At 45.7% G+C, this 69741-nt stretch overlaps 8 protein-coding genes across 10 annotated transcripts; all 8 read left to right on the forward strand.

The window, feature by feature from the left end:
* Positions 1 to 14442: 14442 nt before the first annotated feature.
* On the forward strand, positions 14443 to 15846 carry LOC113886718 (DDB1- and CUL4-associated factor 12-like protein 2). Its single transcript, XM_027533081.1, has one exon. It carries the CDS (start codon positions 14443 to 14445, stop codon positions 15844 to 15846), a length of 1404 nt encoding a protein of 467 aa, XP_027388882.1.
* A 1344-nt stretch (positions 15847 to 17190) lies between these two features.
* LOC113888196 (DDB1- and CUL4-associated factor 12-like protein 2) lies at positions 17191 to 20155 on the forward strand. The gene is made up of 3 exons (XM_027535479.1): positions 17191 to 17265; positions 17766 to 18014; positions 18203 to 20155. The coding sequence occupies exons 1-3, from the start codon at positions 17191 to 17193 to the stop codon at positions 20153 to 20155; spliced, it is 2277 nt and encodes a 758-aa protein (XP_027391280.1).
* A 14487-nt stretch (positions 20156 to 34642) lies between these two features.
* LOC113888197 (DDB1- and CUL4-associated factor 12-like protein 2) lies at positions 34643 to 36091 on the forward strand. The gene has a single exon (XM_027535480.1). The coding sequence runs from the start codon at positions 34643 to 34645 to the stop codon at positions 36089 to 36091; it is 1449 nt and encodes a 482-aa protein (XP_027391281.1).
* Positions 36092 to 38889: 2798 nt separating this feature from the next.
* LOC113888198 (DDB1- and CUL4-associated factor 12-like protein 2) lies at positions 38890 to 40404 on the forward strand. The gene has a single exon (XM_027535482.1). The coding sequence runs from the start codon at positions 38890 to 38892 to the stop codon at positions 40402 to 40404; it is 1515 nt and encodes a 504-aa protein (XP_027391283.1).
* Positions 40405 to 43271: 2867 nt separating this feature from the next.
* On the forward strand, positions 43272 to 44750 carry LOC113886702 (DDB1- and CUL4-associated factor 12-like protein 2). Of its 2 annotated transcripts, none has more exons than XM_027533043.1 (2): positions 43272 to 43347; positions 43432 to 44750. In XM_027533043.1, exons 1-2 carry the CDS (start codon positions 43272 to 43274, stop codon positions 44748 to 44750), a joined length of 1395 nt encoding a protein of 464 aa, XP_027388844.1. The 2 variants fall into 2 exon arrangements, with proteins under 2 accessions (XP_027388844.1, XP_027388846.1); XM_027533045.1 differs by having other exon boundaries at positions 43272 to 43332; positions 43423 to 44750.
* Positions 44751 to 47619: 2869 nt separating this feature from the next.
* On the forward strand, positions 47620 to 49098 carry LOC113886703 (DDB1- and CUL4-associated factor 12-like protein 2). 2 transcript variants are annotated; one of them, XM_027533046.1, is made up of 2 exons: positions 47620 to 47695; positions 47780 to 49098. In XM_027533046.1, exons 1-2 carry the CDS (start codon positions 47620 to 47622, stop codon positions 49096 to 49098), a joined length of 1395 nt encoding a protein of 464 aa, XP_027388847.1. The 2 variants fall into 2 exon arrangements, with proteins under 2 accessions (XP_027388847.1, XP_027388848.1); XM_027533047.1 differs by having other exon boundaries at positions 47620 to 47680; positions 47771 to 49098.
* Positions 49099 to 51955: 2857 nt separating this feature from the next.
* Positions 51956 to 53428, forward strand: LOC113886717 (DDB1- and CUL4-associated factor 12-like protein 2). Its single transcript, XM_027533080.1, has one exon. The coding sequence runs from the start codon at positions 51980 to 51982 to the stop codon at positions 53426 to 53428; it is 1449 nt and encodes a 482-aa protein (XP_027388881.1). The 5' UTR covers positions 51956 to 51979.
* A 2524-nt stretch (positions 53429 to 55952) lies between these two features.
* On the forward strand, positions 55953 to 57740 carry LOC113888199 (DDB1- and CUL4-associated factor 12-like protein 2). The gene has a single exon (XM_027535483.1). It carries the CDS (start codon positions 55953 to 55955, stop codon positions 57738 to 57740), a length of 1788 nt encoding a protein of 595 aa, XP_027391284.1.
* The last annotated feature ends 12001 nt before the right edge of the window (positions 57741 to 69741 follow it).

Raw genomic sequence — 69741 nt, forward strand, 5'->3', positions numbered from 1 at the left:
GTTATATTCACTTAGTTGTTTCTAGGTCTGTCATGACATTTAAAAATGGGGTTGTGGAAATTTATCTCACACTTTGAAGGCTTTAGTATGTCTTTTTTTAAAATTCATCACTTCCACTCTGAAACTTTGTGTTGAAGCTTTAGTAAAATGAATCTCTCTCAATTGATTTTTACATGTAGGTTTGTTTTAAAGAGTGAGCGCCCTCAACAAATTTCTTCAGCCATGTACATAAAAACTGTCATGTGTTGCAGTATAAGAATAGAGTCATGTAAATTGTGTACAGTGATCAGTTTTCTAGATTTTTTTTTCTTCTTTATTTTTTTAAATTTTATTTTATTTTTAAACTTTACATAATTGTATTAGTTTTGCCAAATATCAAAATGAATCCGCCACAGGTATACATGTGTTCCCCATCCTGAACCCTCCTCCCTCCTCCCTCCCCATACCATCCCTCTGGGTCGTCCCAGTGCACCAGCCCCAAGCATCCAGTATCGTGCATCGAACCTGGACTGGCGACTCGTTTCATATATGATATTATACATGTTTCAATGCCATTCTCCCAAATCATCCCACCCTCTCCCTCTCCCACAGAGTCCAAAAGACTGTTCTATACATCAGTGTCTCTTTTGCTGTCTCGTACACCGGGTTATTGTTACCATCTTTCTAAATTCCATATATATGCGTTAGTATACTGTATTTATGTTTTTCCTTCTGGCTTACTTCACCCTGTATAATAGGCTCCAGTTTCATCCACCTCATTAGAACTGATTCAAATGTATTCTTTTTAATGGCTGAGTAATACTATGAGTGAGATGGTTAATGTTTTGTGTCAACTTGAATCATACTAAGCTCAGATGTCTGTGGTTAGGCATTATTTCTGGGTATGTCTCTGAGGGTGTTTCCTGAAGAGATTAGTATTTGAATTTGTAGACTGTTTTTGCTTTGCTCTTCCCTATGTGGGTGCAGATTATGCAATCTTTTGTGGGTCTAAATAGAAGGAAAAGGAAAAGAAGGGGACACTATCTCCTTTCCTACCTGTGTGCTTGACCTAAAACAGTAGTCTTCTTCCTGCCTTTGTACTGGGATTTACACCATCAGCTCCCTGGATTCTCAGGTCTTTGGGCTCAGATCATAGTTACACCACTGGCTTTCCTGGGGTTCCAGTTTGCAGACGCCAGATAGCAGATCATGGGATTTCTCAGCCTCCAAAATCATATGAGCCAATTCCTTGGTAATAAATTCTTCTCTCTCTCTCCACACACATACACAAACACACACACACACACACACACACACAAACAATTGGTTCTGTTTCTCGGGAGAACCCTGAACAATACAATGAGGGAGCAGTATTTCAATTAATTATCTTTGCTTCATACAATACTCCTCATCTCTTATCACTGTCACTGTTATTATTTATCTATGCAAGATGCTGAATATTAAGCAAAAAAATTTAGGTATGATACATAATACAGTTTCATACTGTCCCTGACATTTGTCTTAGCTTTTTCTCATCTGCTGGCAGAACCACAAATGACAAGCAATTAAGCTTTCTGCTTTTTGTGTTTTCACACTTGCTATCCTTGTAATATGATGTGTTTTACGTAAATTCCCAAAACCTATGTCATAATCCTACCCAGGAAGAATGTTGGAAGACCAAAGCATGACTGACAGAAACTAATTATTTCCCAAACTGTGTCCTGTGGAAAAGAGTTTAATAAAAAACCAAGTTTGGAAAACTCAGATTAAAGTAAAGTAGATTTCCTTTGTGAAAGACTTGTCAGGGGCTTTACTTAGATCACATGCATTGTGAATGTCTCCAGATTGAATACTGTGTACATTTGCCAAATTTGTTTCACTGCAGGACACACATATAGACTATATGCAAAGCATCTCACAATAATTGTTTAAAATACACTTTAGAAATTCTTGCACAGAAAAATTTGAATGCTTTTTTTAGTGGACTGTTTGTTTCCCCCAAATTCATATTTTATAACCTTAATTCTTATATAATGGTACTAGGAGGTGAGACCTTTGTGAGGTAACTAGGTATAGATGAAATCTTGAGAATGGAGATCCCATGATGAAATTAGTGCCCTTTTAAGAAGAGAAAGAGGCAGGGGAGGTTCTTCATCACCCCATGTGATAACACAGAGAGAAAGCCACTGTCTGCAATCCAGGAAGACAGTCTGCACCAGAACCTGACTATTATGGTATCCTAAATTCAGACTTTAAACGACAAAAATTAAAAGATGAAATTAAAACGCATTTGCTCCTTGGAAGAAAAGCTATGGCAAACCTAGAGAGCATATTAAAAAGCAGAGACATTACTTTGTCCGTATAATCAAAGCTATGATCTTTCCAGTAGTCATGTATGGATGTGAGAATTGGACCATAAAGAAGGCTGAGTGCCAAAGAATTTATGCTTTTGAATTGCGGTGCTGGAGAAGACTCGTGAGAGTCCCTTGGACAACATGGAGCTCAAACCAATCAATCCTAAAAGAAATCAACCCTGAATATTCGAAGCTCCAATATTTTGGCTACCTAAGGCAAACAGCAAACTCATTGGAAAAGACCCTGATGCTGGGAAATATTAAGGGCAAAAGGAGAAAGGGGCAGCAGAGGATGAGATTGTTGGATGGCATCATAGACTCAATGGACATAAATTGTAGTAAACTCCAGGAGATAGTGGAGGCAGGGGAGCCTGGCGTGCTGCAGTCCATGGGGTCACAAAGAGTAAGACACAACTTAGTGACTGAACAACAACAACAAATCAAGCTTTTAGCCTCAAAAATGTGAGGAATAAATTTCTTTTGTTTAAGCCACCCAGGCTATGTGATTCTGGTATTTTGTTATGGCAGCCTGAACAACTGAGATAGTGCAGTTGAGGTAATTGGGATAAAACTAAATTTTCGGTTCATCTCTGACCCTTACTGGCAATCTAACACTATCTCTAAGTCTGTCACCTCATCTCTAGAGTAGGGACAGAAATATTCAGCCTTCAGGATTTTTGTGAAGACTGTATATACATAGCTTATATCAAGCGATCAATAAACGATAGCTACGATTATGATTATTCCCTGTTATTCTGGGTTTCTCTTACTCCAAGTCAAAGTTTAAAGAGAATTGAAAAATGTACAAATTTATGAATTAGGCTACTCAAACTGGAAAATTTTGTACAAAAGACTATATCCCCGTGGATCCTTTTAGAGAGGGCAATTACTCAAAATCTATTGCCGTAAAGTTGGATCCTGCATAGTTAACCTTGGAGCATCCAGGCTGGTAATAGATCAGCTGCAAGTATGATCAATACCTAGAGATAAGCCTAAGTGAGAGCTTACTCTCCTGAGCTTACTGCTTTTTCAACAAACATTGGCTGCTTACCAGGTCCAACTGGATCATGTGATGTGTTAGATGCATTAGGAAGGCATTCCACTGAGCTCTAACACTCCAAGAAAGCTTCTTGCACTGGACCCCCAAGGACCATTTCTGAGTGATGAAATATAATTTTTATACCCATAGTACTCCAGAAGAGCCTCACAATATCCTATTTCTGGTCCTAGTTGAAAATAATGCTCATAATTCATTTCTTTTTCCTGAAAAACTGTATTCACATTTGGTCAGTCCTTTTGTTTCGTGTTTTCAGATTTGGATAATTATGCCTCTTCGTATAATTGCTTTGTAAGGCCCACCTGACAATTCAGTCTAGTACCTTAACTGTAAAGAATAAATATATCAATGCCAATTTTTTGACATTAAATAAAGTGATAAAACCATGCTTGAAGCATTTATTCTACAACATACTTTTCTTCTAAAATATCATGTTTTAAAAACCTAATCTTATAAGGTAAAAGCATTTGTTCTAGGCATGGTTAGGAAAAAAAAAATAATGAGTAAATTGGGTCAGACTCTGTCTTTGGAGAACCTGTAATTTACTATTTTCATCTTTTCATATGCAGTCAACATAGCTATTGAAAGACAAAAGTATGTTGTGCTTGATGTATTATATTTTCCAGATTTACATGCATTCTCTCCTAACACCTTTTTGACTCATCATCTATATATGAAATTATGTGTGTATACATATGTGTATGTGTGTGCAGAAAGAAAAATAGCTACATAGATAGATAGCGAGATAGATTCCTGCTTCTTATTTTCAATTAATTTCTCCACAGTACAGCATTTTCTTATGACGGTGATTAGTTTCTCTTAAAACCACGAAGTTAATGTGAGAAAATACTACTGATAGGGTCTCTAATTTTTTCAGTGAAATAACAATGCTTAGAGGAGATTTAGACAAGTGATAATGGGAAAATGTACATGTATTTACAAGAAATTAACAGTGACTAAATTGAAACATATGCTAAATGTCAGTCTGCTCCTCCAAAATACATTAAAATAAAGAATTTGGAGATAAATGTACCAATTTTAGAAAAAAGTATAGTAACCAGAAGTCTTGTTGTTCATTTCCCAATCAGCATTTATTGCAGTACACTGCGGTGTTACTTAACTCTACTCACTGCCACTTTTTCCCACAAATCAGGGTTTTAAAAATTCCATTATGGACTAACTATAGTGAATGCATATTACGTTCATAGTAGTTAGTATGTATTACATAAAATTACTGAAGCTGAGAATCTCACTGTCCTAGCTTATTCTTTGACTCTAATACCTGTCTTTCCATGGACTGACTTACCTTTATCATTGTACTTTCACTTGGTCCAATCAGCTGAGACCAGGAGAACAAGGACATATGATAAAAAGCTATATCAGCAAAAGGCTTCTTCTAGAACAAGAGCTCTGGGTGAGGCAGGTTGCCATTAAAGGTACTGTGGGAAGGCAGGTGCCATGAACCATCTCTTACTCCTCTCTTCAGGATAATTTGTTGTTGTTCAGTTATTAAGTCATATCCAATTCTTTGTGACCCTATGAACTGCAGCACACCATGCTTCCCTGTCCTTCACTATCTCCTGGAATTTGCTCACATTCTTGTCAGTTGAGTCTGTGATGCCATCCAACCATCTCATCCTCTGATGCCCCCTTCTCCTCTTGCCCTCAATCTTTCCCAGCATCAGGGTCTTTTCCAACGAGTCAGTTCTTCACATCAGGTGACCAAAGTATTGGAGCTTCAACTCTGCTGATGTGTATGGCACTATAATTCTATAAAGTAGGAATTAGGGAAAGTCCAGTAGTCCCCCCCCACCCCTTATCCACTGTTTCACTTTAGTCTCAGTTGCCCATGGTCAATTGTGGTCTGAAAATATTAAATGGAATATTCCAGAAATATTCATAAATTTTAAATTACATACCATTCTGAATAATGTAATGAAATCTTGTGCTACCCATCCCCATCCTGCCCAAGACATGAATCATCCTTTTGTCCAGCTTATCCCATCTGTTAGTTGCTTAGTGGCCATCTAGCTTACCAGATCACCTGTCACAGTAGTGCAGTGCAGCAACCCTTATTTTATTTAGTAATGACCCCAAATCACAAAAGTAGTAATGCTGGCAGGTCGGATATTCTCTTATTGTGCTTAATTTATAAAGTAAACTTTATCATAGGTATGTTTGTGTAGAAAAACGTAGTATATATAGAGTTTGGTACTATCTGCAGTTTCAGGCACTGGGGGTGTTGGAATGTATGCCCTCTGCCTAAGGGGAGACTGTTGTATATGGAAAATAATACTGAAATATTACATATTACTTTTTGCTTCTTACTATTTGAAACTGTTAATTGTGCTGTCTTTTAGATTTTTGAAATGACCAAGACTGACTTGACATGTCTAAAAAACTCTCAGCAAGGGGAATCAGATAGTTTGATAAGAATTCAATATATTTTAACTTTATCCTAACAGTTCTCAGTACATGATATAAGTTTTTTGGATGAGTTGTACATTTAGATTATGTTCTACCTTAAAAATAAGAGAAGTATTTCTTAATCTTCAAAGAAATAAGACAAACCCTCACTATATCACTTGCTTTTATAAGCAAAAGTTCAATAGAGAATACATACTATAGCCTGTGCATGGTCATGAAAAACAAGCCAAGATACATGTCAGTCAAGGCTCTTTCACCTACTAGCTATATGAATTTGATGAGTTATCTTAAATTTACTATACTTCCATTTCTAATGCTTCCATTCCTAATACAATTGCACTCATCTCACACACTACTAAAGTAATGCTTAAACTTCTCCAAACCAGGCTTCAGCAAGTTCACTTCTGTGAACTTCCAGATGTTCAAGCTAGTTTTAGAAAAGGCAGAGGAACCAGAGATCAAATTGCCAACATCCGCTGCATCATGGAAAAAGCAAGAGAGTTCCAGAAAAACATCTATTTCTGCTTTATTGACTATGCCAAAGCCTTTGACTATGTGGATCACAATAAACTCTGGAAAATTCTGAAAGAGATGGGAATACCAGACCACCTGACCTGCCTCCTGAGAAATCTGTATGCAGATCAGGAAGCAACAGTTAGAACTGGACATGGAACAACAGATTGGTTCCAAATAGGAAAAGGAGTACATCAAGACTGTATATTGTCACCCTACTTATTTAACTTATATGCAGAGTACATCATGAGAAATGCTGGGCTGGAGGAAGCACAGGCTGGAATCAAGATTGCCAGGAGAAATATCAATAACCTCAGATACGCAAATGACACCACCCTTATGGCAGAAAGTGAAGAGGAACTAAAGAGCCTCTTGATGAAAGAGAAAGAGGAGAGTGAAAAAGTTGTCTTAAAGCTCAACATTCAGAAAACGAAGATCATGGCATCCACTCCCATCACTTCATGGTGAACAGATGGGGAAACAGTGGGAACAGTGGCTGACTTTATTTTTCTAGGCTCGAAAATCACTGTGGATGGTGATTGCAGCCATGAAATTAAAAGACACTTACTCATTGGAAGGAAAGTTATGACCAACCTAGACAGCATAATAAAAAGCAAAAACATTGCTTTGCCAACAAAGATCCGTCTAGGTAAGGCTATGATTTTTCCAGTGGTCATGTATGGATATGAGAGTTGGACTATAAAGAAAGCTGAGTGCAGAAGAATTGATAATTTTGAAGTGTGGTGTTGGAGAAGACTCCTGAGAGTCCCTTGGACTGCAAGGAGATCCAACCAGTCCATTCTAAAGGAGATCAGTCCTGGGTGTTCATTGGAAGGACTGATGCTGAAGCTGAAACTCCAATAATTTGGCCACCTCATGCAAAGAACTGACTCATTGGAAAAGACCCTGATGCTGGGAAAGATTGAGGTCAGGAGGAGTAGGGGACAACAGAAGATGAGACAGTTGGATGGCATCACTGACTCGATGGCCATGGGTTTGTGTGGACTCTGGGAGTTGGTGATGGACAGGGAGGCCTGGCATGCTGCAGTTCATGGGGTCGCAAAGAGTCGGACACGACTGAGCGACTGAACTGAACTGAACTGAACATCCCTAATATGTTCAATGGGAGAGATAATCCAGGGCTCCAGTTGTTGTGGTAGGTATTAAATGAAATAATTTAGGTAAAGCACTTAGCATAGTACCTGTCTTACTAATACATTCAGTAAATAACAGTCCACTAGACGACATCTCTAAGCAGTGAGTACAAGACTATAAATTGAGGTACCAAAGGAAATATAAAACAGTAAATTTGTCTATTATTTAAAAATTATGTTTATACACACTGATATGCAATTTTAAATAAATGTAAATATGTAATCATATCATATATGTTGTGTTTGGAGGGTATTTATGTCTTTCCTTTTTGCTTGCCCCATCCCTATCTCTTTCTCTCTCCTTCCCCCATATCATCTCCCTTTCATATTATTATCATCATATCATCATCCACCACACACAAGTAAACTCCAGGTACCTCATGCTAAAATACTAGTATACATCTGCATTGCATTAATCCATTAAATCTCTTTTACGTCTCCTCAAGAAAGTATAAAATATATGGGCATAGTATTTTGTGTATATCATATTTAAGTAAGCAGACAAATATCAAGGATGCCTTCTTGGATTTTTTTTTTAATTGTGGGAAGTCCTTTGCCTACTACTGGAAGTCCTGGGAGGGGGTGAAAGCACTCTTTTAAACACTTCATTTGGACCTACTAAAGAAGCAGCTGGTCAGTATATTAACCTCAATCATCTAACCTGCACAGTTAGAAGGAAGATTGACCATTCTCAGAAAGAATCCTGATTCCAGGACCTCACTGAGGTTGTTAGGTTGCAGCCTCCTTAGGTACATTTATGGGGGGAGGGGGGGTCTGCAATGCTAAATGTTTTCTTTCTGCTCAATTCTATTAGGTGCCTGACAGTTGTGCACAGTGAGGTGAGAGCTGCCCAGGAGAAAGAGTGGCACTTGACTATGTTTTCCCCTGCCCTAGCCCCCACATGTTCTAAAGGCCTCTGTCAAGTCAAGAGGCCAGGCTGCACAGTTGTAAGCAGAGTCCAATGTGTCAGTGTTAGTTGTTGTTCAGTTGGTCAGTTGTGTTTGGCTCTTTGTGACCCCATGGACTGCAGCACACCAGGCTGCCCTGTCCTTCACTATCTCCTGAAGTTTGTTCACACCCATGTCCATTGAGTCAGTGATGCTGTCCAACCATCTCATCCTCTGTTGTCCCTTCTCTTCCTGCCCTCAGTCTTCCCCAGCATCAGGGTCTTTTCCAGTGATTTGGCTCTTCGCATCACATAGCCAAAATATTGGAGCTTCAGCTTCACCATCAGTCCTACCAATGACTATTCAGGGTTGATTTCTTTAGGATTGACTGCTTTGATCTCCTTGCTGACCAAGGGCCTCTGAAGAGCCTTTTCCAGAACCACAGTTCAAGAGCATCAGTTCTTTGGCACTCAGCCTTCTTTATGGTCCAACTCTCACATCTGTACATGACTACTGGAAAAACCATAGCTTTGACTATAGGTCAGTGTTAGACCTATTGACAAAGGAGTGCTGATAGTTTCTTTTAAAATTTTTCTATCTTAACAAATTTTATTTGTTCCATGATTTATTTTCTCATGATTTTTAAATTTTTATTTTGAGATAATTTTAGATTCACATGTAATGGTAAGAAATAACACAGAGATTCAGTCTATACTTTACCCAGTTTGCTCCCATGAGAAACTCTAGTAGCATATCGGTACCAGAATATTGGCATGGACAGCGATGATTTAGAACATTTCCATCACTACAGAGATACCTACTGCAGCCCTGTTATGGACACAGCCACTTCACTCCCAACTCCCACTTCATTTAACGCTTGGTAACTAATTTGTCTATTTCTATAAATTGGTCATTTCAAAAATGTTATGTAAATGGAGCCATACAGTTTTTAACCTTTTGACATTTGTTTTCTTCATTCAACATAATTTCCTCAAGATTCTTCCTTTACATGTATATGTATGGCTGAGTTCTTCACTGTCTGGCTGAAACTATCAGAACACTGCTAATCAGCTATACTCCAATACAAAATAAAAAGTTAAAAAACTAAACCTTTTCCACCAAAACATTGTTCATTGTTCCCTTATTCTGAACCACATAAAAATATCTAAAATTTTTTTCAATATAAAATTCAACTTCAAAAAATGATTCATTCAAGTTAGAGCATGTATCAGTAGTCTATTCTTTCTGTACTGCTGAGTCATTATCGATGATATAGATGGACTACAGTTTGTTTAACCATCCGTCTCATGAAGGGCAATATCTAATCCATGTTGTTTCCAGACTTTGGCTATTATAACTAGAGCCAAAGTCTGGAAACAACATGGATTAAAATGTTTGGTGTGTGTATTTCTATGTTCTTTGTTCTGTTTGCTATGTCTATAGCTCTGCTAATATCATACTATCTTAATTACTGTAAATATGTAGAGTGATTCCTCTTACGTTTCTCTTGTATTCAAGATTGTTTTATAGGGACTGTGCCTTTCCATATAGATTTTAGAACAAGTTTAGTTATGTCTCCAAAATACCTTGCTGAGATTTTGATAGAAATTGCATTAAAACTACAGATACGTTTCTGGAGTATTGACATCTGTACTATGTTGTGTCTTCAAAAATATAAACATATCATGTACCTAGATCTTAACTGACTTCATGCATTAGTATTTTTTCTTTTTAACCATACATCCTATACATATTTTGATAAGTTTATATGGAAATATTTCATTTTATCTTTATGATTTTAAATGGTACTGTGTTCTTAATTTTGGTTTGTATATGTTAGTTGTTGGTATACATAAATATAACCAGATTCTGAGAATCCTACAACCTTGTTGAATTCAATTATCAGTTCTAGGAATTTCTTCTCGTAGATTCCTTAGGACTTTCTACATACACAATCATTTCATCTGCAAATAGGAACACATTTATTTACTTATTTCCAATTTTTAGGCCTTTTATTTATCTTTCCTTATTAAACTGGGTAGAAATTCTAATACTGTACTGGATTAAAGCGGTGAAACCAGAAACCCTTGCCTTGTTTCTTTTCTTAGAGGTAAAGCATCTAGCTTCTCACCTTTCAATAGGATGCTTGTTGTAGGTTTTTATAAATATTCTTTACTAAGTTGAAGAAGTTCTTTTCTATTCTGAGTTTGCTGAGAGTTTTTATCATGAATGGTGGTTGGATTTGGTCAACTGTTTTTCTGTCAGTTGATAAGATTATGTGGTTTTTTTTTTCATTGTACTTTTGATACGTTAGTTTGCACAGGATTTCTGATGTCAAACCAGACTTGCATACCTGGAGTAAATCCAACTTGATCATGGAGTCACTCTTGTTTGGCACTTACAAATTTAGGATTGTAATGCCTTCTTTGTGGATTGATCCTTCTAGCATTATATAATGACTCTCTTTGTCTTTAGTAATTTTCTCAACACTGAACTTCACTTTTTCTGATGTTAATATAGCTTGTATTTTTCATGACTAATGCTTGTATTATTTTTCTATCCTTTTATTTTCAATCTATTGATGTCATGTTTGAAGGGAGTTACTTATAGAAAACATATTTTTGAATCATGTTTTCTTTTTAATTCATTCTGCCAATCTTTGTCTTGTGATTAATGTATTTAGCATTACTATAAAGGCAGCTAGTGGAGGGGATGGAATTCCAGCTGAGCTGTTTAAAATCCTAACAGACAATGCTGTTTAAGTGTGGCACTTAATATGTCAGCAACTTTGGAAAACTCAGCAGTGGCCACAGGACTGGAAAAGGTCAGTTTTCATTTCAATCCCAAAGAAGCACAACGTCAAAGAATGTTCAAACTTCCACACAGTTGTGCTCACTTCGCATGCTAGCAAGGTAATGCTCAAAACTCTTCAAGCTAGGCTTCAGCAGTACACGAACCGAGAACTTCCAGATGTACAAGCTGGGTTTTGAAGACGCAGAGGAACCAGAGATCAAATTGCCAACATGTGTTGGATCATGGAGAAAGCAAAGGAGCTCCTACTACTGCTTTAGTGACTACACTAAAGCCTTTACTGCGTGGATCACAACAAATTGTAGAAAATTCTTAAAGAGATGGGAGTACCAGACCACTTTACCTGTCTCCTGAGAAACCTGTATGTAGGTCAAGAAGCAACAGTTAGAACTGGACATGGAACAATGGACTGGCACCAAATTGGAAAAGGAGTTATGACAAGGCTGTATATTGTCACCCTGTTTGTTTAACTTATATGCAGAGTAGATCATGCAAAATGCTGGGCTGGATAAATCACAAGCTGGAATCAAGGGAGGGAGGGAAGTGGGGAGATGGAGGGGGGAGGGAGGGAAGAAATACCAACAACCTCAGACATGCACATGATACCACTCTAATGGCAGACAGTGAAGAGGACTAAAGAGCCTCTTGATGAGAGTGAAAAGGCTGGTTTGAAACCCAGCATTCAAAAAACTAAGATCATGGCATCTGGTCCCATCACTTTATGGCAAACAGAAGGAGAAAAAGTAGAAACAGTAACAGATTTTATTTTCTTGGGCTCCAAATTCACTGCAGACGGTGACTGCAGCCATGAAATTAAAAGATGCTTGCTCCTTGGAAGGAAAGCTATGAGGAACCTAGATAGCATATTAAAAAGCAGAGACATTACTTTGCCAACAAAGGTCCTTCTAGTCAAAGCTATGTTTTTTCCAGTAGTCACATATGGATGTGAGAGTTGGCCCATAAAGAGAGCACTGAAGAATTGATGTTTTTGAACTGTGGTGCTAGAAAATACTCTTGAGAGTCTCTTGGACAGCAAGGAGATCAAACCAGTCAATCCTAAAGGAAATCAACCCTGAATATTCACTGGAAGGACTGAAACTGAGCTGAAGTTCTAGTACTCTTGCCACCTGCTATGAAGAGCTGACTCATTGGAAAAGGGCCTGATGCTGGGAAAGATTGAGGGCAGGAAGAGAAGGGGGCTGCAGAGGATGAGATGGTTAGACAGCAACACAGACTCAATGGATATGAACTTGAGCAAACTCTGGGAGACAGTGGAGGGCAGAGGAGCCTGGAGTGCTGCCGTCTACGGGATCGCAGAGTAGTACACAACTTAGGGACTGAAGAACAACAACGTGTGTATTAATTAAGCTGCCTCTACCATTATCACATACACTAAAAGTTTGTGAACCTGTTCTCTACACTCTCTGTGCCATTTCACACATGGTTACTTCTTTCAGAAATGTTCTTTCCCCGCACCCACACCTGTAAATACAAAAATGCAGCTATCTCTATGAAGCAGTCCCTGCTCTCATTTTCACCACCTCCAGCCCATGCAAGGGACATGTGTTGCTATGAGATGAATAATATGCGAGAAATAATCAGAACTGGGGTGTAGAGGAGTGTTGGGGAACACTGGAATGAAGCAGCTGGACTACAGTGGTGGAAAGGTCCCATGGTTTGTACTTGGAACTTGCGCATTTGAGCTAACATTGCAAAAAAAAAGTGAGGGCAGCAGGGTGAAAAATAAACAGGGCAGGGGAAAGAAGAATGAAGCAGCAACAGAGTAGCTCCAATGGGCTCCCCTGATAAGTCAGAAAGGCAAATCCATCTCCCCGTGTATCCTCCCTCCCCCAAGCATCAGGCCTATAAATATTTCTGTTAGGAGGAGGGGTGTTTCTGCAAATGGCTACCAACCACCAGCCTGCTTCGGAGAAGGCGATGGCACCCCACTCCAGTACTCTTGCCTGGAAAATCCCAGGCTCCGCTGTTCATGGGGTTGGGAAGAGTCGGACACGACTGAGCGACTTCATTTTCACTTTTTACTTTCATGCACTGTAGAAGGAAATGGCCACCCACTCCAGTGTTCTTGCCTGGAGAATCCCAGGGACGGGGGAGCCTGGTGGGCTGCCGTCTATGGGGTCACAGAGAGTTGGACACGGCTGAAGTGACTTAGCACTTAGCATAGCACCAGCCTCCAGGCGCCATGTTTTTAACTGTGTAACTAAATGAGCCTGCCTCCGTAGGAGGCTGCCAGGGGGCTGGCTGCTCTGAGGAGGCCAAGAAAAGTATGGAACACCCACCTCCTAAGAATAAGCCTTCGCGCTGAACACTTATACTCTCATTTGTCCTTGTGGTCGCCTCCATCCCGAAAGCTCTTTATCTCCATGTTTGCTTGTGAAAATCTTGCCCATCCCGCAGGACCTCTCCCAAAGCCCCAGGGGACTATGCCGAAGCACCTGCCTCTGGAACTGAGAGTTGAGAACAGCACCAAAGTGCAGGAAGGGAGCTGCCCCTCCCCTTGACTATTCCTCTCCACGTTTTCCGGGCTCTGAGTTACAATGCACGCTGGCACCTCCAACCTAAACACACAGGCACATATATTTGGTTGAGTCTGTCTAGGTTCAACCAGAAGCTGATTGGCTGCTGTCCGATGGTTGGCCAAATACCCCGTATTATTTAGTGGGGATTCAGGACAGGCCCACTTGGCCAGCTTGGGGTCCTGGAGCCAGGCCCCCAGCACATCCCAGGCTCATCGCACACAACCCCACAGGCGAAGTGCCCTCCCACGCACCAGCCCCCCAGCTGGCTCGTCCCCTCCGCTTATGCACCCCTCCCCCCCCCCCGCTTATGCACCCCTCCCCCCCCCCCCCCCCCCGCTTATGCACCCCTCCCCCCTCCCCCCCGCCACGTCGGGAATCCAGGAGCACTGGTTCCGGGTGAATTTCAACCCCCGCCCCGAGGCTCCATCCACCCCTCCTTCCTGCCCCCTTTTGACTCCTCCCAGCCCGCCGCGTGCTACCTGGCCTCCCACGTCCGGCCCTCCCGCCGCCTGCGCCCCCTTGCGCTCGGCCCCCGCGTCGTCCTCGTCCCAAGTCGACTTCGCTCCCGCAGCCCTCGCCGCCGGCAGCATTTCCCACCTGGAACCGCATCGCCGCCGCCCTCGCTGCCGCGCGCCGCCCATGCTCCGCTCGCCTGTCCGCGACTCCTCGCCCGGCTCGCCAGCCCTGTCTTCCCACGCCGCCCCCCGCCCGCCGCCCGGCATGGCCCCGGAGCAAACAGGTAACAAGAAGCGGGAAGAGCCGGCGCCCCAGAAGGCCGCAGAGGGCTCGTCGTCGCTGAGCTCCTCGTCGCTGAGCTCGTCGTCGCCGGGCTCGGCGGCGGTGCACGCAGACGGCCCGCAGCCTCCCAAGAAGCCCAAGCGGATGGTGGTGCGGCGCTCACTGGTGGACTACCTGAGGGGGCGCGAGGTGGGCGCGCCGGGCCGCGCCGGGCTCTCAGGTTTCGATAGCGAGCTGCATGGCTTCGCGGTGCGGAAGCTGCCAGAGCTGCTGCGGGAGCGCGAACTGTCCTTGGGCACCGTGGACAAGGTGTTCGCGTCGCAGTGGCTGAACGCCAGGCAGGTGGTGTGCGGTACCAAGTGCAACACGCTCTTCGTGGTGGACGTGCGGTCCAGCCAGGTAACGCGCATCCCCCTCATACGGGATCGTCGGCACACGCCCGCCCGCGCCCAGCCGGGCTGCGGCATCCATGCGGTCCAGCTGAATCCCTCCAAGACACTGATGGCCACCAGGGGTGAGAACCCCAACAGCCTGGCCGTCTACTGGTTGCCAACGCTGGATCCCTTGTGCCTGGGCGACCATGGCCACAAAGACTGGATCTTCGCCATCGCCTGGATGAGCGACACGGTGGTGGTGAGCGGCTCCCGCGACGGCACCTTGGGCATCTGGAAGATAGACCCCGACGTATTCCGGCGCAATGCTGAAGGGCTCTCCGTGTATGCCCACATCCGTCCCGCGGAAGTGGAGGATGTCCCCAGGGCCTCCACCAACCGACGTAACTCCAAGGTGCGGGCTATGGCCTTCAGCGCCACGAGGCAGGAGCTGGGAGCCGTGACCATGGATGGCTACTTCCACCTGTGGAAAGCCCAGAATACCTTGTCCAAGCTGTTGTCCATCAGGCTGCCTTACTGCAGAGAGAACGTGTGCCTGACCTTCTGCGGTGAGTTGTCCCTGTACGCGGTAGGCTCCCAGTCCCATGTCTCTTTCCTGGACCTGCGCCAGGGTCACCAGAGCATCCGGTACCTGTGCTCCCACGAGGGCAGCACGGGTGTGCGCTCCCTCAGCTTCTATGAGCACATGGTCACCGTGGGCACCGGCCACGGCTCTCTGCTGTTCTATGACATCCGCGCGCAGAAGTTCCTGGAGGAGAAGGTCTCGGATAGCCAGCACTCCTCTCCGCGGCCCACAGGGAGGAGGTTCAGGCTGATTTGTGGCAGAGGCTGGCTCAACCAAGATGACCTGCAGATGAACGACCTCAGTGCCTTGGGCGAGTTGCCCAATGCTCTCTACACCCATTGCTACAACTGGCCGGAGATGAAGCTCTTCGTCGCTGGCGGCCCTCTTCCTTCAATCCTCCGTGGGAACTATGCAGGCCTCTGGAGCTAAGGATGGCCGCCCTGTCCTCAAAGTGCCCAGATTTACCTTCCAGTCCCCTCCCACTTTTCTCCTTTGCCCTGTGTTTGTGCTTTTGAGTCTGTGTGGCTTTTATCTTTCAGATTAAAAAACTCCAGTTTACCTCGGCTTAGGGTATTAGGCGAAGAGAGATGGCGACCTAGAGAGTGAGTTACCCTTCGGTCAGTCAAAATTTGGCTTTAACACTTTTATACACCTGGCCAATAGTGTCGTTTTAAATTATACAAAAAAATTTTGACGAATTCTTAGTTCTGTTTACTGTTTGAGTCATTTATGTATTCTCTCACTTTAATGCCTGGCAGTCACGGTTTTACAATTCTGTATATTTTCTTTTTCTGTTACCTGTATTATGATAATACTGTTTTGGTCGTTTTTCATCACAGATAGATGGTATATTGAGAGTATTTTTTTTTTTTTTAAAAGAGTTTGTACATGTGTTCTGGAAAGCTGGCTGTAGTATTATAGTGTTGTTCCAGTGGGAAGGTACATGCCAGTTTCTAGATTACCAGGTTTTGGAAGCATTCCATTTGCAAATTGTCATCTTCATGTTTGTAGTTTGTAAATTGTTGGTGCTAAACATGCTGTTTAAAAACGTCATTCATGGTGAAAACAAGATTGTCATACAATCTTGGGTTTTTTGGTACCAAAATCTCAATTGGTCAGAACACTTTAGGAATGCAAGGGTTCTGCTGATTGACTTTTCAGAAGTAATCTAAACACCCATTCTCTCTTTTAAGTTTTCCTGACCTGTTGTTAAATAGATAACGGAGTATATATTTTCTCGCTTTTTGCCTTAGTAGTATTAACACTTGTGAGTATATGTGAATGTTTGTTGTTTAAGGTACTTGCACAGTTTCAGTGCCATCATTCAAAATGGGTTCCATGTATGAAAATGTAGAATGTATCACAGGCTAGGTAGAATGTATACTGGTCCTGATCCCGGGTATAGAACTGGATATTTTTGCTTTTGCTGTTGTCAATACCAAATACTATACTTGGACATGCTTTAAAATTTCTACTTCCGCTTAACAAAGTCATAGAAAAAAACCGCAAAGAAGGAAAATGAACCCAGTCCCTACTTCTGAAAAAGACTGTTAGCTTGTAAAGTTAAATTTGTTAAGATTTTATTTTGTCAAGTTCAAAGATTCTTATCTAAAGTAGAATAAACAGATTGTTAAAAAGTTGTTGTGATGTTACGACTCTCAATACAGTAATACGCGATTATCAAGGATACAGGATGATTTATTTAGATTTATTTCTAAATTAAATTCTAAAAATATTCTAAAAATATTTATTATTTAGATTTATTCTAAGAAGATGGGCCAGAAAGTAAAAGTAAATGCCATTAGGTTGAAGAAAAGTACTTTGGAGCATAGACCAATACAAAACATGGTTTGTTAGGAAAACAGATTGTACTTCTCCCTATGTGAGAATACTGGAAGTGAGAAGAGAGACTGGCCTTTCCTCACAACTGGCCAGGTTGTGCTGCTGATCTTGCATTAGTGTTGTGGCATGTCTGGTTTTCCTTAAATACTTCGGCACTCAGATGTTGCCTTGGTGTCCATTACATGCTGTTCAATTGAAAATCTGAGCCAATTGAGTAATGTAATGAGTGATCCTAAAAGTAAGTTAAGAAATACAGTGGGGAAAAGCAGTTTTTGTTTACAGAGATTATGTTAACAGGGTTGTATAGTTGTTATATTGGAGAAGGAAATGGCCACCCACTCCAGTGTTCTTGCCTGGAGAATCCCAGGGACGGGGGAGCCTGGTGGGCTGCCGTCTATGGGGTCACAGAGAGTTGGACACGGCTGAAGTGACTTAGCACTTAGCATAGCACCAGCCTCCAGGCGCCATGTTTTTAACTGTGTAACTAAATGAGCCTGCCTCCGTAGGAGGCTGCCAGGGGGCTGGCTGCTCTGAGGAGGCCAAGAAAAGTATGGAACACCCACCTCCTAAGAACAAGCCTTCGCTCTGAACACTTATACTCTCATTTGTCCTTGTGGTCGCCTCCATCCCGAAAGCTCTTTATCTCCATGTTTGCTTGTGAAAATCTTGCCCATCCCGCAGGACCTCTCCCAAAGCCCCAGGGGACTATGCCGAAGCACCTGCCTCTGGAACTGAGAGTTGAGAACAGCACCAAAGTGCAGGAAGGGAGCTGCCCCTCCCCTTGACTATTCCTCTCCACGTTTTCCGGGCTCTGAGTTACAATGCACGCTGGCACCTCCAACCTAAACACACAGGCACATATATTTGGTTGAGTCTGTCTAGGTTCAACCAGAAGCTGATTGGCTGCTGTCCGATGGTTGGCCAAATACCCCGTATTATTTAGTGGGGATTCGGAACAGGCCCACTTGGCCAGCTTGGGGTCCTGGAGCCAGGCCCCCAGCACATCCCAGGCTCATCGCACACAACCCCACAGGCGAAGTGCCCTCCCACGCAACAGCCCCCCAGCTGGCTCGTCCCCCCCGCTTCTGCACCCCTCCCCCCCTCCGCCACGTCGGGAATCCAGGAGCACTGGTTCCGGGTGAATTTCAACCCCCGCCCCGAGGCTCCATCCACCCCTCCTTCCGGCCCCCTTTTGACTCCTCCCAGCCCGCCGCGTGCTACCTGGCCTCCCACGTCCGGCCCTCCCGCCGCCTGCGCCCCCTTGCGCTCGGCCCCCGCGTCGTCCTCGTCCCAAGTCGACTTCGCTCCCGCAGCCCTCGCCGCCGGCAGCATTTCCCACCTGGAACCGCGTCGCCGCCGCCCTCGCTGCCGCGCGCCGCCCATGCTCCGCTCGCCTGTCCGCGACTCCTCGCCCGGCTCGCCAGCCCTGTCTTCCCACGCCGCCCCCCGCCCGCCGCCCGGCATGGCCCCGGAGCAAACAGGTAACAAGAAGCGGGAAGAGCCGGCGCCCCAGAAGGCCGCAGAGGGTTCGTCGTCGCTGAGCTCCTCGTCGCTGAGCTCGTCGTCGCCGGGCTCGTCGTCGCCGGCCTCGGCGGCGGTGCACGCAGACGGCCCGCAGCCTCCCAAGAAGCCCAAGCGGATGGTGGTGCGGCGCTCACTGGTGGACTACCTGAGGGGGCGCGAGGTGGGCGCGCCGGGCCGCGCCGGGCTCTCAGGCTTCGATAGCGAGCTGCATGGCTTCGCGGTGCGGAAGCTGCCAGAGCTGCTGCGGGAGCGCGAACTGTCCTTGGGCACCGTGGACAAGGTGTTCGCGTCGCAGTGGCTGAACGCCAGGCAGGTGGTGTGCGGTACCAAGTGCAACACGCTCTTCGTGGTGGACGTGCGGTCCAGCCAGGTAACGCGCATCCCCCTCATACGGGATCGTGGGCACCCGCCGGCCCACGCCCAGCCGGGCTGCGGCATCCATGCGGTCCAGCTGAATCCCTCCAAGACGCTGCTGGCCACCGGGGGCGAGAACCCCAACAGCCTGGCCGTCTACTGGTTGCCAACGCTGGATCCCTTGTGCCTGGGCGACCATGGCCACAAAGACTGGATCTTCGCCATCGCCTGGATGAGCGACACTGTGGTGGTGAGCGGCTCCCGCGACGGCACCTTGGGCATCTGGAAGATAGACCCCGACGTATTCCGGAGCAGCATCGCCTGGCGCAATGCTGCAGGGCTCTCCGTGTATGCCCACATCCGTCCCGCGGAAGTGGAGGATGTCCCCAGGGCCGCCACCAACCCACGTAACTGCAAGGTGCGGGCTGTGGCCTTCGGCGCCAAGAGGCAGGAGCTGGGAGCCGTGACCATGGATGGCTACTTCCACCTGTGGAAAGCCCAGAATACCCTGTCCAGGCTGTTGTCCATCAGGCTGCCTTACGGCAGAGAGAACGTGTGCCTGACCTACTGCGATGAGTTGTCCCTGTACGCGGTAGGCTCCCAGTCCCATGTCTCTTTCCTGGACCTGCGCCAGGGTCACCAGAGCATCCGGTACCTGTGCTCCCGCGAGGGCGGCACGGGTGTGCGCTCTCTCAGCTTCTATGAGCACATCGTCACCATGGGCACTGGCCAGGGCTCTCTGCTCTTCTATGACATCCGCGCGCAGAAGTTCCTGGAGGAGAAGGTCTCGGACAGCCAGCACTCCTCTCCGCGGCCCACAGGGAGGAGGTTCAGGCTGATTTGTGGCAGAGGCTGGCTCAACCAAGATGACCTGCAGATGAACGACCTCAGTGCCTTGGCCGAGTTGCCCAATGCTCTCTACACCCATTGCTACAACTGGCCGGAGATGAAGCTCTTCGTCGCTGGCGGCCCTCTTCCTTCAAACCTCCGTGGGAACTATGCAGGCCTCTGGAGCTAAGGATGGTCGCCCTGTCCTCAAAGTGCCCAGATTTACTTTCCAGCCCCCTCCCACTTTTCTCCTTTGCCCTGTGTTTGTGCTTTTGAGTCTGTGTGGCTTTTATCTTTCAGATTAAAAAACTCCAGCTTACCTCTGCTTAGGGTATTAGGCGAAGAGAGATGGCGACCTAGAGAGTGAGTTACCCTTCGGTCAGTCAAAATTTGGCTTTAACACTTTTATACACCTGGCCAATAGTGTCGTTTTGAATTATACAAAAAAATTTTGACGAATTCTTAGTTCTGTTTACTGTTTGAGTCATTTATGTATTCTCTCACTTTAATGCCTGGCAGTCACGGTTTTACAATTCTGTATATTTTCTTTTTCTGTTACCTGTATTATGATAATACTGTTTTGGTCGTTTTTCATCACAGATAGATGGTATATTGAGAGTATTTTTTTTTTAAAAAAAAGAGTTTGCACATGTGTTCTGGAAAGCTGGCTGTAGTATTATAGTGTTGTTCCAGTGGGAAGGTACATGCCAGTTTCTAGATTACCAGGTTTTGGAAGCATTCCATTTGCAGATTGTCATCTTCATGTTTGTAGTTTGTAAATTGTTGGTGCTAAACATGCTGTTTAAAAACGTCATTCATGGTGAAAACAAGATTGTCATACAATCTTGGGTTTTTTGGTACCAAAATCTCAATTGGTCAGAACACTTTAGGAATGCAAGGGTTCTGCTGATTGACTTTTCAGAAGTAATCTAAACACCCATTCTCTCTTTTAAGTTTTCCTGACCTGTTGTTAAATAGATAACGGAGTATATATTTTCTCGCTTTTTGCCTTAGTAGTATTAACACTTGTGAGTATATGTGAATGTTTGTTGTTTAAGGTACTTGCACAGTTTCAGTGCCATCATTCAAAATGGGTTCCATGTATGAAAATGTAGAATGTATCACAGGCTAGGTAGAATGTATACTGGTCCTGATCCCGGGTATAGAACCGGATATTTTTGCTTTTGCTGTTGTCAATACCAAATACTATACTTGGACATGCTTTAAAATTTCTACTTCCGCTTAACAAAGTCATAGAAAAAAACCGCAAAGAAGGAAAATGAACCCAGTCCCTACTTCTGAAAAAGACTGTTAGCTTGTAAAGTTAAATTTGTTAAGATTTTATTTTGTCAAGTTCAAAGATTCTTATCTGAAGTAGAATAAACAGATTGTTAAAAAGTTGTTGTGATGTTACGACTCTCAATACAGTAATACGCGATTATCAAGGATACAGGATGATTTATTTAGATTTATTTCTAAATTAAATTCTAAAAATATTCTAAAAATATTTATTATTTAGATTTATTCTAAGAAGATGGGCCAGAAAGTAAAAGTAAATGCCATTAGGTTGAAGAAAAGTACTTTGGAGCATAGACCAATACAAAACATGGTTTGTTAGGAAAACAGATTGTACTTCTCCCTATGTGAGAATACTGGAAGTGAGAAGAGAGACTGGCCTTTCCTCACAACTGGCCAGGTTGTGCTGCTGATCTTGCATTAGTGTTGTGGCATGTCTGGTTTTCCTTAAATACTTCGGCACTCAGATGTTGCCTTGGTGTCCATTACATGCTGTTCAATTGGAAATCTGAGCCAATTGAGTAACGTAATGAGTGATTCTAAAAGTAAGTTAAGAAATACAGTGGGGGAAAAGCAGTTTTTGTTTACAGAGATTATGTTAACAGGGTTGTATAGTTGTTATATTGGAGAAGGAAATGGCCACCCACTCCAGTGTTCTTGCCTGGAAAATTCCATGGAAGGAGGAGCCTGGTAGGCTACAGTCCATGGGGTCGCGAAGAGTTGGACACAACTGAGCAACTTCACCTTCTTTCTTTCTCTAGTTCCTTTTGGAGAAGGAAATGGCAACCTATTCCAGTGTTCTTTCCTGGAGAATCCTATGGACAGAGGGTCCTGGTGGGCTACAGTCTATGGGGTTGCAAAAGTCGGACACTACTAAGCAACTAACACACATATAGTTGTTATATGCGCTTCCCAGCTGACACTAGTGGTGAAGAACTAGCTTGTCATTGCAGGAGATGTAAGAGACGTGGGTTTGATCCCTGGGTTGGGAAGATCCCCTGGAGAAGGAAATGGCAACCCACTCCAATATTGTTGCCTGAAGAATCCCATGGACAGAGGAGCCTGGAAGGCTACAGTCCATGGGGTTGCGAAGAAGCGAATTAGCATAGTTGTTATATAGCAATAAAATGTATTTGTATGCATTTATGTGTCTCCAACTCAGTTGTACATGTCTTAAGAGCAGAGAATATAACTGTCATTTTTATATTCTCAAATTTCTCCACTAATGCCTAGTAAAATCATAGGCAATCAGTAAATATTTACCGAATGAATGTACTTGCCTCTAGAAATCTAAAGTTCAATGCATAAATACATAAAATTTTGGCTGTTAAATAATATGGAATCCTGTTGTATTTTCCTGTCTTTTTACCGTAAGTGAAAGTCACTCCATCGTGTCTGACTCTGTGGCCCCATGGAGTATACAGTCCATGGAATTCTCCAGGCCAGAATACTGGAGTGGGTAGGTGTTCCCTTCTGCAGGGGATCTTCCCAACTCAGGAATCGAACCAGGGTCTCCTGCATGGCAGGCGGATTCTGTACCAGCCGAGCTACCAGGGAAGCGTCCCCGTCCCCTGCTTTTTTTTTTTTTTTTTACCATAACATTTACCCTAATTCATTTCTGGTGAGACCATGGTGCTTATCCATTCATAAGCTTTCCATATGTGATACCAGAAGATAAAGGAAAATGTATACGTTTTAGATGCCATTGGAATTATGTATTTTCACCTGCAGATACTTATATTTGAAGATTTCTTTAAAATACTTTGCTTTTTACAAAGCTAAGTTTTGAAAGATCTTTTTTTGTAGGCAGTTTCTGTTTTTCCTTTGTGTGTGTATATTTACTAAAAACTTCATTAGATATTACCCAAAAACTTCACCTAAGTACTCACTGCCTGTCTTCTTGTAGGTTATAGGGTATTTTTATGGTTCTTCATCATTGTTTGGGGACATTGGGCGAACATTTTCGGAGGAAATGACACTTTCTATGTGAGGTGATATTTTAAACAAATAGAAGGAACGTCTCCCAATTTTTTCCTGTTGCTTAGCCCTTAACTTCATCACTGACTCACTCAGTGTTCTCATGATTTAGGGTGTTATCTCCTTCATGTCAGATCACATGGCTGGCCCTTAAAAAACTAGATAGCCTAATTCTGTATTTATATTAGTAGAAGTTTAATTATTTTAAATATTTTCTAGTTCCGGGTAAATGCGATTTACTGGAGTACAATTAACTGTGTAACCTACAAGGGTGAAATAATTAAAAAAGTAACCATGCCAGCATTTCAAGAAACACATACATACAGTTTGCTTAAAACAAGGGAGTACATGGCTGTAAGTACAAACTACCTATCACTGTTGCCTGGAAAAATTAGTTAACTTATAACAATACATAAAAAAGTTTAATTCCATTTATCCCTAACTACATATTCCTCCCCAAGCTTGTTGCCGACTCAAAAAATATGTGTTCCTCCCCTTTACTCTCTAGATGAGATAATTTCTAAATTTTCTTTAAAAAGGAGAGAGAATTTACTAATCAAGGATATCCACTGAAATAAACTGAGATGACTACTCTGGAAAAAATTCATCTGTTAAATACACTGTAGCTTAAATGATAAACAAAATCGAATTCTCTGGAGTTTGATTTTTTATCTGACTGTACTGCATGTTGAACAAGTTGTCAAAATTTTTCCATTAATTGCCAGTTTATAGTCATATTAGAAAGCAATTCATAAAGCCCCCCTGCCTCCCGGATGTTTTACTGACAGCTTCCTCATCTCTGCTTGGGTAACCCAACTATATTAAACATGTCACTATATGAGCTGCTCAGGAATGCAGTTCAGTGAGAACAACATGTACTTAAGTGAAAGCTGCTGCTGCTGCTGCTGCTAAGTCGCTTCAGTCCTGTCCAACTCTGTGCGACCCCATAGACAGCAGCCCACCAGGCTCTTCCATCCCTGGGATTCTTCAGGCAAGAACACTAGAGTGGGTTGCCATTTCCTTCCCCAATGCATGCATGAATGCTAAGTCGCTTCAGTTGTGTCCGACTCTATGCGACCCTATGGACAGCAGCCCACCAGGCTCCTCTGTCCACAGGATTCTCTAGGCAAGAATACTGGAGTGGGTTGCCATTTCCTTCTCCATTTAAGTGAAAGAAAGGCTGCAGAGTCCATAGGTGTTTAAGGGATGCTATTTTAAGAGCTGCTGAAAAGGGTTGCCTGAAAGTATTTCCCCTTCTTGGCCGGCTGCAAACCCAGAAACATTGAGCATTGGAAGGTGGCATCATTAAAGGACAGTGTGTTTACAGGAAGTTGCCATGACCCTCAAGTCTCAACTCAGACCTACCGAAACAATTTACTTCCAAAAACACCATTTTATCTGAGTGTTTTCAAATTAATCCATTCAGACACAAAAATGAGAGCAACAACAAAACAGGACATCTGCCATAAAGGTTGATGATACAGCTGAGGTGAAAGATACCTGATTCACTAGTTGTAAAAATTCGCTAATGAAAAGAAAAGGTAAATAGAGTATTAAGGATATTTACTAAGTACTATGAGAAAATGGGAAAAATAAGAATGAATTCTGCTAGAAAGGACATGAGGAGCTCCCAGAAGATAGAATACTAGAGCTGGGTCTGGAAAATAAAATAACGGTGGAGAGGGAATATTGGTTTGAAAGTATATTGTGAGTGCCTGGAATGTACATACATACTAGAATGTTACAGTTGGACCTGGTACAATTTGAAATGTGTGTGGAGTTTCTAGATAGGAATGGCTGGTTGGTAGTTAGAAATACAGTTCTGAAGCTCATAAAAGAAGTTAAGGCTAGAGATACAGATATAGATAGAAATGGTACTTGAAAGAGACTGAGGGGTGTAGGATCTCAGAAGTTAGGTCTTCTGATTCTCATTCCAAAACTCACCCATATATATAGATGTGCAGACCTATATGCATTACTACATGTCTGGTGGGCTTCCCAGCTGGCTTAGTGGTAAGGAATCCACCTGCCAGTGCAAGAGATGTGGGTTCTATCCCTTGCTCAGGAAGATACCCTGGAGTAGGAAATGGAAACCCACTCTAGGATTCTTGCCTGGAAAATCCCATGGACAGAGGAGCCTAGCAGGCTACAGTCCATGGGGTCACAGAGTCAAACACGACTGATTGTGCACACATGCACATGCACACACACACACACACACACACACAGATATCTGGCACATACTAGGCAATTAATGACTTGTACATGGATGGCCAATGAATGTTTGTTTTGTGGATATTAAACACTACTTCGTCCCCCCCCCTCCAAAATAACATTTCATCATTTCTCTTGGTAATGATCAATTTTTAAATTTCCCCAGTGCAATCATATTGACCAAAGATGATCGGGGAAGTCTACCAAAGGTTGCTGTTTTAAGTAAAGAAAAATCTATATTTTGGTTAGATGTTTTTACATCCTTTCTAGAATGTAGGTCATTCTACAGCTGGGCAAGAAGAAAAATAAATATTGATGATACTTTCCGTACAAATGACTTTTTTGTTTTTCCATTTTGGAGGTACAGTTCACTGAAGCAAACACATTGATGATGTCAATGAGAGTTATGGTGCTATTTTCACCTTTTCTAATGCCATTATTGTGCCATTCTCTGTTTCAACCTAAGGCATTCATGTTTCATGTTGATTAAATTTTAACATCTAAATTGCCCTTTTATGTCACGCACAAATGATAAACTTGAATATTCCAGTCAGAGGGCAGCAACTTTAGTTTCCTCTAAGCTCCTAGTAAATTCATCAAATAATATCCCCCAGCACCTTAGATATGGTTCATTGTTTTTCCTGCTTCCTTACTAACCCAGAGGTACAGGATTGAGTGTGACTTTTGTTTTTGAATTATGCCATGTATGACTAAAAGTAGACCCTGTTTTACACCATAGATGACATTCCTGGACTTATGTACATGAAGCACATTCTTAAAAATGGAATCACATATTTCCTCACTGATTAACATTATAATTTTAGAAGTGTCATCTTGATTATGGATTGATTTCCAATTGACAGTGGTTTCTAACATGTTGCCACTGCCTCCACCTCTGAGACAAGTACTTCAAGTCCTCAAATAAATGCTAAGTGATGTAATGGAACCCCCTATTTCAAAGAATATGAAAGCATACTTTCAGAATGTGATAAATTAAGTCTTATTTCATTTGCATAGAAAATAGGGTTTCTTAAAATAGGACATCCTGTAATTTGATTTGCCCTGTATACATTTATCACCAGCCAGAGAAAATTCTACATCTTTATATGTTATGCCTAACAGCTTCCTTCTTTCTTTTTCTCTGGCCTTTCTTTATGACTATTACCCTAAGAAAAGGTGTTTGGCTTATTGCAACTCCCAGGGGATGATAAATAATGCTTTGTTTTTCCTTACTACTTTAAACTTTTAAAAACTTTGGATATTTAAGTCAGTTTTTTAAAAGATGGCTTCAGCAGCATCATGTGAAGTCTGACTGTCCCTCCAGAAATAATAATATAAAATGTTTCCTTGGTTGCCTTCTTAATGATCAGGGATTTTCTTAATTATTTTTTTTCCACTCTGGTAAAACACACACAACATACAATTTATCATCTTACACATTTTTAAGTGTACACTTCAGTACTGTTAAGTATATTTGCATTGTGCAACTAATCTCCAGGACTTTGACATCTTGCAAAACTGAAACTCTATACATACTAAACAAAATTTTTCCATTCCTACCTCCCCACCAACTCCTGGCAACTGCCATTCCACTTTCTCTCTGAGTTTGACTATTCTAGCTAGCTCATATAAGTAGAATCAATCAATATTTACCTTTTTTGTAAGCTAATTTATTTCACTTAATAAAATTTCCTTAAGGGTCATCCGTGTTGTATCATGTCAACACTTTCTTCCTTTTAAACACTAAATGGTATTCCATTGTCTGTATATACTACATTGTACTTATCCATCCATTTGTTGATGGACACTGGATGGACTCTTGGCTGTTGTGAATAATGCTGCTATGAACCTAAGAGTCTTCTAGACTCTGCTTTCAGCTATTTTGGATAGATACCAAAAATGCAAATGCTGAATCTTATGGTAATTCTGTTTTTGATTTCTGTTTTCCATAGTAGCTATACCATTTTACATTCCTACTAACAGTGCACAAGTGTTCCAATTTCTCCATAGCTTCAACAACATTTATTTTCTGTTTTTCTTTTTCTTAGACAGTGACATCTTCATGGGGTGTGAGGTGTCAGGGGCTGTTTTTAAACTCATTTCAATTTATAACTGATTATACAAACATCCCAGCCCAACCCTTAAGTGTTAATAGTATGCTACATGTGGAACAGAATATAAACCTATGATTATTTTGGGGAGGAATCATGAGTTAGGGGCAAGGGAGTTTTGAAATATATCAAACATATAGAAAATCTGTTTTCTTTATATATTTTTTCTTTAAAAGGTCTACTAGTTGGATAATTTGAAATTTAGAGTTTGAATTACCACTTGAAAAAATTCTCAATACATTTAATCGCTAATTTATTTATTTGAACACATCTAATATTCCTAACTAGATGTAAGGGAAAAGTTATACCTTAATTGTTATCATTGGTGTTATCATTTCAAGGGAAATACCTATAGTAAAATTTAGTTTTAGAAGTAACTGGTAATTATATTCTGCCCAAGGATATAAGTTTCTTACAATTGACCTTAGCCTAAAGTTTCTTAGGCGTGTCTTGGGAAATAAAGTAAGTTATAAATAGAGGAAATGTCACTTTCAGTGGCAGTTGATGGAGCAAAACATCATAGAAAGTTTCAACACCTGAAACGAATTTTAAACTCAGAGTGTACTGCTAGAAAATCTGTTTTAAATAATGGATGAAACAAACTACCTCTTGCTATCCAGTCTGTTCTACAGGTCAGATTACATAACCAACAAGAAGCTATTGAACCTCTCAGTATATAACTGAATATTTTCAGCAAGTAACTATTCTAAAATGGCCATCTTAAAATATTGTGTATTTGGAAAGATCTAGTCTCCTTCTAGACCCTTAAAATTTTGCTGCTTTTATTATCAGAAAAGTATATTGGAATATATAAAGGTGGAATGCCAAGAAATTTTTAATCTCTTCGATTGGCCATCTATATTTACAAATCTTGCAGCGTTTCAAAATGGCTAGCAGCTTTTCCTGTTCTAAAGATCTCTTTAAAGCCAATCCCCAAATTTTATATTTTATCACACTTCACTCTCACTACTGATTTACTCGTATATTTCTAATATTGCAAGCATTTTGCAAAACCATGTTTTAAATGTTGAATCTTTACTCCTCAATAAAGTGCATGGCATAATAAATGCCTGATATATTTTGAACAAATTGATTTGTAAATGAGATTTATTTGGCTTTCTTGATGGGTAGGAGCATCTCACTTCGTTATAAATGAGAACTGTAACATCTGTGTGTGTGTGTGTGTATACATATATATATATACATATACATATATATATATATATAAAATGAAGTTTGATATTTTTCATATACACTCTTCTAGGTATTCTTGCTAAGATTCTTTTTACCTTCAAGACTCGGTATATTGGATTAAGAGATGGGATTCTCCTTAGTATATTCTAATTAGTGGGTGCTAGACATTCTTTTGAACTCACTGTAATGGACCACGCACAATCACGCCGGCTGCTGTGACAGACCGCTCAGAAGCATGGCCTAGAGGAGCTACCCCTCGACCAAGGTCAGGGGCAGCGACCGAGAGTGCCAGGCTGCGTCTGCAGAGGAGGGGCCCAGAGGAGCTACCCCACGCCCGATGTCAGGGTGGTGGCTGAGAGGAGCGAGGTCAGGGCAGCAGCTGAGAGGAGCTACCCCAGGTCCAAGGAGCGGCAGCTGCGTGGGTGCACAAGGGCCAAAAGGAGCTACTCCACGTTCAAGGTCAGGAGGGGTGGCCGTGAGGAGATGCCCCTCGTCCAAGGTAAGAGAAACCCAAGTAAGACAATAGGTGTTGCAAGAGGGCATCAGAGGGCAGACACACTGAAACCATAATCACAGAAAACTAGCCAATCTGATCACACGGGCCACAGCCTTGTCTAACTCAATGAAACTAAGCCATGTCGTGTGGGGCCACCAAAGACGGGAGGGCTGTGGTGGAGAGGTCTGACAGAATGTGGTCCACTGGAGAAGGGAATGGCAAACCACTTCAGTATTCTTGCCTTGGGAACCCCATTAACAGTATGAAAAGGAAAAATGACAGGATACTGAAAGGGGAACTCCCCGGGATGGTAGGTGCCCAATATGCTACTGGAGATCAGTGGAGAAATAATTGCAGAAAGAATGAAGGCATGGAGCCAAAGCAAAAACAATACCCAGTTGTGGATGTGAATGGTGATAGAACCAAGGTCCATTGCTGTAAAGAGGAATAATGCATAGGAACCTGGAATGTCAGGTCCATGAATCAAGGCAAATTAGAAGTGGTCAAACAGGAGATGACAAGAGTGAATGTTGACATTCTAGGAATCAGTGAACTAAAATGGACTGCTGCTGCTGCTGCTGCTAAGTCGCTTCGGTCGTGCCCAACCCTGCACGACCCCATAGATGGCAGCCCACCAGGCTCCCCCGTCCCTGGGATTCTCCAGGCAAGAACACTGGAGTGGGCTGCCATTTCCTTCTCCAATGCATGAAAGTGAAAAGTCAAAGTGAAGTCACTCAGTCGTGTCCAACTCGTAGCGACCCTATGGACCGCAGCCTACCAGGCTCCTCCATCCATGGGATTTTCCAGGCAGGAGTACTGGAGTGGAGTGCCATTGCCTTGGGTGAATTTAACTCAGATGACCATTATATCTACTACCGTGGGCAGGAATCCCTTAGAAGAAATGGAGTAGCCATCATGGTCAACAAGAGAGTCCGAAATGCAGTACTTGGATGCTATCTCAAAAACGACAGAATGATCTCTGTTCGTTGCCAAGGCAAACCATTCAATATCACAATGATCCAAGCCTATGCCCCAAACAGTAACGCTGAAAAAGCTGAAGTGGAACGGTTGTATGAAGAACTACAAGACCTTTTAGAAGTAACACCCAAAAAAGATGTCCTTTTCATTATAGGGGACTGGAATGCAAAAGTAGGAAGTCAAGAAATACCTGGAATAACAGGTAAATTTGGCCTTGGAGTACAGAATGAAGCAGGGCAAAGCTAATAGAGTTCTGCCAAGAGAATGCACTGGTCATAGCAAACATCCTCTTCCAACAGCACAAGAGAAGTCTCTACACATGGACATCACCAGATGGTCAACACCGAAATCAGAGTGATTATATTCTTTGCAGCCAAACATGGAGAAGCTCTATACAGTCAGCAAAAACAACACTGGGAGCTGACTGTGGCTCAGATCATGAGCTCCTTATTGCCAAATTCAGACTTAAATTGAAGAAAGTACGGAAAACCACTAGATCATTCAGGTATGACCTAAATCAAATTACTAATGATTATACAGTGGAAGTGAGAAATAGATTTAAGGGACTAGATCTAATAGATAGACTGCCTGATGAACTATGGACAGAGGGTTGTGACATTCTACAGAGACAGGGATCAAGACCATCCCCACGGAAAAGAAATGCAAAAAGCAAAATGGCTGTCTGGGGAGACCTTACAAATAGCTGTGAAAAGAAGAGAAGCGAAAAGCAAAAGAGAAAAGGAAAGATATAAACAACTGAATGCAGAGTTCCAAAGAATAGCAAGAAGAGATAAGAAAGCCTTCCTCAGCGATCAATACAAAGAAGTAGAGGAAAACAACAGAATGGGTAAGACTAGCGATCTCTTCAAGAAAATTAGAGATACCCAGGGAACATTTCATGCAACGATGGGGTCGATAAAGGACAGAAATGGTATGGACCTAACAGAAGCAGAAGATATTAAGAAAAGGTGGCAATAATACACAGAAGAAGTATACAAAAAAGATCTGCATGACCCAGATAATCACGATGGTGTGATCACTCACCTAGAGCCAGACATCCTGGAATGTGAAGTCAAGTGGGCCTTAGAAAGCATCACTACAAACAAAGCTAGTGGAGGTGATAGAATTCCAGTTGAGCTATTTCAAATCCTGAAAGATGATGCTGTGAAAGTGCTGCCCTCAATATGCCAGCAAATTTGGAAAACTCAGCAGTGGCCACAGGACTGGAAAAGGTCAGTTTTCATTCCAATCCCAAAGAAAGGCAATGCCAAAGAATGCTCAAACTACCGCACAATTGCACTCATCTCACAGGCTAGTAAAGTAATGCTCAAAATTCTCCAAGCCAGGCTTCAGCGATATGTGAACCGTGAAACTTCCAGATGTTCAAGCTAGTTTTAGAAAAGGCAGAGGAACCAGAGATCAAATTGCCTACATCTGCTGGATCATGGAAAAAGCAAGAGAGTTCCAGAAAAGCATCTATTTCTGCTTTTTTGACTATGCCAAAGCCTTTGACTGTGTGGATCACAATAAACTGTGGAAAATTCTGAAAGAGATGGGAATACCAGACCTCCTGACTTGCCTCCTGAGAAATCTGTATGCAGATCAGGAAGCAACAGTTAGAACTGGACATGGAACAACAGATTGGTTCCAAATAGGAAAAGGAGTACACTGAGGCTGTATATTGTCACCCTACTTATTTAACTTATATGCAGTACATCATGAGAAACGCTGGGCTGGAGGAAACACAGGCCCGGAATCAAGATTGCCAGGAGAAATATCAATAACCTCAGATACGCAAATGACACCACCCTTATGGCAGAAAGTGAAGAGGAACTAAAGAGCCTCTTGATGAAAGAGAAAGAGGAGAGTGAAACTTTGGCTTAAAGCTCAAACATTCAGAAAATGAAGATCATGGCATCCACTCCCATCACTTCATGGCGAACAGATGGGGAAACAGTGGGAACAGTGGCTGACTTTATTTTTCTAGGCTCGAAAATCACTGTGGATGGTGATTGCAGCCATGAAATTAAAAGATGCTTGCTCCTTGGAAGGAAGCTATGAGGAACCTAGATAGCATATTAAAAAGCAGAGACATTACTTTGCCAACAAAGGTCCTTCTAGTCAAAGCTATGTTTTTTCCAGTAGTCACATATGGATGTGAGAGTTGGCCCATAAAGAGAGCACTGAAGAATTGATGTTTTTGAACTGTGGTGCTAGAAAATACTCTTGAGAGTCTCTTGGACAGCAAGGAGATCAAACCAGTCAATCCTAAAGGAAATCAACCCTGAATATTCACTGGAAGGACTGAAACTGAGCTGAAGTTCTAGTACTCTTGCCACCTGCTATGAAGAGCTGACTCATTGGAAAAGGGCCTGATGCTGGGAAAGATTGAGGGCAGGAAGAGAAGGGGCTGCAGAGGATGAGATGGTTAGACAGCAACACAGACTCAATGGATATGAACTTGAGCAAACTCTGGGAGACAGTGGGAGGGCAGAGGAGCCTGGAGTGCTGCCGTCTACGGGATCGCAGAGTAGTACACAACTTAGGGACTGAAGAACAACAACGTGTGTATTAATTAAGCTGCCTCTACCATTATCACATACACTAAAAGTTTGTGAACCTGTTCTCTACACTCTCTGTGCCATTTCACACATGGTTACTTCTTTCAGAAATGTTCTTTCCCCGCACCCACACCTGTAAATACAAAAATGCAGCTATCTCTATGAAGCAGTCCCTGCTCTCATTTTCACCACCTCCAGCCCATGCAAGGGACATGTGTTGCTATGAGATGAATAATATGCGAGAAATAATCAGAACTGGGTGTAGAGGAGTGTTGGGGAACACTGGAATGAAGCAGCTGGACTACAGTGGTGGAAAGGTCCCATGGTTTGTACTTGGAACTTGCGCATTTGAGCTAACATTGCAAAAAGAAAGTGAGGGCAGCAGGGTGAAAAATAAACAGGGCAGGGGAAAGAAGAATGAAGCAGCAACAGAGTAGCTCCAATGGGCTCCCCTGATAAGTCAGAAAGGCAAATCCATCTCCCCGTGTATCCTCCCTCCCCCTAAGCATCAGGCCTATAAATATTTCTGTTAGGAGGACGGGTGTTTCTGCAGAATGGCTACCAACCACCAGCCTGCTTCGGAGAAGGCGATGACACCCCACTCCAGTATTCTTGCCTGGAAAATCCCAGGCTCCGCTGTTCATGGGTTGGGAAGAGTCGGACACGACTGAGCGACTTCATTTTCACTTTTTACTTTCATGCACGGTAGAAGGAAATGGCCACCCACTCCAGTGTTCTTGCCTGGAGAATCCCAGGGACGGGGGAGCCTGGTGGGCTGCCGTCTATGGGGTCACAGAGAGTTGGACACGGCTGAAGTGACTTAGCACTTAGCATAGCACCAGCCTCCAGGCGCCATGTTTTTAACTGTGTAACTAAATGAGCCTGCCTCCGTAGGAGGCTGCCAGGGGGCTGGCTGCTCTGAGGAGGCCAAGAAAAGTATGGAACACCCACCTCCTAAGAATAAGCCTTCGCTCTGAACACTTATACTCTCATTTGTCCTTGTGGTCGCCTCCATCCCGAAAGCTCTTTATCTCCATGTTTGCTTGTGAAAATCTTGCCCATCCCGCAGGACCTCTCCCAAAGCCCCAGGGGACTATGCCGAAGCACCTGCCTCTGGAACTGAGAGTTGAGAACAGCACCAAAGTGCAGGAAGGGAGCTGCCCCTCCCCTTGACTATTCCTCTCCACGTTTTCCGGGCTCTGAGTTACAATGCACGCTGGCACCTCCAACCTAAACACACAGGCACATATATTTGGTTGAGTCTGTCTAGGTTCAACCAGAAGCTGATTGGCTGCTGTCCGATGGTTGGCCAAATACCCCATATTATTTAGTGGGGATTCAGGACAGGCCCACTTGGCCAGCTTGGGGTCCTGGAGCCAGGCCCCCAGCACATCCCAGGCTCATCGCACACAACCCCACAGGCGAAGTGCCCTCCCACGCACCAGCCCCCCAGCTGGCTCGTCCCCCCCGCTTCTGCACCCCTCCCCCCCTCCGCCACGTCGGGAATCCAGGAGCACTGGTTCCGGGTGAATTTCAACCCCCGCCCCGAGGCTCCATCCACCCCTCCTTCCTGCCCCCTTTTGACTCCTCCCAGCCCGCCGCGTGCTACCTGGCCTCCCACGTCCGGCCCTCCCGCCGCCTGCGCCCCCTTGCGCTCGGCCCCCGCGTCGTCCTCGTCCCAAGTCGACTTCGCTCCCGCAGCCCTCGCCGCCGGCAGCATTTCCCACCTGGAACCGCGTCGCCGCCGCCCTCGCTGCCGCGCGCCGCCCATGCTCCGCTCGCCTGTCCGCGACTCCTCGCCCGGCTCGCCAGCCCTGTCTTCCCACGCCGCCCCCCGCCCGCCGCCCGGCATGGCCCCGGAGCAAACAGGTAACAAGAAGCGGGAAGAGCCGGCGCCCCAGAAGGCCGCAGAGGGCTCGTCGTCGCTGAGCTCCTCGTCGCTGAGCTCGTCGTCGCCGGGCTCGTCGTCGCCGGGCTCGTCGTCGCCGGGCTCGGCGGCGGTGCACGCAGACGGCCCGCAGCCTCCCACGAAGCCCAAGCGGATGGTGGTGCGGCGCTCACTGGTGGACTACCTGAGGGGGCGCGAGGTGGGCGCGCCGGGCCGCGCCGGGCTCTCAGGCTTCGATAGCGAGCTGCATGGCTTCGCGGTGCGGAAGCTGCCAGAGCTGCTGCGGGAGCGCGAACTGTCCTTGGGCACCGTGGACAAGGTGTTCGCGTCGCAGTGGCTGAACGCCAGGCAGGTGGTGTGCGGTACCAAGTGCAACACGCTCTTCGTGGTGGACGTGCGGTCCAGCCAGGTAACGCGCATCCCCCTCATACGGGATCGTCAGCACCCGCCGGCCCGCGCCCAGCCGGGCTGCGGCATCCATGCGGTCCAGCTGAATCCCTCCAAGACGCTGCTGGCCACCGGGGGCGAGAACCCCAACAGCCTGGCCGTCTACTGGTTGCCAACGCTGGATCCCTTGTGCCTGGGCGACCACGGCCACAAAGACTGGATCTTCGCCATCGCCTGGATGAGCGACACGGTGGTGGTGAGCGGCTCCCGCGACGGCACCTTGGGCATCTGGAAGATAGACCCCGACGTATTCCGGAGCAGCATCGCCTGGCGCAATCCTGCAGAGCTCTCCGTGTATGCCCACATCCGTCCCGCGGAAGTGGAGGATGTCCGCAGGGCCGCCACCAACCCACGTAACTGCAAGGTCGGTGCTGTGGCCTTCAGCGCCAAGAGGCAGGAGCTGGGAGCCGTGACCATGGATGGCTACTTCCACCTGTGGAAAGCCCAGAATACCCTGTCCAAGCTGTTGTACATCAGGCTGCCTTACTGCAGAGAGAACGTGTGCCTGACCTACTGCGATGAGTTGTCCCTGTACGCGGTAGGCTCCCAGTCCCATGTCTCTTTCCTGGACCTGCGCCAGGGTCACCAGAGCATCCGGTACCTGTGCTCCCGCGAGGGCGGCACGGGTGTGCGCTCTCTCAGCTTCTATGAGCACATCGTCACCGTGGGCACTGGCCACGGCTCTCTGCTCTTCTATGACATCCGCGCGCAGAAGTTCCTGGAGGAGAAGGTCTCGGACAGCCAGCACTCCTCTCCGCGGCCCACAGGGCGGAGGTTCAGGCTGATTTGTGGCAGAGGCTGGCTCAACCAAGATGACCTGCAGATGAACGACCTCAGTGCCTTGGACGAGTTGCCCAATGCTCTCTACACCCATTGCTACAACTGGCCGGAGATGAAGCTCTTCGTCGCTGGCGGCCCTCTTCCTTCAAGCCTCCGTGGGAACTATGCAGGCCTCTGGAGCTAAGGATGGCCGCCCTGTCCTCAGAGTGCCCAGATTTACCTTCCAGTCCCCTCCCACTTTTCTCCTTTGCCCTGTGTTTGTGCTTTTGAGTCTGTGTGGCTTTTATCTTTCAGATTAAAAAACTCCAGCTTACCTCTGCTTAGGGTATTAGGCGAAGAGAGATGGCGACCTAGAGAGTGAGTTACCCTTCGGTCAGTCAAAATTTGGCTTTAACACTTTTATACACCTGGCCAATAGTGTCGTTTTGAATTATACAAAAAAATTTTGACGAATTCTTAGTTCTGTTTACTGTTTGAGTCATTTATGTATTCTCTCACTTTAATGCCTGGCAGTCACGGTTTTACAATTCTGTATATTTTCTTTTTCTGTTACCTGTATTATGATAATACTGTTTTGGTCGTTTTTCATCACAGATAGATGGTATATTGAGAGTTTTTTTTTTTTTTTTTTAAAAAGAGTTTGTACATGTGTTCTGGAAAGCTGGCTGTAGTATTATAGTGTTGTTCCAGTGGGAAGGTACATGCCAGTTTCTAGATTACCAGGTTTTGGAAGCATTCCATTTGCAAATTGTCATCTTCATGTTTGTAGTTTGTAAATTGTTGGTGCTAAACATGCTGTTTAAAAACGTCATTCATGGTGAAAACAAGATTGTCATACAATCTTGGGTTTTTTGGTACCAAAATCTCAATTGGTCAGAACACTTTAGGAATGCAAGGGTTCTGCTGATTGACTTTTCAGAAGTAATCTAAACACCCATTCTCTCTTTTAAGTTTTCCTGACCTGTTGTTAAATAGATAACGGAGTATATATTTTCTCGCTTTTTGCCTTAGTAGTATTAACACTTGTGAGTATATGTGAATGTTTGTTGTTTAAGGTACTTGCACAGTTTCAGTGCCATCATTCAAAATGGGTTCCATGTATGAAAATGTAGAATGTATCACAGGCTAGGTAGAATGTATACTGGTCCTGATCCCGGGTATAGAACTGGATATTTTTGCTTTTGCTGTTGTCAATACCAAATACTATACTTGAACATGCTTTAAAATTTCTACTTCCGCTTAACAAAGTCATAGAAAAAAACCGCAAAGAAGGAAAATGAACCCAGTCCCTACTTCTGAAAAAGACTGTTAGCTTGTAAAGTTAAATTTGTTAAGATTTTATTTTGTCAAGTTCAAAGATTCTTATCTGAAGTAGAATAAACAGATTGTTAAAAAGTTGTTGTGATGTTACGACTCTCAATACAGTAATACGCGATTATCAAGGATACAGGATGATTTATTTAGATTTATTTCTAAATTAAATTCTAAAAATATTCTAAAAATATTTATTATTTAGATTTATTCTAAGAAGATGGGCCAGAAAGTAAAAGTAAATGCCATTAGGTTGAAGAAAAGTACTTTGGAGCATAGACCAATACAAAACATGGTTTGTTAGGAAAACAGATTGTACTTCTCCCTATGTGAGAATACTGGAAGTGAGAAGAGAGACTGGCCTTTCCTCACAACTGGCCAGGTTGTGCTGCTGATCTTGCATTAGTGTTGTGGCATGTCTGGTTTTCCTTAAATACTTCGGCACTCAGATGTTGCCTTGGTGTCCATTACATGCTGTTCAATTGAAAATCTGAGCCAATTGAGTAATGTAATGAGTGATTCTAAAAGTAAGTTAAGAAATACAGTGGGGGAAAAGCAGTTTTTGTTTACAGAGATTATGTTAACAGGGTTGTATAGTTGTTATATTGGAGAAGGAAATGGCCACCCACTCCAGTGTTCTTGCCTGGAGAATCCCAGGGACGGGGGAGCCTGGTGGGCTGCCGTCTATGGGGTCACAGAGAGTTGGACACGGCTGAAGTGACTTAGCACTTAGCATAGCACCAGCCTCCAGGCGCCATGTTTTTAACTGTGTAACTAAATGAGCCTGCCTCCGTAGGAGGCTGCCAGGGGGCTGGCTGCTCTGAGGAGGCCAAGAAAAGTATGGAACACCCACCTCCTAAGAATAAGCCTTCGCTCTGAACACTTATACTCTCATTTGTCCTTGTGGTCGCCTCCATCCCGAAAGCTCTTTATCTCCATGTTTGCTTGTGAAAATCTTGCCCATCCCGCAGGACCTCTCCCAAAGCCCCAGGGGACTATGCCGTAGCACCTGCCTCTGGAACTGAGAGTTGAGAACAGCACCAAAGTGCAGGAAGGGAGCTGCCCCTCCCCTTGACTATTCCTCTCCACGTTTTCCGGGCTCTGAGTTACAATGCACGCTGGCACCTCCAACCTAAACACACAGGCACATATATTTGGTTGAGTCTGTCTAGGTTCAACCAGAAGCTGATTGGCTGCTGTCCGATGGTTGGCCAAATACCCCATATTATTTAGTGGGGATTCAGGACAGGCCCACTTGGCCAGCTTGGGGTCCTGGAGCCAGGCCCCCAGCACATCCCAGGCTCATCGCACACAACCCCACAGGCGAAGTGCCCTCCCACGCACCAGCCCCCCAGCTGGCTCGTCCCCTCCGCTTATGCACCCCTCCCCCCCTCCGCCACGTCGGGAATCCAGGAGCACTGGTTCCGGGTGAATTTCAACCCCCGCCCCGAGGCTCCATCCACCCCTCCTTCCTGCCCCCTTTTGACTCCTCCCAGCCCGCCGCGTGCTACCTGGCCTCCCACGTCCGGCCCTCCCGCCGCCTGCGCCCCCTTGCGCTCGGCCCCCGCGTCGTCCTCGTCCCAAGTCGACTTCGCTCCCGCAGCCCTCGCCGCCGGCAGCATTTCCCACCTGGAACCGCGTCGCCGCCGCCCTCGCTGCCGCGCGCCGCCCATGCTCCGCTCGCCTGTCCGCGACTCCTCGCCCGGCTCGCCAGCCCTGTCTTCCCACGCCGCCCCCCGCCCGCCGCCCGGCATGGCCCCGGAGCAAACAGGTAACAAGAAGCGGGAAGAGCCGGCGCCCCAGAAGGCCGCAGAGGGCTCGTCGTCGCTGAGCTCCTCGTCGCTGAGCTCGTCGTCGCCGGGCTCGTCGTCGCCGGGCTCGGCGGCGGTGCACGCAGACGGCCCGCAGCCTCCCACGAAGCCCAAGCGGATGGTGGTGCGGCGCTCACTGGTGGACTACCTGAGGGGGCGCGAGGTGGGCGCGCCGGGCCGCGCCGGGCTCTCAGGCTTCGATAGCGAGCTGCATGGCTTCGCGGTGCGGAAGCTGCCAGAGCTGCTGCGGGAGCGCGAACTGTCCTTGGGCACCGTGGACAAGGTGTTCGCGTCGCAGTGGCTGAACGCCAGGCAGGTGGTGTGCGGTACCAAGTGCAACACGCTCTTCGTGGTGGACGTGCGGTCCAGCCAGGTAACGCGCATCCCCCTCATACGGGATCGTCAGCACCCGCCGGCCCGCGCCCAGCCGGGCTGCGGCATCCATGCGGTCCAGCTGAATCCCTCCAAGACGCTGCTGGCCACCGGGGGCGAGAACCCCAACAGCCTGGCCGTCTACTGGTTGCCAACGCTGGATCCCTTGTGCCTGGGCGACCACGGCCACAAAGACTGGATCTTCGCCATCGCCTGGATGAGCGACACGGTGGTGGTGAGCGGCTCCCGCGACGGCACCTTGGGCATCTGGAAGATAGACCCCGACGTATTCCGGAGCAGCATCGCCTGGCGCAATCCTGCAGAGCTCTCCGTGTATGCCCACATCCGTCCCGCGGAAGTGGAGGATGTCCGCAGGGCCGCCACCAACCCACGTAACTGCAAGGTCGGTGCTGTGGCCTTCAGCGCCAAGAGGCAGGAGCTGGGAGCCGTGACCATGGATGGCTACTTCCACCTGTGGAAAGCCCAGAATACCCTGTCCAAGCTGTTGTACATCAGGCTGCCTTACTGCAGAGAGAACGTGTGCCTGACCTACTGCGATGAGTTGTCCCTGTACGCGGTAGGCTCCCAGTCCCATGTCTCTTTCCTGGACCTGCGCCAGGGTCACCAGAGCATCCGGTACCTGTGCTCCCGCGAGGGCGGCACGGGTGTGCGCTCTCTCAGCTTCTATGAGCACATCGTCACCGTGGGCACTGGCCACGGCTCTCTGCTCTTCTATGACATCCGCGCGCAGAAGTTCCTGGAGGAGAAGGTCTCGGACAGCCAGCACTCCTCTCCGCGGCCCACAGGGCGGAGGTTCAGGCTGATTTGTGGCAGAGGCTGGCTCAACCAAGATGACCTGCAGATGAACGACCTCAGTGCCTTGGACGAGTTGCCCAATGCTCTCTACACCCATTGCTACAACTGGCCGGAGATGAAGCTCTTCGTCGCTGGCGGCCCTCTTCCTTCAAGCCTCCGTGGGAACTATGCAGGCCTCTGGAGCTAAGGATGGCCGCCCTGTCCTCAGAGTGCCCAGATTTACCTTCCAGTCCCCTCCCACTTTTCTCCTTTGCCCTGTGTTTGTGCTTTTGAGTCTGTGTGGCTTTTATCTTTCAGATTAAAAAACTCCAGCTTACCTCTGCTTAGGGTATTAGGCGAAGAGAGATGGCGACCTAGAGAGTGAGTTACCCTTCGGTCAGTCAAAATTTGGCTTTAACACTTTTATACACCTGGCCAATAGTGTCGTTTTGAATTATACAAAAAAATTTTGACGAATTCTTAGTTCTGTTTACTGTTTGAGTCATTTATGTATTCTCTCACTTTAATGCCTGGCAGTCACGGTTTTACAATTCTGTATATTTTCTTTTTCTGTTACCTGTATTATGATAATACTGTTTTGGTCGTTTTTCATCACAGATAGATGGTATATTGAGAGTTTTTTTTTTTTATTTTTAAAAAGAGTTTGCACATGTGTTCTGGAAAGCTGGCTGTAGTATTATAGTGTTGTTCCAGTGGGAAGGTACATGCCAGTTTCTAGATTACCAGGTTTTGGAAGCATTCCATTTGCAAATTGTCATCTTCATGTTTGTAGTTTGTAAATTGTTGGTGCTAAACATGCTGTTTAAAAACGTCATTCATGGTGAAAACAAGATTGTCATACAATCTTGGGTTTTTTGGTACCAAAATCTCAATTGGTCAGAACACTTTAGGAATGCAAGGGTTCTGCTGATTGACTTTTCAGAAGTAATCTAAACACCCATTCTCTCTTTTAAGTTTTCCTGACCTGTTGTTAAATAGATAACGGAGTATATATTTTCTCGCTTTTTGCCTTAGTAGTATTAACACTTGTGAGTATATGTGAATGTTTGTTGTTTAAGGTACTTGCACAGTTTCAGTGCCATCATTCAAAATGGGTTCCATGTATGAAAATGTAGAATGTATCACAGGCTAGGTAGAATGTATACTGGTCCTGATCCCGGGTATAGAACTGGATATTTTTGCTTTTGCTGTTGTCAATACCAAATACTATACTTGAACATGCTTTAAAATTTCTACTTCCGCTTAACAAAGTCATAGAAAAAAACCGCAAAGAAGGAAAATGAACCCAGTCCCTACTTCTGAAAAAGACTGTTAGCTTGTAAAGTTAAATTTGTTAAGATTTTATTTTGTCAAGTTCAAAGATTCTTATCTGAAGTAGAATAAACAGATTGTTAAAAAGTTGTTGTGATGTTACGACTCTCAATACAGTAATACGCGATTATCAAGGATACAGGATGATTTATTTAGATTTATTTCTAAATTAAATTCTAAAAATATTTATTATTTAGATTTATTCTAAGAAGATGGGCCAGAAAGTAAAAGTAAATGCCATTAGGTTGAAGAAAAGTACTTTGGAGCATAGACCAATACAAAACATGGTTTGTTAGGAAAACAGATTGTACTTCTCCCTATGTGAGAATACTGGAAGTGAGAAGAGAGACTGGCCTTTCCTCACAACTGGCCAGGTTGTGCTGCTGATCTTGCATTAGTGTTGTGGCATGTCTGGTTTTCCTTAAATACTTCGGCACTCAGATGTTGCCTTGGTGTCCATTACATGCTGTTCAATTGAAAATCTGAGCCAATTGAGTAATGTAATGAGTGATCCTAAAAGTAAGTTAAGAAATACAGTGGGGAAAAGCAGTTTTTGTTTACAGAGATTATGTTAACAGGGTTGTATAGTTGTTATATTGGAGAAGGAAATGGCCACCCACTCCAGTGTTCTTGCCTGGAGAATCCCAGGGACGGGGGAGCCTGGTGGGCTGCCGTCTATGGGGTCACAGAGAGTTGGACACGGCTGAAGTGACTTAGCACTTAGCATAGCACCAGCCTCCAGGCGCCATGTTTTTAACTGTGTAACTAAATGAGCCTGCCTCCGTAGGAGGCTGCCAGGGGGCTGGCTGCTCTGAGGAGGCCAAGAAAAGTATGGAACACCCACCTCCTAAGAATAAGCCTTCGCTCTGAACACTTATACTCTCATTTGTCCTTGTGGTCGCCTCCATCCCGAAAGCTCTTTATCTCCATGTTTGCTTGTGAAAATCTTGCCCATCCCGCAGGACCTCTCCCAAAGCCCCAGGGGACTATGCCGTAGCACCTGCCTCTGGAACTGAGAGTTGAGAACAGCACCAAAGTGCAGGAAGGGAGCTGCCCCTCCCCTTGACTATTCCTCTCCACGTTTTCCGGGCTCTGAGTTACAATGCACGCTGGCACCTCCAACCTAAACACACAGGCACATATATTTGGTTGAGTCTGTCTAGGTTCAACCAGAAGCTGATTGGCTGCTGTCCGATGGTTGGCCAAATACCCCATATTATTTAGTGGGGATTCAGGACAGGCCCACTTGGCCAGCTTGGGGTCCTGGAGCCAGGCCCCCAGCACATCCCAGGCTCATCGCACACAACCCCACAGGCGAAGTGCCCTCCCACGCACCAGCCCCCCAGCTGGCTCGTCCCCTCCGCTTATGCACCCCTCCCCCCCTCCGCCACGTCGGGAATCCAGGAGCACTGGTTCCGGGTGAATTTCAACCCCCGCCCCGAGGCTCCATCCACCCCTCCTTCCTGCCCCCTTTTGACTCCTCCCAGCCCGCCGCGTGCTACCTGGCCTCCCACGTCCGGCCCTCCCGCCGCCTGCGCCCCCTTGCGCTCGGCCCCCGCGTCGTCCTCGTCCCAAGTCGACTTCGCTCCCGCAGCCCTCGCCGCCGGCAGCATTTCCCACCTGGAACCGCGTCGCCGCCGCCCTCGCTGCCGCGCGCCGCCCATGCTCCGCTCGCCTGTCCGCGACTCCTCGCCCGGCTCGCCAGCCCTGTCTTCCCACGCCGCCCCCCGCCCGCCGCCCGGCATGGCCCCGGAGCAAACAGGTAACAAGAAGCGGGAAGAGCCGGCGCCCCAGAAGGCCGCAGAGGGCTCGTCGTCGCTGAGCTCGTCGTCGCTGAGCTCGTCGTCGCCGGGCTCGTCGTCGCCGGGCTCGTCGTCGCCGGGCTCGTCGTCGCCGGGCTCGTCGTCGCCGGGCTCGGCGGCGGTGCACGCAGACGGCCCGCAGCCTCCCACGAAGCCCAAGCGGATGGTGGTGCGGCGCTCACTGGTGGACTACCTGAGGGGGCGCGAGGTGGGCGCGCCGGGCCGCGCCGGGCTCTCAGGTTTCGATAGCGAGCTGCATGGCTTCGCGGTGCGGAAGCTGCCAGAGCTGCTGCGGGAGCGCGAACTGTCCTTGGGCACCGTGGACAAGGTGTTCGCGTCGCAGTGGCTGAACGCCAGGCAGGTGGTGTGCGGTACCAAGTGCAACACGCTCTTCGTGGTGGACGTGCGGTCCAGCCAGGTAACGCGCATCCCCCTCATACGGGATCGTCAGCACCCGCCGGCCCGCGCCCAGCCGGGCTGCGGCATCCATGCGGTCCAGCTGAATCCCTCCAAGACGCTGCTGGCCACCGGGGGCGAGAACCCCAACAGCCTGGCCGTCTACTGGTTGCCAACGCTGGATCCCTTGTGCCTGGGCGACCACGGCCACAAAGACTGGATCTTCGCCATCGCCTGGATGAGCGACACGGTGGTGGTGAGCGGCTCCCGCGACGGCACCTTGGGCATCTGGAAGATAGACCCCGACGTATTCCGGAGCAGCATCGCCTGGCGCAATCCTGCAGAGCTCTCCGTGTATGCCCACATCCGTCCCGCGGAAGTGGAGGATGTCCGCAGGGCCGCCACCAACCCACGTAACTGCAAGGTCGGTGCTGTGGCCTTCAGCGCCAAGAGGCAGGAGCTGGGAGCCGTGACCATGGATGGCTACTTCCACCTGTGGAAAGCCCAGAATACCCTGTCCAAGCTGTTGTACATCAGGCTGCCTTACTGCAGAGAGAACGTGTGCCTGACCTACTGCGATGAGTTGTCCCTGTACGCGGTAGGCTCCCAGTCCCATGTCTCTTTCCTGGACCTGCGCCAGGGTCACCAGAGCATCCGGTACCTGTGCTCCCGCGAGGGCGGCACGGGTGTGCGCTCTCTCAGCTTCTATGAGCACATCGTCACCGTGGGCACTGGCCACGGCTCTCTGCTCTTCTATGACATCCGCGCGCAGAAGTTCCTGGAGGAGAAGGTCTCGGACAGCCAGCACTCCTCTCCGCGGCCCACAGGGCGGAGGTTCAGGCTGATTTGTGGCAGAGGCTGGCTCAACCAAGATGACCTGCAGATGAACGACCTCAGTGCCTTGGACGAGTTGCCCAATGCTCTCTACACCCATTGCTACAACTGGCCGGAGATGAAGCTCTTCGTCGCTGGCGGCCCTCTTCCTTCAAGCCTCCGTGGGAACTATGCAGGCCTCTGGAGCTAAGGATGGCCGCCCTGTCCTCAGAGTGCCCAGATTTACCTTCCAGTCCCCTCCCACTTTTCTCCTTTGCCCTGTGTTTGTGCTTTTGAGTCTGTGTGGCTTTTATCTTTCAGATTAAAAAACTCCAGCTTACCTCTGCTTAGGGTATTAGGCGAAGAGAGATGGCGACCTAGAGAGTGAGTTACCCTTCGGTCAGTCAAAATTTGGCTTTAACACTTTTATACACCTGGCCAATAGTGTCGTTTTGAATTATACAAAAAAATTTTGACGAATTCTTAGTTCTGTTTACTGTTTGAGTCATTTATGTATTCTCTCACTTTAATGCCTGGCAGTCACGGTTTTACAATTCTGTATATTTTCTTTTTCTGTTACCTGTATTATGATAATACTGTTTTGGTCGTTTTTTCATCACAGATAGATGGTATATTGAGAGTTTTTTTTTTTTTATTTTTAAAAAGAGTTTGTACATGTGTTCTGGAAAGCTGGCTGTAGTATTATAGTGTTGTTCCAGTGGGAAGGTACATGCCAGTTTCTAGATTACCAGGTTTTGGAAGCATTCCATTTGCAAATTGTCATCTTCATGTTTGTAGTTTGTAAATTGTTGGTGCTAAACATGCTGTTTAAAAACGTCATTCATGGTGAAAACAAGATTGTCATACAATCTTGGGTTTTTTGGTACCAAAATCTCAATTGGTCAGAACACTTTAGGAATGCAAGGGTTCTGCTGATTGACTTTTCAGAAGTAATCTAAACACCCATTCTCTCTTTTAAGTTTTCCTGACCTGTTGTTAAATAGATAACGGAGTATATATTTTCTCGCTTTTTGCCTTAGTAGTATTAACACTTGTGAGTATATGTGAATGTTTGTTGTTTAAGGTACTTGCACAGTTTCAGTGCCATCATTCAAAATGGGTTCCATGTATGAAAATGTAGAATGTATCACAGGCTAGGTAGAATGTATACTGGTCCTGATCCCGGGTATAGAACTGGATATTTTTGCTTTTGCTGTTGTCAATACCAAATACTATACTTGAACATGCTTTAAAATTTCTACTTCCGCTTAACAAAGTCATAGAAAAAAACCGCAAAGAAGGAAAATGAACCCAGTCCCTACTTCTGAAAAAGACTGTTAGCTTGTAAAGTTAAATTTGTTAAGATTTTATTTTGTCAAGTTCAAAGATTCTTATCTGAAGTAGAATAAACAGATTGTTAAAAAGTTGTTGTGATGTTACGACTCTCAATACAGTAATACGCGATTATCAAGGATACAGGATGATTTATTTAGATTTATTTCTAAATTAAATTCTAAAAATATTTATTATTTAGATTTATTCTAAGAAGATGGGCCAGAAAGTAAAAGTAAATGCCATTAGGTTGAAGAAAAGTACTTTGGAGCATAGACCAATACAAAACATGGTTTGTTAGGAAAACAGATTGTACTTCTCCCTATGTGAGAATACTGGAAGTGAGAAGAGAGACTGGCCTTTCCTCACAACTGGCCAGGTTGTGCTGCTGATCTTGCATTAGTGTTGTGGCATGTCTGGTTTTCCTTAAATACTTCGGCACTCAGATGTTGCCTTGGTGTCCATTACATGCTGTTCAATTGAAAATCTGAGCCAATTGAGTAATGTAATGAGTGATCCTAAAAGTAAGTTAAGAAATACAGTGGGGAAAAGCAGTTTTTGTTTACAGAGATTATGTTAACAGGGTTGTATAGTTGTTATATTGGAGAAGGAAATGGCCACCCACTCCAGTGTTCTTGCCTGGAGAATCCCAGGGACGGGGGAGCCTGGTGGGCTGCCGTCTATGGGGTCACAGAGAGTTGGACACGGCTGAAGTGACTTAGCACTTAGCATAGCACCAGCCTCCAGGCGCCATGTTTTTAACTGTGTAACTAAATGAGCCTGCCTCCGTAGGAGGCTGCCAGGGGGCTGGCTGCTCTGAGGAGGCCAAGAAAAGTATGGAACACCCACCTCCTAAGAATAAGCCTTCGCTCTGAACACTTATACTCTCATTTGTCCTTGTGGTCGCCTCCATCCCGAAAGCTCTTTATCTCCATGTTTGCTTGTGAAAATCTTGCCCATCCCGCAGGACCTCTCCCAAAGCCCCAGGGGACTATGCCGAAGCACCTGCCTCTGGAACTGAGAGTTGAGAACAGCACCAAAGTGCAGGAAGGGAGCTGCCCCTCCCCTTGACTATTCCTCTCCACGTTTTCCGGGCTCTGAGTTACAATGCACGCTGGCACCTCCAACCTAAACACACAGGCACATATATTTGGTTGAGTCTGTCTAGGTTCAACCAGAAGCTGATTGGCTGCTGTCCGATGGTTGGCCAAATACCCCATATTATTTAGTGGGGATTCAGGACAGGCCCACTTGGCCAGCTTGGGGTCCTGGAGCCAGGCCCCCAGCACATCCCAGGCTCATCGCACACAACCCCACAGGCGAAGTGCCCTCCCACGCACCAGCCCCCCAGCTGGCTCGTCCCCTCCGCTTATGCACCCCTCCCCCCCTCCGCCACGTCGGGAATCCAGGAGCACTGGTTCCGGGTGAATTTCAACCCCCGCCCCGAGGCTCCATCCACCCCTCCTTCCTGCCCCCTTTTGACTCCTCCCAGCCCGCCGCGTGCTACCTGGCCTCCCACGTCCGGCCCTCCCGCCGCCTGCGCCCCCTTGCGCTCGGCCCCCGCGTCGTCCTCGTCCCAAGTCGACTTCGCTCCCGCAGCCCTCGCCGCCGGCAGCATTTCCCACCTGGAACCGCGTCGCCGCCGCCCTCGCTGCCGCGCGCCGCCCATGCTCCGCTCGCCTGTCCGCGACTCCTCGCCCGGCTCGCCAGCCCTGTCTTCCCACGCCGCCCCCCGCCCGCCGCCCGGCATGGCCCCGGAGCAAACAGGTAACAAGAAGCGGGAAGAGCCGGCGCCCCAGAAGGCCGCAGAGGGCTCGTCGTCGCTGAGCTCGTCGTCGCTGAGCTCGTCGTCGCCGGGCTCGTCGTCGCCGGGCTCGTCGTCGCCGGGCTCGTCGTCGCCGGGCTCGTCGTCGCCGGGCTCGGCGGCGGTGCACGCAGACGGCCCGCAGCCTCCCACGAAGCCCAAGCGGATGGTGGTGCGGCGCTCACTGGTGGACTACCTGAGGGGGCGCGAGGTGGGCGCGCCGGGCCGCGCCGGGCTCTCAGGTTTCGATAGCGAGCTGCATGGCTTCGCGGTGCGGAAGCTGCCAGAGCTGCTGCGGGAGCGCGAACTGTCCTTGGGCACCGTGGACAAGGTGTTCGCGTCGCAGTGGCTGAACGCCAGGCAGGTGGTGTGCGGTACCAAGTGCAACACGCTCTTCGTGGTGGACGTGCGGTCCAGCCAGGTAACGCGCATCCCCCTCATACGGGATCGTCAGCACCCGCCGGCCCGCGCCCAGCCGGGCTGCGGCATCCATGCGGTCCAGCTGAATCCCTCCAAGACGCTGCTGGCCACCGGGGGCGAGAACCCCAACAGCCTGGCCGTCTACTGGTTGCCAACGCTGGATCCCTTGTGCCTGGGCGACCACGGCCACAAAGACTGGATCTTCGCCATCGCCTGGATGAGCGACACGGTGGTGGTGAGCGGCTCCCGCGACGGCACCTTGGGCATCTGGAAGATAGACCCCGACGTATTCCGGAGCAGCATCGCCTGGCGCAATCCTGCAGAGCTCTCCGTGTATGCCCACATCCGTCCCGCGGAAGTGGAGGATGTCCGCAGGGCCGCCACCAACCCACGTAACTGCAAGGTCGGTGCTGTGGCCTTCAGCGCCAAGAGGCAGGAGCTGGGAGCCGTGACCATGGATGGCTACTTCCACCTGTGGAAAGCCCAGAATACCCTGTCCAAGCTGTTGTACATCAGGCTGCCTTACTGCAGAGAGAACGTGTGCCTGACCTACTGCGATGAGTTGTCCCTGTACGCGGTAGGCTCCCAGTCCCATGTCTCTTTCCTGGACCTGCGCCAGGGTCACCAGAGCATCCGGTACCTGTGCTCCCGCGAGGGCGGCACGGGTGTGCGCTCTCTCAGCTTCTATGAGCACATCGTCACCGTGGGCACTGGCCACGGCTCTCTGCTCTTCTATGACATCCGCGCGCAGAAGTTCCTGGAGGAGAAGGTCTCGGACAGCCAGCACTCCTCTCCGCGGCCCACAGGGCGGAGGTTCAGGCTGATTTGTGGCAGAGGCTGGCTCAACCAAGATGACCTGCAGATGAACGACCTCAGTGCCTTGGCCGAGTTGCCCAATGCTCTCTACACCCATTGCTACAACTGGCCGGAGATGAAGCTCTTCGTCGCTGGCGGCCCTCTTCCTTCAAGCCTCCGTGGGAACTATGCAGGCCTCTGGAGCTAAGGATGGCCGCCCTGTCCTCAGAGTGCCCAGATTTACCTTCCAGTCCCCTCCCACTTTTCTCCTTTGCCCTGTGTTTGTGCTTTTGAGTCTGTGTGGCTTTTATCTTTCAGATTAAAAAACTCCAGCTTACCTCTGCTTAGGGTATTAGGCGAAGAGAGATGGCGACCTAGAGAGTGAGTTACCCTTCGGTCAGTCAAAATTTGGCTTTAACACTTTTATACACCTGGCCAATAGTGTCGTTTTGAATTATACAAAAAAATTTTGACGAATTCTTAGTTCTGTTTACTGTTTGAGTCATTTATGTATTCTCTCACTTTAATGCCTGGCAGTCACGGTTTTACAATTCTGTATATTTTCTTTTTCTGTTACCTGTATTATGATAATACTGTTTTGGTCGTTTTTCATCACAGATAGATGGTATATTGAGAGTTTTTTTTTTTTTTATTTTTAAAAAGAGTTTGTACATGTGTTCTGGAAAGCTGGCTGTAGTATTATAGTGTTGTTCCAGTGGGAAGGTACATGCCAGTTTCTAGATTACCAGGTTTTGGAAGCATTCCATTTGCAAATTGTCATCTTCATGTTTGTAGTTTGTAAATTGTTGGTGCTAAACATGCTGTTTAAAAACGTCATTCATGGTGAAAACAAGATTGTCATACAATCTTGGGTTTTTTGGTACCAAAATCTCAATTGGTCAGAACACTTTAGGAATGCAAGGGTTCTGCTGATTGACTTTTCAGAAGTAATCTAAACACCCATTCTCTCTTTTAAGTTTTCCTGACCTGTTGTTAAATAGATAACGGAGTATATATTTTCTCGCTTTTTGCCTTAGTAGTATTAACACTTGTGAGTATATGTGAATGTTTGTTGTTTAAGGTACTTGCACAGTTTCAGTGCCATCATTCAAAATGGGTTCCATGTATGAAAATGTAGAATGTATCACAGGCTAGGTAGAATGTATACTGGTCCTGATCCCGGGTATAGAACTGGATATTTTTGCTTTTGCTGTTGTCAATACCAAATACTATACTTGAACATGCTTTAAAATTTCTACTTCCGCTTAACAAAGTCATAGAAAAAAACCGCAAAGAAGGAAAATGAACCCAGTCCCTACTTCTGAAAAAGACTGTTAGCTTGTAAAGTTAAATTTGTTAAGATTTTATTTTGTCAAGTTCAAAGATTCTTATCTGAAGTAGAATAAACAGATTGTTAAAAAGTTGTTGTGATGTTACGACTCTCAATACAGTAATACGCGATTATCAAGGATACAGGATGATTTATTTAGATTTATTTCTAAATTAAATTCTAAAAATATTCTAAAAATATTTATTATTTAGATTTATTCTAAGAAGATGGGCCAGAAAGTAAAAGTAAATGCCATTAGGTTGAAGAAAAGTACTTTGGAGCATAGACCAATACAAAACATGGTTTGTTAGGAAAACAGATTGTACTTCTCCCTATGTGAGAATACTGGAAGTGAGAAGAGAGACTGGCCTTTCCTCACAACTGGCCAGGTTGTGCTGCTGATCTTGCATTAGTGTTGTGGCATGTCTGGTTTTCCTTAAATACTTCGGCACTCAGATGTTGCCTTGGTGTCCATTACATGCTGTTCAATTGAAAATCTGAGCCAATTGAGTAATGTAATGAGTGATTCTAAAAGTAAGTTAAGAAATACAGTGGGGGAAAAGCAGTTTTTGTTTACAGAGATTATGTTAACAGGGTTGTATAGTTGTTATATTGGAGAAGGAAATGGCCACCCACTCCAGTGTTCTTGCCTGGAGAATCCCAGGGACGGGGGAGCCTGGTGGGCTGCCGTCTATGGGGTCACAGAGAGTTGGACACGGCTGAAGTGACTTAGCACTTAGCATAGCACCAGCCTCCAGGCGCCATGTTTTTAACTGTGTAACTAAATGAGCCTGCCTCCGTAGGAGGCTGCCAGGGGGCTGGCTGCTCTGAGGAGGCCAAGAAAAGTATGGAACACCCACCTCCTAAGAATAAGCCTTCGCTCTGAACACTTATACTCTCATTTGTCCTTGTGGTCGCCTCCATCCCGAAAGCTCTTTATCTCCATGTTTGCTTGTGAAAATCTTGCCCATCCCGCAGGACCTCTCCCAAAGCCCCAGGGGACTATGCCGAAGCACCTGCCTCTGGAACTGAGAGTTGAGAACAGCACCAAAGTGCAGGAAGGGAGCTGCCCCTCCCCTTGACTATTCCTCTCCACGTTTTCCGGGCTCTGAGTTACAATGCACGCTGGCACCTCCAACCTAAACACACAGGCACATATATTTGGTTGAGTCTGTCTAGGTTCAACCAGAAGCTGATTGGCTGCTGTCCGATGGTTGGCCAAATACCCCATATTATTTAGTGGGGATTCAGGACAGGCCCACTTGGCCAGCTTGGGGTCCTGGAGCCAGGCCCCCAGCACATCCCAGGCTCATCGCACACAACCCCACAGGCGAAGTGCCCTCCCACGCACCAGCCCCCCAGCTGGCTCGTCCCCCCCGCTTCTGCACCCCTCCCCCCCTCCGCCACGTCGGGAATCCAGGAGCACTGGTTCCGGGTGAATTTCAACCCCCGCCCCGAGGCTCCATCCACCCCTCCTTCCTGCCCCCTTTTGACTCCTCCCAGCCCGCCGCGTGCTACCTGGCCTCCCACGTCCGGCCCTCCCGCCGCCTGCGCCCCCTTGCGCTCGGCCCCCGCGTCGTCCTCGTCCCAAGTCGACTTCGCTCCCGCAGCCCTCGCCGCCGGCAGCATTTCCCACCTGGAACCGCGTCGCCGCCGCCCTCGCTGCCGCGCGCCGCCCATGCTCCGCTCGCCTGTCCGCGACTCCTCGCCCGGCTCGCCAGCCCTGTCTTCCCACGCCGCCCCCCGCCCGCCGCCCGGCATGGCCCCGGAGCAAACAGGTAACAAGAAGCGGGAAGAGCCGGCGCCCCAGAAGGCCGCAGAGGGCTCGTCGTCGCTGAGCTCGTCGTCGCCGAGCTCGTCGTCGCCGGGCTCGTCGTCGCCGGGCTCGTCGTCGCCGGGCTCGGCGGCGGTGCACGCAGACGGCCCGCAGCCTCCCACGAAGCCCAAGCGGATGGTGGTGCGGCGCTCACTGGTGGACTACCTGAGGGGGCGCGAGGTGGGCGCGCCGGGCCGCGCCGGGCTCTCAGGTTTCGATAGCGAGCTGCATGGCTTCGCGGTGCGGAAGCTGCCAGAGCTGCTGCGGGAGCGCGAACTGTCCTTGGGCACCGTGGACAAGGTGTTCGCGTCGCAGTGGCTGAACGCCAGGCAGGTGGTGTGCGGTACCAAGTGCAACACGCTCTTCGTGGTGGACGTGCGGTCCAGCCAGGTAACGCGCATCCCCCTCATACGGGATCGTCAGCACCCGCCGGCCCGCGCCCAGCCGGGCTGCGGCATCCATGCGGTCCAGCTGAATCCCTCCAAGACGCTGCTGGCCACCGGGGGCGAGAACCCCAACAGCCTGGCCGTCTACTGGTTGCCAACGCTGGATCCCTTGTGCCTGGGCGACCACGGCCACAAAGACTGGATCTTCGCCATCGCCTGGATGAGCGACACGGTGGTGGTGAGCGGCTCCCGCGACGGCACCTTGGGCATCTGGAAGATAGACCCCGACGTATTCCGGAGCAGCATCGCCTGGCGCAATCCTGCAGAGCTCTCCGTGTATGCCCACATCCGTCCCGCGGAAGTGGAGGATGTCCGCAGGGCCGCCACCAACCCACGTAACTGCAAGGTCGGTGCTGTGGCCTTCAGCGCCAAGAGGCAGGAGCTGGGAGCCGTGACCATGGATGGCTACTTCCACCTGTGGAAAGCCCAGAATACCCTGTCCAAGCTGTTGTACATCAGGCTGCCTTACTGCAGAGAGAACGTGTGCCTGACCTACTGCGATGAGTTGTCCCTGTACGCGGTAGGCTCCCAGTCCCATGTCTCTTTCCTGGACCTGCGCCAGGGTCACCAGAGCATCCGGTACCTGTGCTCCCGCGAGGGCGGCACGGGTGTGCGCTCTCTCAGCTTCTATGAGCACATCGTCACCGTGGGCACTGGCCACGGCTCTCTGCTCTTCTATGACATCCGCGCGCAGAAGTTCCTGGAGGAGAAGGTCTCGGACAGCCAGCACTCCTCTCCGCGGCCCACAGGGCGGAGGTTCAGGCTGATTTGTGGCAGAGGCTGGCTCAACCAAGATGACCTGCAGATGAACGACCTCAGTGCCTTGGACGAGTTGCCCAATGCTCTCTACACCCATTGCTACAACTGGCCGGAGATGAAGCTCTTCGTCGCTGGCGGCCCTCTTCCTTCAAGCCTCCGTGGGAACTATGCAGGCCTCTGGAGCTAAGGATGGCCGCCCTGTCCTCAGAGTGCCCAGATTTACCTTCCAGTCCCCTCCCACTTTTCTCCTTTGCCCTGTGTTTGTGCTTTTGAGTCTGTGTGGCTTTTATCTTTCAGATTAAAAAACTCCAGCTTACCTCTGCTTAGGGTATTAGGCGAAGAGAGATGGCGACCTAGAGAGTGAGTTACCCTTCGGTCAGTCAAAATTTGGCTTTAACACTTTTATACACCTGGCCAATAGTGTCGTTTTGAATTATACAAAAAAATTTTGACGAATTCTTAGTTCTGTTTACTGTTTGAGTCATTTATGTATTCTCTCACTTTAATGCCTGGCAGTCACGGTTTTACAATTCTGTATATTTTCTTTTTCTGTTACCTGTATTATGATAATACTGTTTTGGTCGTTTTTCATCACAGATAGATGGTATATTGAGATTTTTTTTTTTTTTTTTTAAAAAGAGTTTGTACATGTGTTCTGGAAAGCTGGCTGTAGTATTATAGTGTTGTTCCAGTGGGAAGGTACATGCCAGTTTCTAGATTACCAGGTTTTGGAAGCATTCCATTTGCAAATTGTCATCTTCATGTTTGTAGTTTGTAAATTGTTGGTGCTAAACATGCTGTTTAAAAACGTCATTCATGGTGAAAACAAGATTGTCATACAATCTTGGGTTTTTTGGTACCAAAATCTCAATTGGTCAGAACACTTTAGGAATGCAAGGGTTCTGCTGATTGACTTTTCAGAAGTAATCTAAACACCCATTCTCCCTTTTAAGTTTTCCTGACCTGTTGTTAAATAGATAACGGAGTATATATTTTCTCGCTTTTTGCCTTAGTAGTATTAACACTTGTGAGTATATGTGAATGTTTGTTGTTTAAGGTACTTGCACAGTTTCAGTGCCATCATTCAAAATGGGTTCCATGTATGAAAATGTAGAATGTATCACAGGCTAGGTAGAATGTATACTGGTCCTGATCCCGGGTATAGAACTGGATATTTTTGCTTTTGCTGTTGTCAATACCAAATACTATACTTGAACATGCTTTAAAATTTCTACTTCCGCTTAACAAAGTCATAGAAAAAAACCGCAAAGAAGGAAAATGAACCCAGTCCCTACTTCTGAAAAAGACTGTTAGCTTGTAAAGTTAAATTTGTTAAGATTTTATTTTGTCAAGTTCAAAGATTCTTATCTGAAGTAGAATAAACAGATTGTTAAAAAGTTGTTGTGATGTTACGACTCTCAATACAGTAATACGCGATTATCAAGGATACAGGATGATTTATTTAGATTTATTTCTAAATTAAATTCTAAAAATATTTATTATTTAGATTTATTCTAAGAAGATGGGCCAGAAAGTAAAAGTAAATGCCATTAGGTTGAAGAAAAGTACTTTGGAGCATAGACCAATACAAAACATGGTTTGTTAGGAAAACAGATTGTACTTCTCCCTATGTGAGCATACTGGAAGTGAGAAGAGAGACTGGCCTTTCCTCACAACTGGCCAGGTTGTGCTGCTGATCTTGCATTAGTGTTGTGGCATGTCTGGTTTTCCTTAAATACTTCGGCACTCAGATGTTGCCTTGGTGTCCATTACATGCTGTTCAATTGAAAATCTGAGCCAATTGAGTAATGTAATGAGTGATCCTAAAAGTAAGTTAAGAAATACAGTGGGGAAAAGCAGTTTTTGTTTACAGAGATTATGTTAACAGGGTTGTATAGTTGTTATATTGGAGAAGGAAATGGCCACCCACTCCAGTGTTCTTGCCTGGAGAATCCCAGGGACGGGGGAGCCTGGTGGGCTGCCGTCTATGGGGTCACAGAGAGTTGGACACGGCTGAAGTGACTTAGCACTTAGCATAGCACCAGCCTCCAGGCGCCATGTTTTTAACTGTGTAACTAAATGAGCCTGCCTCCGTAGGAGGCTGCCAGGGGGCTGGCTGCTCTGAGGAGGCCAAGAAAAGTATGGAACACCCACCTCCTAAGAATAAGCCTTCGCTCTGAACACTTATACTCTCATTTGTCCTTGTGGTCGCCTCCATCCCGAAAGCTCTTTATCTCCATGTTTGCTTGTGAAAATCTTGCCCATCCCGCAGGACCTCTCCCAAAGCCCCAGGGGACTATGCCGAAGCACCTGCCTCTGGAACTGAGAGTTGAGAACAGCACCAAAGTGCAGGAAGGGAGCTGCCCCTCCCCTTGACTATTCCTCTCCACGTTTTCCGGGCTCTGAGTTACAATGCACGCTGGCACCTCCAACCTAAACACACAGGCACATATATTTGGTTGAGTCTGTCTAGGTTCAACCAGAAGCTGATTGGCTGCTGTCCGATGGTTGGCCAAATACCCCGTATTATTTAGTGGGGATTCAGGACAGGCCCACTTGGCCAGCTTGGGGTCCTGGAGCCAGGCCCCCAGCACATCCCAGGCTCATCGCACACAACCCCACAGGCGAAGTGCCCTCCCACGCAACAGCCCCCCAGCTGGCTCTTCCCCAGCTTCCGCACCCCTACTCCCCCCCCCCCCCCCCCCCCCGCCATGTCAGGAATCCAAGAGCACTGGTTCCGGGTGAATTTCAACCCCCGCCCCGAGGCTCCATCCACCCCTCCTTCCTGCCCCCTTTTGACTCCTCCCAGCCCGCCTCGTGCTACCTGGCCTCCCACGTCTGGCCCTCCCGCCGCCTGCGCCCCCTTGCGCTCGGCCCCCGCGTCGTCCTCGTCCCAAGTCGACTTCGCTCCCGCAGCCCTCGCCGCCGGCAGCATTTCCCACCTGGAACCGCGTCGCCGCCGCCCTCGCTGCCGCGCGCCGCCCATGCTCCGCTCGCCTGTCCGCGACTCCTCGCCCGGCTCGCCAGCCCTGTCTTCCCACGCCGCCCCCCGCCCGCCGCCCAGCATGGCCCCGGAGCAAACAGGTAACAAGAAGCGGGAAGAGCCGGCGCCCCAGAAGGCCGCAGAGGGCTCGTCGTCGCTGAGCTCATCGTCGCTGAGCTCGTCGTCGCCGGGCTCGTCGTCGCCGGGCTCGGCGGCGGTGCACGCAGACGGCCCGCAGCCTCCCAAGAAGCCCAAGCGGATGGTGGTGCGGCGCTCACTGGTGGACTACCTGAGGGGGCGCGAGGTGGGCGCGCCGGACCGCGCCGGGCTCTCAGGCTTCGATAGCGAGCTGCATGGCTTCGCGGTGCGGAAGCTGCCAGAGCTGCTGCGGGAGCGCGAACTGTCCTTGGGCACCGTGGACAAGGTGTTCGCGTCGCAGTGGCTGAACGCCAGGCAGGTGGTGTGCGGTACCAAGTGCAACACGCTCTTCGTGGTGGACGTGCGGTCCAGCCAGGTAACACGCATCCCCCTCATACGGGATCGTCAGCACCCGCCGGCCCGCGCCCAGCCGGGCTGCGGCATCCATGCGGTCCAGCTGAATCCCTCCAAGACGCTGCTGGCCACCGGGGGCGAGAACCCCAACAGCCTGGCCGTCTACTGGTTGCCAACGCTGGATCCCTTGTGCCTGGGCGACCATGGCCACAAAGACTGGATCTTCGCCATCGCCTGGATGAGCGACACGGTGGTGGTGAGCGGCTCCCGCGACGGCACCTTGGGCATCTGGAAGATAGACCCCGACGTATTCCGGAGCAGCATCGCCTGGCGCAATGCTGCAGGGCTCTCCGTGTATGCCCACATCCGTCCCGCGGAAGTGGAGGATGTCCCCAGGGCCGCCACCAACCCACGTAACTGCAAGGTGCGGGCTGTGGCCTTCGGCGCCAAGAGGCAGGAGCTGGGAGCCGTGACCATGGATGGCTACTTCCACCTGTGGAAAGCCCAGAATACCCTGTCCAGGCTGTTGTCCATCAGGCTGCCTTACTGCAGAGAGAACGTGTGCCTGACCTACTGCGATGAGTTGTCCCTGTACGCGGTAGGCTCCCAGTCCCATGTCTCTTTCCTGGACCTGCGCCAGGGTCACCAGAGCATCCGGTACCTGTGCTCCCGCGAGGGCGGCACGGGTGTGCGCTCTCTCAGCTTCTATGAGCACATCGTCACCGTGGGCACTGGCCACGGCTCTCTGCTCTTCTATGACATCCGCGCGCAGAAGTTCCTGGAGGAGAAGGTCTCGGACAGCCAGCACTCCTCTCCGCGGCCCACAGGGCGGAGGTTCAGGCTGATTTGTGGCAGAGGCTGGCTCAACCAAGATGACCTGCAGATGAACGACCTCAGTGCCTTGGCGGAGTTGCCCAATGCTCTCTACACCCATTGCTACAACTGGCAGGAGATGAAGCTCTTCGTCGCTGGCGGCCCTCTTCCTTCAAACCTCCGTGGGAACTATGCAGGCCTCTGGAGCTAAGGATGGCTGCCCTGTCCTCAAAGTGCCCAGATTTACCTTCCAGCCCCCTCCCACTTTTCTCCTTTGCCCTGTGTTTGTGCTTTTGAGTCTGTGTGGCTTTTATCTTTCAGATTAAAAAACTCCAGTTTACCTCTGCTTAGGGTATTAGGCGAAGAGAGATGGCGACCTAGAGAGTGAGTTACCCTTCGGTCAGTCAAAATTTGGCTTTAACACTTTTATACACCTGGCCAATAGTGTCGTTTTGAATTATACAAAAAAATTTTGACGAATTCTTAGTTCTGTTTACTGTTTGAGTCATTTATGTATTCTCTCACTTTAATGCCTGGCAGTCACGGTTTTACAATTCTGTATATTTTCTTTTTCTGTTACCTGTATTATGATAATACTGTTTTGGTCGTTTTTCATCACAGATAGATGGTATATTGAGAGTATTTTTTTTTAAAAAAAAGAGTTTGCACATGTGTTCTGGAAAGCTGGCTGTAGTATTATAGTGTTGTTCCAGTGGGAAGGTACATGCCAGTTTCTAGATTACCAGGTTTTGGAAGCATTCCATTTGCAGATTGTCATCTTCATGTTTGTAGTTTGTAAATTGTTGGTGCTAAACATGCTGTTTAAAAACGTCATTCATGGTGAAAACAAGATTGTCATACAATCTTGGGTTTTTTGGTACCAAAATCTCAATTGGTCAGAACACTTTAGGAATGCAAGGGTTCTGCTGATTGACTTTTCAGAAGTAATCTAAACACCCATTCTCTCTTTTAAGTTTTCCTAACCTGTTGTTAAATAGATAACGGAATATATATTTTCTCGCTTTTTGCCTTAGTAGTATTAACACTTGTGAGTATATGTGAATGTTTGTTGTTTAAGGTACTTGCACAGTTTCAGTGCCATCATTCAAAATGGGTTCCATGTATGAAAATGTAGAATGTATCACAGGCTAGGTAGAATGTATACTGGTCCTGATCCCGGGTATAGAACTGGATATTTTTGCTTTTGCTGTTGTCAATACCAAATACTATACTTGAACATGCTTTAAAATTTCTACTTCCGCTTAACAAAGTCATAGAAAAAAACCGCAAAGAAGGAAAATGAACCCAGTCCCTACTTCTGAAAAAGACTGTTAGCTTGTAAAGTTAAATTTGTTAAGATTTTATTTTGTCAAGTTCAAAGATTCTTATCTGAAGTAGAATAAACAGATTGTTAAAAAGTTGTTGTGATGTTACGACTCTCAATACAGTAATACGCGATTATCAAGGATACAGGATGATTTATTTAGATTTATTTCTAAATTAAATTCTAAAAATATTTATTATTTAGATTTATTCTAAGAAGATGGGCCAGAAAGTAAAAGTAAATGCCATTAGGTTGAAGAAAAGTACTTTGGAGCATAGACCAATACAAAACATGGTTTGTTAGGAAAACAGATTGTACTTCTCCCTATGTGAGAATACTGGAAGTGAGAAGAGAGACTGGCCTTTCCTCACAACTGGCCAGGTTGTGCTGCTGATCTTGCATTAGTGTTGTGGCATGTCTGGTTTTCCTTAAATACTTCGGCACTCAGATGTTGCCTTGGTGTCCATTACATGCTGTTCAATTGGAAATCTGAGCCAATTGAGTAACGTAATGAGTGATTCTAAAAGTAAGTTAAGAAATACAGTGGGGGAAAAGCAGTTTTTGTTTACAGAGATTATGTTAACAGGGTTGTATAGTTGTTATATTGGAGAAGGAAATGGCCACCCACTCCAGTGTTCTTGCCTGGAAAATTCCATGGAAGGAGGAGCCTGGTAGGCTACAGTCCATGGGGTCGCGAAGAGTTGGACACAACTGAGCAACTTCACCTTCTTTCTTTCTCTAGTTCCTTTTGGAGAAGGAAATGGCAACCTATTCCAGTGTTCTTTCCTGGAGAATCCTATGGACAGAGGGTCCTGGTGGGCTACAGTCTATGGGGTTGCAAAAGTCGGACACTACTAAGCAACTAACACACATATAGTTGTTATATGCGCTTCCCAGCTGACACTAGTGGTGAAGAACTAGCTTGTCATTGCAGGAGATGTAAGAGACGTGGGTTTGATCCCTGGTTTGGGAAGATCCCCTGGAGAAGGAAATGGCAACCCACTCCAATATTGTTGCCTGAAGAATCCCATGGACAGAGGAGCCTGGAAGGCTACAGTCCATGGGGTTGCGAAGAAGCGAATTAGCATAGTTGTTATATAGCAATAAAATGTATTTGTATGCATTTATGTGTCTCCAACTCAGTTGTACATGTCTTAAGAGCAGAGAATATAACTGTCATTTTTATATTCTCAAATTTCTCCACTAATGCCTAGTAAAATCATAGGCAATCAGTAAATATTTACCGAATGAATGTACTTGCCTCTAGAAATCTAAAGTTCAATGCATAAATACATAAAATTTTGGCTGTTAAATAATATGGAATCCTGTTGTATTTTCCTGTCTTTTTACCGTAAGTGAAAGTCACTCCATCGTGTCTGACTCTGTGGCCCCATGGAGTATACAGTCCATGGAATTCTCCAGGCCAGAATACTGGAGTGGGTAGGTGTTCCCTTCTGCAGGGGATCTTCCCAACTCAGGAATCGAACCAGGGTCTCCTGCATGGCAGGCGGATTCTGTACCAGCCGAGCTACCAGGGAAGCGTCCCCGTCTCCTGCTTTTTTTTTTTTTTTTTTACCATAACATTTACCCTAATTCATTTCTGGTGAGACCATGGTGCTTATCCATTCATAAGCTTTCCATATGTGATACCAGAAGATAAAGGAAAATGTATACGTTTTAGATGCCATTGGAATTATGTATTTTCACCTGCAGATACTTATATTTGAAGATTTCTTTAAAATACTTTGCTTTTTACAAAGCTAAATTTTGAAAGATCTTTTTTTGTAGGCAGTTTCTGTTTTTCCTTTGTGTGTGTATATTTACTAAAAACTTCTTTAGATATTACCCAAAAACTTCACCTAAGTACTCACTGCCTGTCTTCTTGTAGGTTATAGGGTATTTTTATGGTTCTTCATCATTGTTTGGGGACATTGGGCGAACATTTTCGGAGGAAATGACACTTTCTATGTGAGGTGATATTTTAAACAAATAGAAGGAACGTCTCCCAATTTTTTCCTGTTGCTTAGCCCTTAACTTCATCACTGACTCACTCAGTGTTCTCATGATTTAGGGTGTTATCTCCTTCATGTCAGATCACATGGCTGGCCCTTAAAAAACTAGATAGCCTAATTCTGTATTTATATTAGTAGAAGTTTAATTATTTTAAATATTTTCTAGTTCCGGGTAAATGCGATTTACTGGAGTACAATTAACTGTGTAACCTACAAGGGTGAAATAATTAAAAAAGTAACCATGCCAGCATTTCAAGAAACACATACATACAGTTTGCTTAAAACAAGGGAGTACATGGCTGTAAGTACAAACTACCTATCACTGTTGCCTGGAAAAATTAGTTAACTTATAACAATACATAAAAAAGTTTAATTCCATTTATCCCTAACTACATATTCCTCCCCAAGCTTGTTGCCGACTCAAAAAATATGTGTTCCTCCCCTTTACTCTCTAGATGAGATAATTTCTAAATTTTCTTTAAAAAGGAGAGAGAATTTACTAATCAAGGATATCCACTGAAATAAACTGAGATGACTACTCTGGAAAAAATTCATCTGTTAAATACACTGTAGCTTAAATGATAAACAAAATCGAATTCTCTGGAGTTTGATTTTTTATCTGACTGTACTGCATGTTGAACAAGTTGTCAAAATTTTTCCATTAATTGCCAGTTTATAGTCATATTAGAAAGCAATTCATAAAGCCCCCCTGCCTCCCGGATGTTTTACTGACAGGTTCCTCATCTCTGCTTGGGTAACCCAACTAGATTAAACATGTCACTATATGAGCTGCTCAGGAATGCAGTTCAGTGAGAACAACATGTACTTAAGTGAAAGCTGCTGCTGCTGCTGCTGCTAAGTCGCTTCAGTCCTGTCCAACTCTGTGCGACCCCATAGACAGCAGCCCACCAGGCTCTTCCATCCCTGGGATTCTTCAGGCAAGAACACTAGAGTGGGTTGCCATTTCCTTCCCCAATGCATGCATGAATGCTAAGTCACTTCAGTTGTGTCCGACTCTATGCGACCCTATGGACAGCAGCCCACCAGGCTCCTCTGTCCACAGGATTCTCTAGGCAAGAATACTGGAGTGGGTTGCCATTTCCTTCTCCATTTAAGTGAAAGAAAGGCTGCAGAGTCCATAGGTGTTTAAGGGATGCTATTTTAAGAGCTGCTGAAAAGGGTTGCCTGAAAGTATTTCCCCTTCTTGGCCGGCTGCAAACCCAGAAACATTGAGCATTGGAAGGTGGCATCATTAAAGGACAGTGTGTTTACAGGAAGTTGCCATGACCCTCAAGTCTCAACTCAGACCTACCGAAACAATTTACTTCCAAAAACACCATTTTATCTGAGTGTTTTCAAATTAATCCATTCAGACACAAAAATGAGAGCAACAACAAAACAGGACATCTGCCATAAAGGTTGATGATACAGCTGAGGTGAAAGATACCTGATTCACTAGTTGTAAAAATTCGCTAATGAAAAGAAAAGGTAAATAGAGTATTAAGGATATTTACTAAGTACTATGAGAAAATGGGAAAAATAAGAATGAATTCTGCTAGAAAGGACATGAGGAGCTCCCAGAAGATAGAATACTAGAGCTGGGTCTGGAAAATAAAATAACGGTGGAGAGGGAATATTGGTTTGAAAGTATATTGTGAGTGCCTGGAATGTACATACATACTAGAATGTTACAGTTGGACCTGGTACAATTTGAAATGTGTGTGGAGTTTCTAGATAGGAATGGCTGGTTGGTAGTTAGAAATACAGTTCTGAAGCTCATAAAAGAAGTTAAGGCTAGAGATACAGATATAGATAGAAATGGTACTTGAAAGAGACTGAGGGGTGTAGGATCTCAGAAGTTAGGTCTTCTGATTCTCATTCCAAAACTCACCCATATATATAGATGTGCAGACCTATATGCATTACTACATGTCTGGTGGGCTTCCCAGCTGGCTTAGTGGTAAGGAATCCACCTGCCAGTGCAAGAGATGTGGGTTCTATCCCTTGCTCAGGAAGATACCCTGGAGTAGGAAATGGAAACCCACTCTAGGATTCTTGCCTGGAAAATCCCATGGACAGAGGAGCCTAGCAGGCTACAGTCCATGGGGTCACAGAGTCAAACACGACTGATTGTGCACACATGCACATGCACACACACACACACACACACACACACAGATATCTGGCACATACTAGGCAATTAATGACTTGTACATGGATGGCCAATGAATGTTTGTTTTGTGGATATTAAACACTACTTCGTCCCCCCCCCCCTCCAAAATAACATTTCATCATTTCTCTTGGTAATGATCAATTTTTAAATTTCCCCAGTGCAATCATATTGACCAAAGATGATCGGGGAAGTCTACCAAAGGTTGCTGTTTTAAGTAAAGAAAAATCTATATTTTGGTTAGATGTTTTTACATCCTTTCTAGAATGTAGGTCATTCTACAGCTGGGCAAGAAGAAAAATAAATATTGATGATACTTTCCGTACAAATGACTTTTTTGTTTTTCCATTTTGGAGGTACAGTTCACTGAAGCAAACACATTGATGATGTCAATGAGAGTTATGGTGCTATTTTCACCTTTTCTAATGCCATTATTGTGCCATTCTCTGTTTCAACCTAAGGCATTCATGTTTCATGTTGATTAAATTTTAACATCTAAATTGCCCTTTTATGTCACGCACAAATGATAAACTTGAATATTCCAGTCAGAGGGCAGCAACTTTAGTTTCCTCTAAGCTCCTAGTAAATTCATCAAATAATATCCCCCAGCACCTTAGATATGGTTCATTGTTTTTCCTGCTTCCTTACTAACCCAGAGGTACAGGATTGAGTGTGACTTTTGTTTTTGAATTATGCCATGTATGACTAAAAGTAGACCCTGTTTTACACAATAGATGACATTCCTGGACTTATGTACATGAAGCACATTCTTAAAAATGGAATCACATATTTCCTCACTGATTAACATTATAATTTTAGAAGTGTCATCTTGATTATGGATTGATTTCCAATTGACAGTGGTTTCTAACATGTTGCCACTGCCTCCACCTCTGAGACAAGTACTTCAAGTCCTCAAATAAATGCTAAGTGATGTAATGGAACCCCCTATTTCAAAGAATATGAAAGCATACTTTCAGAATGTGATAAATTAAGTCTTATTTCATTTGCATAGAAAATAGGGTTTCTTAAAATAGGACATCCTGTAATTTGATTTGCTCTGTATACATTTATCACCAGCCAGAGAAAATTCTACATCTTTATATGTTATGCCTAACAGCTTCCTTCTTTCTTTTTCTCTGGCCTTTCTTTATGACTATTACCCTAAGAAAAGGTGTTTGGCTTATTGCAACTCCCAGGGGATGATAAATAATGCTTTGTTTTTCCTTACTACTTTAAACTTTTAAAAACTTTGGATATTTAAGTCAGTTTTTTAAAAGATGACTTCAGCAGCATCATGTGAAGTCTGACTGTCCCTCCAGAAATAATAATATAAAATGTTTCCTTGGTTGCCTTCTTAATGATCAGGGATTTTCTTAATTATTTTTTTTCCACTCTGGTAAAACACACACAACATACAATTTATCATCTTACACATTTTTAAGTGTACACTTCAGTACTGTTAAGTATATTTGCATTGTGCAACTAATCTCCAGGACTTTGACATCTTGCAAAACTGAAACTCTATACATACTAAACAAAATTTTTCCATTCCTACCTCCCCACCAACTCCTGGCAACTGCCATTCCACTTTCTCTCTGAGTTTGACTATTCTAGCTAGCTCATATAAGTAGAATCAATCAATATTTACCTTTTTTGTAAGCTAATTTATTTCACTTAATAAAATTTCCTTAAGGGTCATCCGTGTTGTATCATGTCAACACTTTCTTCCTTTTAAACACTAAATGGTATTCCATTGTCTGTATATACTACATTGTACTTATCCATCCATTTGTTGATGGACACTGGATGGACTCTTGGCTGTTGTGAATAATGCTGCTATGAACCTAAGAGTCTTCTAGACTCTGCTTTCAGCTATTTTGGATAGATACCAAAAATGCAAATGCTGAATCTTATGGTAATTCTGTTTTTGATTTCTGTTTTCCATAGTAGCTATACCATTTTACATTCCTACTAACAGTGCACAAGTGTTCCAATTTCTCCATAGCTTCAACAACATTTATTTTCTGTTTTTCTTTTTCTTAGACAGTGACATCTTCATGGGGTGTGAGGTGTCAGGGGCTGTTTTTAAACTCATTTCAATTTATAACTGATTATACAAACATCCCAGCCCAACCCTTAAGTGTTAATAGTATGCTACATGTGGAACAGAATACAAACCTATGATTATTTTGGGGAGGAATCATGAGTTAGGGGCAAGGGAGTTTTGAAATATATCAAACATATAGAAAATCTGTTTTCTTTATATATTTTTTCTTTAAAAGGTCTACTAGTTGGATAATTTGAAATTTAGAGTTTGAATTACCACTTGAAAAAATTCTCAATACATTTAATCGCTAATTTATTTATTTGAACACATCTAATATTCCTAACTAGATGTAAGGGAAAAGTTATACCTTAATTGTTATCATTGGTGTTATCATTTCAAGGGAAATACCTATAGTAAAATTTAGTTTTAGAAGTAACTGGTAATTATATTCTGCCCAAGGATATAAGTTTCTTACAATTGACCTTAGCCTAAAGTTTCTTAGGCGTGTCTTGGGAAATAAAGTAAGTTATAAATAGAGGAAATGTCACTTTCAGTGGCAGTTGATGGAGCAAAACATCATAGAAAGTTTCAACACCTGAAACGAATTTTAAACTCAGAGTGTACTGCTAGAAAATCTGTTTTAAATAATGGATGAAACAAACTACCTCTTGCTATCCAGTCTGTTCTACAGGTCAGATTACATAACCAACAAGAAGCTATTGAACCTCTCAGTATATAACTGAATATTTTCAGCAAGTAACTATTCTAAAATGGCCATCTTAAAATACTGTGTATTTGGAAAGATCTAGTCTCCTTCTAGACCCTTAAAATTTTGCTGCTTTTATTATCAGAAAAGTATATTGGAATATATAAAGGTGGAATGCCAAGAAATTTTTAATCTCTTCGATTGGCCATCTATATTTACAAATCTTGCAGCGTTTCAAAATGGCTAGCAGCTTTTCCTGTTCTAAAGATCTCTTTAAAGCCAATCCCCAAATTTTATATTTTATCACACTTCACTCTCACTACTGATTTACTCGTATATTTCTAATATTGCAAGCATTTTGCAAAACCATGTTTTAAATGTTGAATCTTTACTCCTCAATAAAGTGCATGGCATAATAAATGCCTGATATATTTTGAACAAATTGATTTGTAAATGAGATTTATTTGGCTTTCTTGATGGGTAGGAGCATCTCACTTCGTTATAAATGAGAACTGTAACATCTGTGTGTGTGTGTATATACATATATATATACATATATATAAAATGAAGTTTGATATTTTTCATATACACTCTTCTAGATATTCTTGCTAAGATTCTTTTTACCTTCAAGACTCGGTATATTGGATTAAGAGATGGGATTCTCCTTAGTATATTCTAATTAGTGGGTGCTAGACATTCTTTTGAACTCACTGTAATGGACCATGCACAATCGTGCCGGCTGCTGCGACAGACCGCTCAGAAGCATGGCCTAGAGGAGCTACCCCTCGACCAAGGTCAGGGGCAGCGACCGAGAGTGCCAGGCTGCGTCTGCAGAGGAGGGGCCCAGAGGAGCTACCCCACGCCCGATGTCAGGGTGGTGGCTGAGAGGAGCGAGGTCAGGGCAGCAGCTGAGAGGAGCTACCCCAGGTCCAAGGAGCGGCAGCTGCGTGGGTGCACAAGGGCCAAAAGGAGCTACTCCACATTCAAGGTCAGGAGGGGTGGCCGTGAGGAGATGCCCCTCATCCAAGGTAAGAGAAACCCAAGTAAGACAATAGGTGTTGCAAGAGGGCATCAGAGGGCAGACACACTGAAACCATAATCACAGAAAACTAGCCAATCTGATCACACGGGCCACAGCCTTGTCTAACTCAATGAAACTAAGCCATGTCGTGTGGGGCCACCAAAGACGGGAGGGCTGTGGTGGAGAGGTCTGACAGAATGTGGTCCACTGGAGAAGGGAATGGCAAACCACTTCAGTATTCTTGCCTTGGGAACCCCATTAACAGTATGAAAAGGAAAAATGACAGGATACTGAAAGGGGAAGTCCCCGGGATGGTAGGTGCCCAATATGCTACTGGAGATCAGTGGAGAAATAATTGCAGAAAGAATGAAGGCATAGAGCCAAAGCAAAAACAATACCCAGTTGTGGATGTGAATGGTGATAGAACCAAGGTCCATTGCTGTAAAGAGGAATAATGCATAGGAACCTGGAATGTCAGGTCCATGAATCAAGGCAAATTAGAAGTGGTCAAACAGGAGATGACAAGAGTGAATGTTGACATTCTAGGAATCAGTGAACTAAAATGGACTGCTGCTGCTGCTGCTGCTAAGTCGCTTCAGTCGTGCCCAACCCTGCACGACCCCATAGATGGCAGCCCACCAGGCTCCCCCGTCCCTGGGATTCTCCAGGCAAGAACACTGGAGTGGGCTGCCATTTCCTTCTCCAATGCATGAAAGTGAAAAATCAAAGTGAAGTCACTCAGTCGTGTCCAACTCGTAGCGACCCTATGGACCGCAGCCTACCAGGCTCCTCCATCCATGGGATTTTCCAGGCAGGAGTACTGGAGTGGAGTGCCATTGCCTTGGGTGAATTTAACTCAGATGTCCATTATATCTACTACTGTGGGCAGGAATCCCTTAGAAGAAATGGAGTAGCCATCATGGTCAACAAAAGAGTCCGAAATGCAGTACTTGGATGCTATCTCAAAAACGACAGAATGATCTCTGTTCGTTTCCAAGGCAAACCATTCAATATCACAATGATCCAAGCCTATGCCCCAAACAGTAACGCTGAAAAAGCTGAAGTGGAACGGTTGTATGAAGAACTACAAGACCTTTTAGAAGTAACACCCAAAAAAGATGTCCTTTTCATTATAGGGGACTGGAATGCAAAAGTAGGAAGTCAAGAAACACTGGGAGTAACAGATAAATTTGGCCTTGGAGTACAGAATGAAGCAGGGCAAAGGCTAATAGAGTTCTGCCAAGAGAACACACTGGTCATAGCAAACATCCTCTTCCAACAGCACAAGAGAAGTCTCTACACATGGACATCACCAGATGGTCAACACCGAAATCAGAGTGATTATATTCTTTGCAGCCAAAGGTGGAGAAGCTCTTATACAGTCAGCAAAAACAACACCGGGAGCTGACTGTGGCTCAGATCATGAGCTCCTTATTGCCAAATTCAGACTTATATTGAAGAAAGTATGGAAAACCACTAGATCATTCAGGTATGACCTAAATCAAATTACTTATGATTATACAATGGAAGTGAGAAATAGATTTAAGGGACTAGATCTGATAGATAGACTGCCTGATGAACTATGGATAGAGGTTCATGACATTCTACAGAGACAGGGATCAAGACCATCCCCACGGAAAAGAAATGCAAAAAGCAAAATGGCTGTCTTGGGAGACCTTACAAATAGCTGTGAAAAGAAGAGAAGCGAAAAGCAAAAGAGAAAAGGAAAGATATAAACAACTGAATGCAGAGTTCCAAAGAATAGCAAGAAGAGATAAGAAAGCCTTCCTCAGCGATCAATGCAAAGAAATAGAGGAAAACAACAGAATGGGTAAGACTAGAGATCTCTTCAAGAAAATTAGAGATACGAAGGCAACATTTCATGCAACGATGGGGTCGATAAAGGACAGAAATGGTATGGACCTAACAGAAGCAGAATATATTAAGAAAAGGTGGCAAGAATACACAGAAGAAGTATACAAAAAAGATCTTCATGACCCAGATAATCACGTTGGTGTGATCACTCACCTAGAGCCAGACATCCTGGAATGTGAAGTCAAGTGGGCCTTAGAAAGCATGACTAGGAACAAAGCTAGTGGAGGTGATGGAATTCCAGTTGAGCTATTTCAAATCCTGAAAGATGATGCTGTGAAAGTGCTGCCCTCAATATGCCAGCAAATTTGGAAAACTCAGCAGTGGCCACAGGAATGGAAAAGGTCAGTTTTCATTCCAATCCCAAAGAAAGGCAATGCCAAAGAATGCTCAAACTACCGCACAATTGCACCCATCTCACATGCTAGCAAAGTAATGCTCAAAATTCTCCAAGCCAGGCTTCAGCAATATGTGAACTGTGAACTTCCAGATGTTCAAGCTGGTTTTAGAAAAGGCAGAGGAACCAGAGATCAAATTGCCAACATCTGCTGGATCATGGAAAAAGCAAGAGAGTTCCAGAAAAACATCTATTTCTGCTTTATTGACTATGCCAAAGCCTTTGACTGTGTGGATCACAATAAACTTTGGAAAATTCTGAAAGAGATGGGAATACCAGACCACCTGACCTGCCTCTTGAGAAACCTATATGCAGGTCAGGAAGCAACAGTTAGAACTGGACATGGAACAACAGACTGGTTCCAAATAGGCAAAGGAGTATGTCAAGGCTGTATATTGTCATCCTGCTTATTTAACTTATATGCAGAGTACATCATGAGTAACACTGGGCTGGAAGAAGCACAAGCTAGAATCAAGACTCCCAGGAGAAATATCAATAACCTCAGATATGCAGATGACACCACCCTTATGGCAGAAAGTGAAGAGGAACTAAAGAGCCTCTTGATGAAAGTGAAAGAGGAGAGTGAAAAAGTTGTCTTAAAGCTCAACATTCAGAAAACTAAGATCATGGCAGCTGTTCCCATCACTTCATGGCAAATAGATG

The sequence above is a fragment of the Bos indicus x Bos taurus genome, chromosome X (assembly GCF_003369695.1).
Source record: "Bos indicus x Bos taurus breed Angus x Brahman F1 hybrid chromosome X, Bos_hybrid_MaternalHap_v2.0, whole genome shotgun sequence".
Classification (NCBI taxonomy): Eukaryota; Metazoa; Chordata; class Mammalia; order Artiodactyla; family Bovidae; genus Bos; species Bos indicus x Bos taurus.

Excerpts from the sequence above, each read along its gene's own strand:
- LOC113886718 (XM_027533081.1), top strand. The coding sequence starts at position 14,443 with ATGGCCCCGGAGCAAACAGGTAACAAGAAGCGGGAAGAGCCGGCGCCC.
- LOC113888196 (XM_027535479.1), top strand. The coding sequence starts at position 17,191 with ATGGGCCAGAAAGTAAAAGTAAATGCCATTAGGTTGAAGAAAAGTACT. Across the intron at positions 17,266-17,765 it reads ATAGACCAATACAAAACATG|GAGGCTGCCAGGGGGCTGGC; the intron begins GTTTGTTAGGAA and ends CTGCCTCCGTAG. Across the intron at positions 18,015-18,202 it reads GAGTTGAGAACAGCACCAAA|TGGGGATTCGGAACAGGCCC; the intron begins GTGCAGGAAGGG and ends CGTATTATTTAG.
- LOC113888197 (XM_027535480.1), top strand. The coding sequence starts at position 34,643 with ATGGCCCCGGAGCAAACAGGTAACAAGAAGCGGGAAGAGCCGGCGCCC.
- LOC113888198 (XM_027535482.1), top strand. The coding sequence starts at position 38,890 with ATGCTCCGCTCGCCTGTCCGCGACTCCTCGCCCGGCTCGCCAGCCCTG.
- LOC113886702 (XM_027533043.1), top strand. The coding sequence starts at position 43,272 with ATGGCCCCGGAGCAAACAGGTAACAAGAAGCGGGAAGAGCCGGCGCCC. Across the intron at positions 43,348-43,431 it reads CGCAGAGGGCTCGTCGTCGC|CGTCGCCGGGCTCGGCGGCG; the intron begins TGAGCTCGTCGT and ends CGCCGGGCTCGT.
- LOC113886703 (XM_027533046.1), top strand. The coding sequence starts at position 47,620 with ATGGCCCCGGAGCAAACAGGTAACAAGAAGCGGGAAGAGCCGGCGCCC. Across the intron at positions 47,696-47,779 it reads CGCAGAGGGCTCGTCGTCGC|CGTCGCCGGGCTCGGCGGCG; the intron begins TGAGCTCGTCGT and ends CGCCGGGCTCGT.
- LOC113886717 (XM_027533080.1), top strand. The coding sequence starts at position 51,980 with ATGGCCCCGGAGCAAACAGGTAACAAGAAGCGGGAAGAGCCGGCGCCC.
- LOC113888199 (XM_027535483.1), top strand. The coding sequence starts at position 55,953 with ATGTCAGGAATCCAAGAGCACTGGTTCCGGGTGAATTTCAACCCCCGC.